A 64,040-nucleotide genomic window follows, 5' to 3' on the forward strand; every position below is an offset into this window, starting at 1 on the left:
ACCTCCTTGCATTAAGCACATCATGTCCTCAGTTTTTGCAGGACAGCATGGCCCTGGATGGCTCTTGGGCTCTCTTCCAACTCTAGACTTCTAGACTGTCCAAGAGCATTCATTCTGTAGTGCAAATGCACCCAGAGAAGGACGTGGACCTTGAGAAACTATAACTCCCAGGAATGTATAGTATGGAGCTATGGTATTTAAAGTGGAGCCCAAGAGCATCAATTGCATAGTGTAAATACACCCTTGGAGAACTATAACTCCCAGGAATACATAGGGTGGAGTTACGATATTTAAAGTGGAGCCCAAGACCATTAATTCCTTACTGTAAATGCACCCAGAAAAGGACATGGACCTTGAACATGGACCAGAAAAGGACATGAATTATAACTTCCATGAATGAATAGTGTGAGCCTACGGTATTTAAAGTGGAGCCCAAGAGCATCAATTGCATAGTGTAAATGCACCCTTGGGGAACTATAACTCCCAGGAATGAATAGTGTGGAGCTACGGTATTTAAAATGGAGCCCAAGACTGTAAATTCCTTACTGTAAATGCACTCAGAAGTGGACATGGACCTTGGGGAATTATAACTCCAAAGAATGCATAGTGTGGAGCTACAGTGTTTAAAGTGGAGCCCAAGAGCATCAACTGCATAGTGTAAATACACCCTTGGGAAACTATAACTCCCAGGAATGCATAGTGTGGAGCTACAGTGTTTAAAGTGGAGCCCAAGAGCATCAACTGCATAGTGTAAATACACCCTTGGGGAATTATAACTCCCAGGAATGCATAGTGTGGAGCTACAGTGTTTAAAGTGGAGCCCAAGAGCATCAACTGCATAGTGTAAATACACCCTTGGGAAACTATAACTCCCAGGAATGCATAGTGTGGAGCTACGGTGTTTAAAGTGGAGCCCAAGAGCATCAACTGCATAGTGTAAATACATCCTTGGGGAATTATAACTCCCAGGAATGCATAGTGTGGAGCTACGGTGTTTAAAGTGGAGCCCAAGAGCATCAACTGCATAGTGTAAATACACCCTTGGGAAACTATAACTCCCAGGAATGCATAGTGTGGAGCTACAGTGTTTAAAGTGGAGCCCAAGAGCATCAACTGCATAGTGTAAATACACCCTTGGGGAATTATAACTCCCAGGAATGCATAGTGTGGAGCTACAGTGTTTAAAGTGGAGCCCAAGAGCATCAACTGCATAGTGTAAATACACCCTTGGGAAACTATAACTCCCAGGAATGCATAGTGTGGAGCTACGGTGTTTAAAGTGGAGCCCAAGAGCATCAACTGCATAGTGTAAATACATCCTTGGGGAATTATAACTCCCAGGAATGCATAGTGTGGAGCTACGGTGTTTAAAGTGGAGCCCAAGAGCATCAACTGCATAGTGTAAATACATCCTTGGGGAATTATAACTCCCAGGAATGCATAGTATGGAGCTCCTGTATTTAAAATGAAGCCCAAGACTGTAAATTCCTTACTGTAAATGCACCCAGAAATGGACATGGACCTTGGGGAACTATAACTCCCAGGAATGCATAGTGTGGAGCTATGATAGTTCCAGATGCCCATCAACTGGAGAAGAGTCCTACTATGGGATGCCTCTTTGCCCCAACTCCATGTCCATTTCTCACTGATGAAAGGACTCATTGGGAAGCGCATGGAACAGATGGGCCGGCCAGAGGCAACGAAGAAAGAACCAATGACCAACGAAGCTCCTGTGGCGAAGAGAATGGCAAAGTGGGGGCAATGGCAGCCCCCCGTCCGTTCCTTAAGTGGCCAATGGCCAAGCCCTTGTCGCCCTGGCTGGTCCTCTGCCCAGGAGGAGATGCTCCAACCCAGATGGCGGAGACCTGCCTCCCCATCTGCCGCTGCCGGGCTGTTGCTGCCGGGGATTATGTCACTCCCAATTTGTAGCACAAGGCCTCAAGGGCTCCTCTTCCATTATGATGAATGCAATCTTTTAATGACTGTGGTTGCTCACGTGTAAAGAGGCAATGAACCGGTGCCGGGCCATGGTTTGGGGGCTGGGATCGGATGCGGGGTCCGAATCCATGTTCAGCCCTGGAAGCGCACTGCCAAAGACCATCAGAAAACACTACAACTCCCAAATGTCAAGGTCTATTTTCCCCAAACTCCACCAGTGTTCACATTTGGGCATACTGAGTATTGGTGCCTACTTAATAAGTATCTAATGATACTATTACATAGTAACTAGTTCTCAATGGAAATCTAAAGATACTATTATACAGTAATTACTTAATAAGTATCTAACAATACTATTACATAGTAACTTGTTCTCAATTGAGTTAGATCTCCATTGAGAACAAGTTACTATGTAACTGTATCTTTAGATGCTTATTAGGTAGTTACTGTATAATAGTATCCTTAGATCACCATTGAGAACAAGTTACTATGTAATTGTATCTTTAGATACTTATTAGGTAGTTACTGTATAATAGTATCCTTAGATCTCCATTGCGAACGAGTTACTATGTAATTGTATCTTTAGATACTTATTAGGTAGTTACTGTATAATAGTATCCTTAGATCTCCATTGAGGACTAATTACTATGTAACTGTATCTTTAGATACTTATTAAGAAGTACATTAGTTACTGTATAATAGTATCCTTAGATCTCTATTGAGAACAAATTACTATGTAATTGTATCTTTAGATACTTATTAAGAAGTACAGTAGTTACTGTAGAATAGTATCCTTAGATCTCTATTGAGAACAAATTACTATGTAATTGTATCTTTAGATACTTATTAAGAAGTACAGTAGTTACTGTAGAATAGTATCCTTAGATCTCTATTGAGAACAAATTACTATGTAATTGTATCTTTAGATACTTATTAAGAAGTACATTAGTTACTGTATAATAGTATCCTTAGATCTCTATTGAGAACAAATTACTATGTAATTGTATCTTTAGATACTTATTAAGAAGTACAGTAGTTACTGCAGAATAGTATCCTTAGATCTCTATTGAGAACAAGTTACTATGTAATTGTATCTTTAGATAAGTATTAAGAAGTACAGTAGTTACTGTAGAATAGTATCCTTAGATCTCTATTGAGAACAAATTACTATGTAATTGTATCTTTAGATACTTATTAAGAAGTACAGTAGTTACTGTAGAATAGTATCCTTAGATCTCTATTGAGAACAAGTTACTATGTAATTCTATCTTTAGATACTTATTAAGAAGTACAGTAGTTACTGTAGAATAGTATCCTTAGATCTCTATTGAAAACGAATTACTATGTGCTTTTTGGAGGCCAGATGTCTCTCCAACCCTTCCTTTGCTTCACCTGATTTCTGTGTTTTCGGATAGCCTTGCTAAGCAGGATGTTGGCAGGCTCCCTTCGGCATAATCCAGGCTGAGCAAAAGCAATTCAGGATGAGGATTGAATAACGCTTGGTACATGTGTGTATGTGTGTGTGTTTCTCTCTAGGAATCTTGCTCAGCAGTTTCCTCCAAAAGTAGGTAAGTAGGACTCTCTGGGAGAAATAATGCAGACGGGAGGGAATGAGGTTGGTGGTGCAGACTGAAATAAATGCGGCAATCCCTGTGCAGAATGGCATGACACCTAAGACTTTATGATTAATTTTCATGGTTGGTTGTGATAAGCATCAATTGAGTGGCCACATCATTGGAGAAGGCTGTTATCTATTGGAAAGGCATCCTCAGTTGCATCTATACTTATAGGGGGGTGCATTTCGGCGTCCGTTTTTGGTGTCCGGTTTTCAAAGCCCGGTTGTATTAAAAGACACTGGAATCAAAACAGCAAATAAAGAACGCCACTCAAAAGCTACGGCATTCCAGACTGCCATCAATCAAGTGCCAAACAGAGGATGCCCCAAGGCAACAGCAACCAGGCTTTGAAGCTGCAAGGCTACTCAGTGCTAATCAAGGTGGCCAATGGCAATATTCACACTTGCCTCCAATAGACAGCTCTTCTTCCCACCCTGGATGCCTGCCACAGATGTAGGGAAAACATCAGGAGAGAATGCTGCTGGAACATGGCCAGACAGCCAATAGTAATAATAATAATAATAATAATAATAATAATAATAATAATAATAATAATAATCGTAGACACTTGGAAAGTGTCCAACCTGTGATCCAATACAACAGCCAGCAGAGTGTCTGCTGTGGACTCATCTTGTTGTGAGAATAATAATAATAATAATAATAATAATAATAATAATAATAATAATAATAATAATAAAAACTGGGATCTGCGCGCATCATCCGAAATATATCACACAGTCCTAAACGCTTGGGAAGTGTTTGACTTGTGATTTTGTGATACGAAATCCAGCATATCTATCTTGTTTGCTGTGTCATACAATGTCAATAATAATAATAATAATAATAATAATAGCAGAAGTCCCAGGGGCCATACAATCAATCCCCTTCTGCCAGGCAGGAAAAGCACGATCAAAGCACTCCCAACAGATGACCATCACCATCAACAACAACAGTAGCAGAAACCCCAGGGGCCATTCAGTTCAACTCCATTTTGTGATACAGGGAAAGCACAATCAGAACACCCCCAACAGATGGCCGTCCAGGCTTTGTAATAGTAGTAGTATTTATTTTATTTTATTTATTTCCAATATTTATATCTCGCCCTTCTCACCCAAAGAGACTCAGGGCGGCTTACAACATTGGCACAATTAGATGCCTATACAAAATCAATCAACAATACATAAAATCAGTTTAAAACTAAAGTAGAGTCTCACTTATCCAACACTCGCTTATCCAACGTTCTGGATTATCCAACGCATTTTTGTAGTCAATGTTTTCAATACATCGTGATATTTTGGTGCTAAATTCGTAAATACAGTAATTACTATGTAGCATTACTGCCTATTGAACTACTTTTTCTGTCAAATTTGTTGTATAACATGATGTTTTGGTGCTTAATTTGTAAAATCATAAACTAATTTGATGTTTAATAGGCTTTTTCTTAATGCCTCCTTATTATCCAACATATCCGCTTATCCAACGTTCTGCCGGCCCGTTTATGTTGGATAAGTGAGACTCTACTGTATTAAATACAGTATAAAATTACAGTATATACATTTTAAAAATACGTATGCTCAGATCTGTTCATCCGGTAACCTCATGCTTTATCCATGAGTCAGTCCGGATCATCTTTATCGTTTATTTGTTGAAAGCCTGGGCACATAGCTATGTTTTTAGGGCTAGTAGAAGTACTAAGTACTAAGTAGTACTAAGGGCTCTGCGGAGCATCCTTTGAGAAGCCCTGCTCTAGTGCTTTATCAAGGCTTTATCACACTTGAGCTGAAAGAGTAGGCAAAAGTATGCATCCCATCTGAAATGCTGAAATCTGAAAGGCCCAAATTCCCAGTGACATGCGACTAGCAAAAATCCATGCTGCAATCGACTCAGCCATCGGTATACCCGGAATGTGAGCAATGCTTCCTTTGGCTCCGGCCTGTGAGAAGCGCAGGGGGAGAAGAGTGCAAGCAAACAAGTGGGGCGTGGAAGAGCGCTGGGCTCTCGAAAGGGGAAGTTCTGACTAGAGGAAATTGCTGCCCAGTGAGTGAGTGAGTTGGGAGCCCGGCTTGGCTCGGGGATGACTAAGTTTGGCAATGCTCCTCGCCGGCTGTTTTTCCTTTTATGGTGGATTTGAGGGAGACCGAGTGGAAAGAGGATCCGAAGGGATCCACCCTGCGCCTGTCACACCATTCGCCTTCATGCGCCGGCTGTCTTGTGGCAGCAACAAGGAGGGTGCGGCTGGTTCAGTTCCCTCTTCATGGCTTTCTTAGGCCCTAAGATCTGAGCCCAGGTTTTCTGCATATCTGTTCAGTGCAGACTAATATATATAACCCAGTTTGAAGCAGAAAACTTGGGGTCAGATCTTGGGATATAGGGCCTGTCTGGAAGGGCCTTTAGTATCTCGACAAGCTCCAACCCTTTAGAGTTTTAGAAAAGCCCTGAAAACATGGCTATGTGCCCAGGCTTTCGAAGATTAAATGATACAGACGACCCGGACTGATTTGCGGCTACAGCACGAGGATTTTAACCATATGATTTATATTTTTGTATTAATTGGATTTTCATTGCTATGTTTTAATTATGTGTAGGCATTGAATTGTTGCCAATTGTGTACGGCGCCCAGAGTCCCTTCGGGTGAGAAGGGTGGGATATAAATGTTGGAAATAAATGAATAAATAAACCTCAACAATAGATGTGTGATTGTGCAAAGAAGTGTGCCCTTGCAATGCAAGGAAGTGTGCTCTTGACATGCAAGGAAATGTGCTCTTGACATGCAAGGAAGTGTGCGCTTGACATGCAAGGAAGTGTGCTCTTGACATGCAAGGAAATGTGCTCTTGACGTGCAAGGAAGTGTGCTCTTGACGTGCAAGGAAGTGTGCTCTTGACATGCAAGGAAGTGTGCTCTTGACATGAAAAGAAGTGTGCTTTTGACATGCAAGGAAATGTGCTCTTGACATGCAAGGAAATGTGCTCTTGACATGAAAGGAAGTGTGCTTTTGACATGCAAGGAAATGTGCTCTTGACGTGCAAGGAAGTGTGCTTTTGACATGCAAGGAAGTGTGCTCTTGCAATGCAAGGAAGTGTGCTCTTGATGTGCAAGGAAGTGTGCTCTTGACATGCAAGGAAATGTGCTCTTGACGTGCAAGGAAGTGTGCTCTTGACGTGCAAGGAAGTGTGCTCTTGACATGCAAGGAAGTGTGCTCTTGACATGAAAAGAAGTGTGCTTTTGACATGCAAGGAAATGTGCTCTTGACATGCAAGGAAATGTGCTCTTGACATGAAAGGAAGTGTGCTTTTGACATGCAAGGAAATGTGCTCTTGACGTGCAAGGAAGTGTGCTTTTGACATGCAAGGAAGTGTGCTCTTGCAATGCAAGGAAGTGTGCTCTTGATGTGCAAGGAAGTGTGCTCTTGACATGCAAGGAAGTGTGCTCTTGCAATGCAAGGAAGTGTGCTCTTGACGTGCAAGGAAATGTGCTTTTGACATGCAAGGAAGTGTGCTCTTGACATGCAAAGAAGTGTGCTCTTGACATGCAAGGAAGTGTGCTCTTGACATGCAAGGAAGTGTGCTTTTGACATGCAAGGAAATGTGCTCTTGACGTGCAAGGAAGTGTGCTCTTGACATGCAAGGAAGTGTGCTCTTGCAATGCAAGGAAGTGTGCTCTTGACGTGCAAGGAAGTGTGCCCTTGACATGCAAAGAAATGTGCTCTTGACGTGCAAGGAAGTGTGCTCTTGACATGCAAGGAAATGTGCTTTTGACATGCAAGGAAGTGTGCTCTTGACATGCCAAGAAGTGTTCTCTTGACATGAAAGGAAGTGTGCTTTTGACATGCAAGGAAATGTGCTCTTGACATGCAAGGAAGTGTGCTCTTGACATGCAAGGAAGTGTGCTCTTAACATGCAAGGAAATGTGCTCTTGTGCAAAGAAATGCACCCTTGCCGTGCACAGAAGTACACACTTACGCATGCTTCTTTTGGTGTGCGCACTGTGCACATGCCATGTGTCCGCACATTTACTGCTGAATGGGGACACACAATATGTGCCCACGCATGAGCACTCCAGGCCCCTTCTACACTACCATATAATCCAGATTATCAAACTAAATGCAGCACAGGCTTTTAGAGGCTCGGCCTGGCTTGATTTGATTCATAACGGGGGGAATTTCAGACAGAAGGAAAGCGAAAGCTTTGAAAGAAAGAGAAAGTTACTCCGACCTTGCCTCTTAGCCAAGTACAAATGCCAGCAGGAGGAGGAGGAGGAGGCCAGCTTGGCCCCATTTATTTGACTCTCTTGCCTTTCCTTTGTTTTTCCCTTCCCTGGCAAAAGGGGCTGGCAAAACAACCTCTACATATCTCTTGCCACAGACACAGGCGAAATGTCAGGAGAGAATGCTGCTGGAACATTACAACCCAAAAAAACTCACAGCAACCCAGTGATTCCGGCCATGAAAGCCTTCGACAACACAAATCCCTGGAAGTTCAGGTTTTCTTAGGCAATGCATATTCAAAGATCATTTGACAGTTCCTTCTCTAAAATGAAAATAGAGCCTGGGCCTCGTTGTTGATCTCCCATCCAAGTACTAACCAGGGCTGGCTCTGCTTAGCTTCCAAGATCAGACTGCTCTCGTGGCTTAGAATTATTTAGACCATTGTGCACAGAGTGAAATATGTCATAATTTCACCATTTGCAGTATTTCACAGCAGAGCAATTTATGTTTTACTCATGAAGACATGAATGGAGCCAACTTGTGAAGGGTTGCTTGGGACACATATAACATTATTATTTACATCACCATAGACATTTTCAAAATGTTGGCTTTCTCAGACCTCAACTGTGTGCAGCACATGTTTACAATATATGTTGCACCCCGACACATCTATCAAAATGCAGCCTTGCCTACGCAGCTGAGCTGTTTAATTAAAACACAAGTTTCTGTTCCTCATGGCGACAAGAAGGCTCGGGAAGGCTCACTCTTTCGATGTTAATTTACTCTATTTTATAAGGTAAAACTTCAATAAAAAATATATATTTATAAAAGAAGGCTTGGGAGGGGATGGGATAACACGTGCCTTGATGCTCATGAGTCATGTGCTTTGAAAGGCTGTCCTTGGTTTGGAGGAATCGGAAGAGATAACACACCGCTCAGATCTCAACTTTTGTGTTATCTTTGCAGCCAGAATGAAACGTTTGGGCTGCAGATGTATCTTCCTGCTGCTTTGAATTGTCTTGGGCTTGCAACTTCTCAGGCTTTCCTACTTTTTTCCTTCCAAACTGTTCATTCCAAAGGGCAAAAAATACAATAATAATAATAATAATAATAAAGATGGTTGGAAGAGACCCCTTGGGCCATTTAGTCCAAACCCCTTCAGCCTTTAGGCACCAAAAGCACAAGCAAAGCAGCCCTGACAGATGGCCACCCAGCGTCAATGTTAATAATAATAATAATAATAATAATAATAATAATAATAATAATAATAATAGGGTTGGAAGAGACCCCTTGGGCCATTTAGTCCAGCCCCTTTCAGCCTTTGTGCGCCAAAAGCACAAGCAAAGCAGCCCTGACAGATGGCCACCCAGCCTCAAAGATAATGATAATAATAATAATAATAATAATAATAATAATAATAATAATATAGGATTGGAAGAAACCCCTTGGGCCATTTAGTCTAACCCCTTTCTGCCTTTGTGCACCAAAAGCACAAGCAAAGCAGCCCTGACAGATGGCCACCCAGCCTCAATGATAATGATAATAATAATAATATTATTAACAACTGGTGGGATCACAAACCTGCAAAAGTATTGGAAAATGAACACGCAAAGATACTGTAGGACTTCCGAATCCAGACTGACAAAGTCCTGGAACACAACACACCAGACATCATAGTTGTGGAAAAGAAAAAGGTTTGGATCATTGATGTTGCCATCCCAGGTGACAGTCGCATTGACGAAAAACAACAGGAAAAACTCAGCCGCTCTCAGGACCTCAAGATTGAACTGCAAAGACTCTGGCAGAAACCAGTGCAGGTGGTCCCGGTGGTGATGGGCACATTGGGTGCCGTGCCAAAAGATCTCAGCCGGCATTTGGAAACAATAGACATTGACAAAATTACGATCTGCTAACTGCAAAAGGCCACCCTGCTGGGATCTGCAGCATCATCCGAAAATACATCACACAGTCCTAGACACTTGGGAAGTGTTCGACTTGTGATTTTGTGATAAGAAATCCAGCAGATCTATCTTGTTTGCTGTGTCATAATAAAATAATAATAATAATAAAGAGGGTTGGAAGAGACCCCTTGGGCCATTTAGTCCCACCCAAACATCCCAAGGTGGGGGCAGGAGTGTCCCTGGCCAAGTTGCCTGGCCTTCACGGCTGCCTGGGCTTTCCAAAGGGAGGATGTGAAAGCACACATTCCAGAGATAAGAAGGTGGGGAGGAGGAGAGAAAGAAAGGAAGAGATCAAACGGGTGAAGAAAGAAGAAGGACAGCTTGTGCTTTTGGTACTGGTCACCGAAGGGTGCGGAAGGTGGGAGATGGATACAGTTTGGAAAGAAGAAGCAATGGGAGAGCAGCTCAGATGGAGAGCTGGGGGCTGGGAAAACAGAAAAGAAAAGAAAAGAAAGTTAGTTGACTTTCTGGGTCCAACAAGCCACAGTTCATCTTTTCCCCCTTCCACAAGTCTTTATTATGCATTATCAGGTACTATGATGCACCTCGTCAAAAGTTTTGAAAGTTCCATATATCCTCTATAGGAGAAAAGAACCCACTCTTGTCATCTGGCATTCAGCGCAGTTACCTTCCCGCCAGAGCGGTACCTATTGATCTACTCACATTTGCCTGTTTTCCAACTGCTAGGTTGGCAGAAGCTGGGGCTAACAGTGGGAGCTCACCACACTCCCTGGATTCAAACCGCCAACCTTTTAGTCAGCAAGTTCAGCAACTCAGTGGTTTAATCTGCTGTGCCACCGGAGGCACTATATATATATATATATATATATATATATATATATATACACACACACACACACACACACACACACACACAAACACTGTATATACTCAAATATAAGTCTAGTTTTTCAGCCCTTTTTTAGGACTGAAAAAAAAAAACCTCCTCGGCTTATACTCGGGTGAGGGTCCTGGTGGGCTTATATTCAGGTCGGCTTATACTCAAGTATATATGGTATATTTATTATTTTTCTCTTTTATTATTGGTATTGTTACATTTATTATTTTACTCTATTAATTATTATTATTACATTTATTATTTTACTCTATTATTGTTGTTACTTTTACATTTATTTTGCTCTATTTTATTATTAATAATACATTTATTATTTTACTGCATTTATTATGATTATTACATTTATTATTTCACTCTATTATTATTAATAGGATGCCTAAGCACATTTACATTGAAGAAGATGAAGATAATGATTTAATCGGAGTTAAACAGTCCTATCTTAAATTACAGTTTGATGTAAAGATTCAAAAACATTTAAACTATGGAGGCCTCAATTAATGTCATTTTATTAGTACAGTAGAGTCTCACTAATCCAAGCCTCTGGATAATCCAAGCCATTTTTGTAGTCAATGTTTTCAATATATCGTGATATTTTGGTGCTAAATTCGTAACTACAGTAATTACAACATAACATTACTGTGTATTGAACTACTTTTTCTGTCAAATTTGTTGTATAACATGAAGTTTTGGTGCTTAATTTGTAAAATCATAACCTAATTTGATGTTTAATAGGCTTTTTCTTAATCCCTCCTTATTATCCAAGATATTCGCTTATCCAAGCTTCTGCCGGCCCATTTAGCTTGGGATAAGTGAGACTCTACTGTATCTTGGCTTATACTGGAGTTAATGTTTTCCCACTTGCTTTGTGGTAAAATTAGGTGCCTCGGCTTATATTTGGGTCAGCTTATACTTGGGTATATGAGGTATTTCCTGATGAAATGTTTGTACTGCTGTATACATCTAAAAATTGAGGCCGCAATTCACCTTTGACTCTGCCGGCCAATGGGCTCTCTCTCTGTGCCTTCCGGGGTGTGTCTATAATGTGTGTGTTTTTGGGGGTCCCCGATTGCGCCCCCTGCTCCCACCTCCGCTCCTCCCGCAGACGCATGGCGCATGGTGTCTCTCTCTCCCACATTCCAGGCATTCATTCTCTTCCCCATTCCCCCTTCGCCTGCTTTCTGGGGCTGGAGCGCATTGTCTCCATTTATGGAGAGGAGGTCAGATCGGCAGGAAGGACATCGAGGGGTCTGGGGAGCAACAAAGGGCAACCAAGGGCCTCTTGTCCATCCCATCTGCCTCCAGGTGTGTTGGACCACAAGCTCATCTTCCCATCTGGCCTAGAATCATAGAATCATAGAATAGTAGAGTTGGAAGAGACCTCATGGGCCATCCAGTCCAACCCCATTCTGCCAAGAAGCAGGAAATCGCATTCAAAGCACCCCCGACAGATGGCCATCCAGCCTCTGCTTAAAAGCCTCCAAAGAAGGAGCCTCCACCACGGCCCCGGGGAGAGAGTTCCACTGCTGAACAGCCCTTCTCACTGTGAGGAAGTTCTTCCTGATGTTCAGGTGGAATCTCCTTCCTTTCCTGTAGTTTGAAGCCATTCTTCCATTGTGTCCTAGTCTGCAGGGCAGCAGAAAACAAGCTCGCTCCCTCCTCCCTATGACTTACCCTCACATATTTGTACATGGCTCTCATGTCTCCTCTCAGCCTTCTCTTCTGCAGGCTAAACATGCCCAGCTCTTTAAGCCGCTCCTCATAGGGCTTGTTCTCCAGACCTTTGATCATTTTAGTCGCCCTCCTCTGGACGCTTTCCAGCTTGTCAACATCTCCCTTCAACTGTGGTGCCCAAAATTGGACTCAGTGTGATTCCAGGTGTGGTCTGACCAAGGCAGAATAGAATAAGGGGGAGCAGGACTTCCCTGGATCTAGACGCTATTCCCCTATTGATGCAGGACAGAATCCCGTTGGCTTTTTTAGCAGCCGCATCACATTGTTGGCTCATGTTTAACTTGTTGTCCACGAGGACTCCAAGGTCTTTTTCGCACACACTGCTGTCTAGCCAGGCCTCGTCCCCCATTCTGTATCTTTGATTTCCATTTTTTCTGCCGAAGTGAAGTCTCTTGCATTTGTCCCTGTTGAACTTCATTTTGTGAGTTTCGGCCAATCATCTCTCTAGTCTGTCAAGATCGTTTTGAATTCTGCTCCTGTCTTCTGGAGTGTTAGCTATCCCTCCCAGTTTGGTGTCGTCTGCAAACTTGATGATCGTGCCTTCTAACCCTTCGTCTAAGTCGTTAATAAAGATGTTGAACAGAACCGGGCCCAGGACGGAGCCCTGCGGCACTCCACTTGTCACTTCTTTCCATGATGAAGACGACGCATTGGTGAGCACCCTTTGGGTTCGTTCGCTTAGCCAATTACAGATCCACCTAACCGTAGTTTTGTCTAGCCCACATTTTACTAGTTTGTTTGCCAGAAGGTCGTGGGGGACTTTGTCGAAGGCCTGACTGAAATCTAGATATGCTACATCCACGGCATTCCCTGTATCGACCCAACTCGTAACTCTATCGAAAAAAGAGATCAGATGAGTCTGGCATGACTTGTTTTTGGTAAATCCGTGTTGACTATTAGCAATGACCGCATTTGTTTCTATGTGTTCGCAGACCACTTCCTTAATGATCTTTTCCAGAATTTTGCCTGGTATCGATGTGAGGCTGACCGGACGGTAATTGTTTGGGTCGTTCTTTTTTCCCTTCTTGAAGATAAATAGGGACCACATTCGCCCTCCTCCAATCTGCTGGGACTTCTCCCGTTCTCCAACTTCACTGAGGGCTCGTCTCCAGAAAAGATGTCTACTCACTGTAGGTGTACTATAAATCCCAGCAACTTCGCCAGTATTCAGTTTTGGGCATATCGGGCATTTGTGCCAAATGTGGTCCAGTGAATGAAAATACATCCCGCATGTGTGTGTGTGTGTGTGTGTGTATATATATTCTCTCTCTCTCTCTCTCTCTCTCTCTCTCTCTCTATATATATATATATATATATATACATATACAGTAGAGTCTCACCTTGGATAAGCGAATATCTTGGATAATAAGGAGGGATTAAGGAAAAGCCTATTAAACATCAAATTGGGTTACGTTCTCAATAGAGATTTAAGGATACTATTATACAATAACTACTGTACTTCTTAATACTTATCTAAAGATACAATTACATAGTAACTCGTTCTCAATAGAGATTTAAGGATACTATTATACAATAACTACTGTACTTCTTAATACTTATCTAAAGATACAATTACATAGTAACTCGTTCTCAATAGAGATTTAAGGATACTATTATACAATAACTACTGTACTTCTTAATACTTATCTAAAGATACAATTACATAGTAACTTGTTCTCAATAGAGATTTAAGGATACTATTATACAATAACTACTGTACTTCTTAATACTTATCTAAAGATACAATTACATAGTAACTTGTTCTCAATAGAGATTTAAGGATACTATTATACAGTAACTACTGTACTTCTTAATAAGTATCTAAAGATACAATTACATAGTAATTCGTTCTCAATGGAGATCTAAGGATACTATTCTACAATAACTACTGTACTTCTTAAGTATCTAAAGATACAATTACATAGTAACTCGTTCTCAATAGAGATCTAAGGATACTATTATACAGTAACTACTGTACTTCTTAATACTTATCTAAAGATACAATTACATAGTAACTCGTTCTCAATAGAGATTTAAGGATACTATTATACAATAACTACTGTACTTCTTAATAAGTATCTAAAGATACAATTACAACTGAAATAACACTTCTGAAGATCTGCTCTATATTTTGTGTATTGGCATATCTTCGTTCCTAACAGTTCGGAGAGAAAACCAGGGATATCAGTCTAACAACTGAGAAACCGAAGTGGCCTGGCATAAATACGAGAAGGGTCTGAGGCTGCTAGGAAGTCCAAAACACCTGGAAGGAAGGAGGGCCCAAGTTGGCCCAGGCCTGTTGAATCTGATATAAATGAGAGGCAGTGTGAACAACCGAAAGGCCAACCATGAGATCTGGAAAGTCCCGGTTTCGAATCCCCCATGCGACACACCCAGGACTGGTCTGAATGTCAAGCTAGGAACTTCTCAATCGCCTACAATTTTTTCCACTGCTTCCCCCTGACTTTTTTCTTCAGTTCTTGCTACACTGCGGATATCAGTTTTACACCTGCTCTAACACAAAGGTTGGCAGGAAAAGAGTTGCAACCCACAAAAAGAGCACACTCACAACAGTGGCACTGGCAGAATTTGGGCACTCACAAGCATTTCTGCAAAATGATGCTACGACCCAGTATTCAATCTGTGGCCTTGCCGATGCAGTTGGGCTGTGAGTCCCGTCAGCCCCAGGCGCATTGGGAATGATGGGACTTGCAGCTTAATTACACCTGGAAGAAATCATAATAAACCAGTTTATGTCCAAGTTGCATATCTGAACCCAGAGTGAAAGGTCTTTCTAGACAATCTCATAAGACCATAGGTAAGCAAAGAGACCTCCAAAAACCATCTAGATGGTCTCATAAGACCATCAGTAAGGAAAGGGACACTCAAAGGCCATCTAGATGATCTCATAAGGCCACCAGAAGATCATAGATAAGGAAAGGGACCCTCAACGACCATCTAGATGGTTTCATAAGACCATAGGTAAGGAAAGGGGCCCCCAAAGGCCATCTAGACAATCTCATAGGACCATAGGTAAGGAAAGTGACCTCCAAATATCATCTAGATGGTCTCATAAGACCATAGGTAAGGAAAGTGACCTCCAAATATCATCTAGATGGTCTCATAAGACCATAGGTAAGGAAAGAGACCTTCAAAGACCATCTAGGTGATCTCATAAGGCCACCAGAAGACCATAGATAAGGAAAGGGACCCTCAAAGACCATCTTGATGGTTTCATAAGACCATAGGTAATGAAGGAGGCCCCCAAAGGCCATCTAGACAATATCATAAAACCATAGGTAAAGAAAGAGACCCTCAAAGGCCATCTAGACCATCTTATAGGACCATAGGTAAGGAAAGTGACCTCCAAAAGCCATCTAGATGGTCTCATAAGGCCGTAGTTAAGCAAAGAGACCTCCAAAGACCATCTAGACGATCTCATAAGGGTGCATGCTTTGGAAGGTGCTCTTTGGCGGTGCCGAGCACGGCGAACTCCCTGCTTCAAGCAGGAAATGGGCCTTAGATGGGGACGGCAAGTGCTGGCCCAGATTGGCCAATAGGACTTAGTTCTCATTTGAAGAAAGGAAACAGGAAACGGGCCTGTGGCAAGCAAGGAGGGTGTCGGTCTTGGGCTTTGCCCGGAATAGAGGTGTGTTGACGACACAATGAGTGACTAGAAGTGAGGCCCAGAACAATGTGTCGCAATAGGGACGGCCAGTGTTCAGGATGCGAGCCAGCCAGGGCCCTTGGCCATTGCAGAGAATGGCTGCTGTTTGTTAAATTTGTAGCCCACCTTTCAGTATAAATATTTCATCAGAAATTATATATATATATAGACCCCCACCAGTGGATTAAATTGCTCAGCTGCTGAACTTGCTGACAGAAAAGTCGGCAGTTCAAATCTGGGGAGTGGGGGTAACAGTGCTCCATGCAGTCATGCTGGCCACATGACCTTGGAGGTGCCTATGGCTGAAATATAAAATTTTTGTATTATATTATTATTAGTAATATTATTATTAGATACACAGCAAGATGAGTACACAGCAAACAAGATCACTATGCTAGCTTTTGTATTGGATCACACGTCGGACACTTCCCAACTAGGACTATGTGATGTATAATTATATTATTATTATTATTATTATTATTATTAGACATTTCCCAAGTGTCTAGGACTATGTGATGCATCAGTATATTATTATTATTATTATTATTATTATTATTATTATTATTATTATTATTATTTTGTATGACACAGCAAACAAGATAGATATGCTGGATTTCATATCACAAAATCACAAGTCGAACACTTCCCAAGTGTCTAGGACTGTGTGATGTATTTTCGGATGATGCGTGCAGATCCCAGTCGGGTGGCCTTTTGCAGTTGGCAGATCGTAATTTTGTCAATGTCTATTGCTTCCAAATGCTGGCTGAGATCTTTTGGCACGGCACCCAATAAATTATTATTAAATACATAAATAAATAATTATAATTATAATTAGACATTCCCCAAGTGTCTAGGACTATGTGATGCATCATATTATTATTATTATTATTATTATTATTATTATTATTATTATTATTAGACATTTCCCAAGTGTCTAGGACTATGTGATGCATCATCATTATTATTATTATTATTATTATTATTACTACTACTACTACTACTACTACTACTACTACTACTACTGGACATTTCCCAAGTGTCTAGAACTATGTGATGCATCATCATTATCATCATCATTATTATTATTATTATTATTATTATTATTATTATTATTATTATTATTGCTGGACATTTCCCAAGTGTCTAGGACTATGTGATGCATCATCATTATCATCATCATCATCATCATCATCATCATCATCATCATCATTATTATTATTGCTGGACATTTCCCAAGTGTCTAGGACTATGTGATGCATCATCATCATCATCATCATCATCATCATCATCATCATCATCATCATCAGACATTTCCCAAGTGTCTAGGACTATGTGATGCATCATCATCATCATCATCATCATCATCATCATCATCATCAGACATTTCCCAAGTGTCTAGGACTATGTGATGCATCATTATATTATTATTTACCTTTACTAAATATTCTACATTTATGTCTCCAATAAAAGCATACTGGCGTTATCAATCTTTGCTCCAATATTGTGATATGGTTGGATACAGAAGGAGGTCCAGGGGGAGGATGATGCCACTAGAGAATTTGAGCTTTTGGTCCAGAAGCAATGTGTTGGGAGACCTCCAGTAGTTTGGAAGAGCTTGGGAAACCTACCATTTATTTTATTCTACAACTCCCTGAATCTCCCAGCACATATGGCCATCATTGTCCCATATTTCTGAACATCCTTTCAGCACTGTTGTTGGGTAAGATTGTGTTTTCCACCACCCTCATTGTTGTTCCTGTGAGTTTTGATAGATCCTTCTGCAGCTTCCTCTACTTTAGGTCCCAGGACTTGCTGATTCCAGCAAGAGGCCATCCAGAAGCAGAAGGATGTATTTCACAACGCGGAGGGAGGTCATGCCAGGGAACGAGAAGAGGACATTACCAATTGCACCACTAAGACCAGTGGTTCTCCACCTTCCTAAAGCCACAACCCCTGAATACGGTTCCTCATGTTGTGGTGACCCCCAACCATCACATCATTTTAGTTGCTACTTCATAACTGTCATTTTGCTACTGTTATGAATGGTAATGTAAATATCTTATATGCAGGAGGGGAGTTCTGTGTGCCAAGCTGGATTCAATTCTATTGTTGGTGGAGCTCAGAGGATATCTCACAACCTCTGAGGAGGCCTGCCATAGATGCGGGTGAAACATCAGGAGAGGATGCTTCTGGAACATGGCCAGACTGCCTGGAAAATGCACAACAACCCAGTGATTCTGGCCATGAAAGCCTTCGACGACACAACAACAATGATGATGATAATAATAATACTACAGTAGTAATAATAATAATAATAATAATAATAATAATAATAATAATAGAAGTTAAGGAAGGAAATTCCCAACTCCTCCATACTTGTGCATGCCTAGTTCTTAGCAGTGGCAATGCTCCCTTTCAGATTTGGAGTCTCTTTTAAGAAAGATGAGTGCAATCTAATAATACTAATAAAAAAATAATCATAATAATAACAGAAGTTAATGAATGGAATCCCAAACTACCCTATACTTGTACAAGCCTGCTCCCTTTCAGGTTTGGAGTCTCTTTTGAGGCGAGTGCAACCTAATAATAATTAATAATAATATAATAATAATAATAATAACAATAATAATAGAACTTCAGGAATGAAGTGCCAACTCCCCCAGACTTTTTCAAGCTTTTTTGCAAGCCCTTTCAATACTAATACTAATACTAATACTAATAATAATAGAACTTCAGGAATGGAGTGCCAACTCCTCCAGACTTTTGCAAGCTTTTTTGCAAGCCCTTTCTGTAATAATAATAATAATAATAGAACTTCAGGAATGGAGTGCCAACTCCCCCAGACTTTTGCAAGCTTTTTGCAAGCCCTTTCAGTGCCAGGGGCAATCTAATATAATAATAATAATAATAATAATAATAATAATAATAATAATAATAATACTTAAGGAATTGAGTGCCAACTCCCCCAGACTTTTGCAACCTTTTTTTGCAAGCCCTTTCAGTAGTGATAATAATAATAATAATACATTAAATACATCACACAGTCCTAGACGCTTGGGAAGTGTTCGACTTGTGATTTTGTGATATGAAATCCAGCATATCTATCTTGTTTGCTGTGTCATAATAAAATAATAATATAATATGTTGTCGAAGGCTTTCATGGCCGGGATCACAGGGTTGTTGTATGTCTTTCGGGCTGTGTGGCCATGTTCCAGAAGTATTCTCTCCTGACGTTTCGCCCACATCTATGGCAGGCATCCTCAGAGGTTGCATATCCATACCTCACAACCTCTGAGGATGCCTGCCATAGATGTGGGTGAAACGTCAGGAGAGAATACTTCTGGAACATGGCCACACAGCCCGAAAGACATACAACAACCCAATAATATAACAACAACAACAATAATAATAGAACTTCAGGAATGGAATGCCAACTCCCCCAGACTCTTGCAAGCTTTTTTGCAAGCCCTTTCAATAATAATAATAATAATAATAACAGAAGTTAAGGAGTGGAATGCCAACTCCCCCAGACTTTTGCAAGCTTTTTTGCAAGCCCTTTCAGTAATAATAATAATAATAATAACAACAGAACTTAAGGAATGGAATGGCAACTGCCCTAGACTTTTGCAAGCTTTTTTGCAAGTCCTTTCAGTAGTAATAATAATATAATAATAATAATAGAACTTAAGGAATTGAATGCCAACTCTCCCAGACTTTTGCAAGCTTTTTTGCAAGCCCTTTCACTGGCAGTGCCAATCACTGAGCTTTTGAGTTTCTTTCTAGGCTTGGGAAAATCTTTGAAGATTGCAATAGGGTAATAATGTGTTGTCGAAGGCTTTCATGGCCAGGATCACAGGGTTGTTGTATGTCTTTCGGGCTGTGTGGCCATGTTCCAGAAGCATTCTCTCCTGACGTTTCGCCCACATCTATGGCAGGCATCCTCAGAGGTTGTGAGTTACCTCACAACCTCTGAGGGTGCCTGCCATAGATGTGGGCGAAACAACCCAGGGTAATAATGACTAATATTATTATTATTATTTCTGAGCTCCTTCTAGGCTTGGGAATATCTCTGAAGATTGCAATGGGATCATAATGAGTATTATTGTGATTATTATTTCTGTGCTGATGACTCTCTGCGGCTCCCTGTGGCAACCGGGGCCCAGGGCAAGGAAGTGGACCCCAAAAGCCGGGTCTGTCTGTCTGTCTGTCTGTCCGGGAGGGAGGGGCGGGGGCGCCGGTGCTGCAATGGGGAGGGAGGAGGGAGGAGCAGCCAATCGGCGGGCGCCGTTCCGAAAGTGGCCTTATATGGCGCGAGCGCAGCCGCGGAGCCGGTATAAAACCCCGCCGCGCGTGGCCGCCCGCTCGCAGTCGCCCCGCGCCCCCGGCCTCGTGTGGACGCCCCTTCCGCGCAGCAGTAGCACGCTCTCCTCCTCCTCCTTCTTACTATTCTCCTTAAAGACAAGCCCGCACCACTCCTCCAAAGGTAAGCCCCGATCCTTCCTTTTTGCTACCTTTGCAATGCGGATTTAATTCGCTTTAAGATGATCTCTGTCTATATATATAAATATATATATATCTTGTAACATATAATGCTATAATTCGCTTTAAGGTGTCTCTCTCTCTCTATATATGTCTTGTAGCATATATATCAATGCTTCGTAGTAGTAGTTTTAAAATCTCTCTCTATATGTCCTAGAATATATATATATCAATGCTTAATAGTAGTATTATTATTATTGGGGTTCGTTGCCAAGTTTTACCAAATCCGGATTTATTTGAAGTGGATTATTTCAGACCACACTGCCCTATAATCCAAGTTTTTTTTTAAAAAGCAGACCCAGCCTGTATAATGACTCCTCAGTGTTGTCTTTTAAAATATAAATAATACAATTATAAAATATAAATAATTATAAAATATAAATAATACATTGTATTTAAATAATACAATGGTAGGAGACTACACTGATGTATAATCCGGTTCAAATGTAATCCAGATTATAGTGTAGAGCCATCTTGAGAAATGAGTCTAAAGTGTGTCTCTTAAATATGAAAAGGCAGCAACGCCCTAATGGTAGGAGTCCACACTCATGTATAATCCGGATTATAGTGTAGACCCAGGTTGAGAAATGAGTCTAAAGTGTGTCTCTTAAATATGAAAAGGCAGCAACGCCCTAATGGTAGGGATCCACACTCATGTATAATCCGGTTCAAATATAATCCGGATTATAGTATAGAGCCATCTTGAGAAATGAGTCTTCAGTGTGTGTATTAGATATGAAAAGGCAGCAACGCCCTAATGGTAGGAGTCCACACTCATGTATAATCCGGATTATAGTGTAGCTCCAGTTTGAGAAATGAGTTCAGTGTGTCTTAAATATGAAAAGGCAGCAACGCCCTAATGTTAGGGAGTCCACACTGATGTATAATTTGGTTCAAATCTAACCCGGATTATAGTGTAGACCCAGTTTGAGAAATGAGTCTTCATTGTGTGTATTACATATGGAAAGAGCATAAGTCCACACTGGTGTATAATCCGGTTCAAGGATAATCCAGATTTTAAAGTGTAGATGCAGCTTGAGAAATGAATGTTCAATGTGTCTTTTAAATAATAGTAAAACTCAAATGAATGCAGAGGGAGAGAGAGAGATCATATCAATAAATATTTGGGCCATGCATGTCTATGTCTATAGATGGAGAAATTGCAGAATTTGAGAATCAGAAACAGGGATTTCTTTGCAAACTTGCAAGCCTTCCTTTCCCTTGGAGGGTTTTGGAGTCCTTTTCTTTGCAAACTTGCAAAACCTTTCTGGGTTTGGGAAGCCTTGCAAAATGGGGTCCAGAACATGGGGAAAATTACATGATTTCTTGGGAAGGAAACCTGAGTCTGGCCTACCTTTGGGAAGGACACAGTGACCATGGCATGCTCGCTCACCTTTGCACACCATGGTGTGTGTTTTTGTGAGTGGCTGGATTTCCGGCTGGGCTTCTAATCTGCAATTAAGGCCCTTCTTTCCTTCTTTAAGAGGATTGTTACTCTTGCAACAAAGCAGAATAAAAATAAAAACCTTGCAATGGTTGAGTCCCTTTTGCAGCTTGCATTTCCTTGCACTTTCTGACCCATTTCTGTTCCAAAAAGCAGACATTTCCTTGCTTGCTTGAGCACAAAAGGGGGGCTGTTTGCCTTTAAAGCCCCCCCCCCCGACTATAGGGCGTGACACCAGATGGAGAGAAATGGGAAGGTGGGGGCCACTTCCGGTGTTTCCATTGTATCCTATGCAGAGCACATGGAAGGGGGGCTTTTTAAAGGAGAGGGGTCCCTTTAAGTGGGCGGGGCTTGGAGGCAGCCCCTCCCCTGGCCCCGCCCCTGGCTCAGGGGGCTCTTTGTTTCCTCCAAGGCTCCTTTTGGGGGGTCTCTGCAGGCAAGATTTTGGGGAGGGGGCTCTTTGTCTTGGCGCATCTTCAATGCAGACTTAATATAATATCCTAATATTTTTTATTATTGGTGGCAAACTGCAAAATCTGCTTGGCTGGACATTATAATTGAGATTTTTAGGTTGCTCCCCCCCTGTAATGGCACTGCAATCAATTTCTCAAAATATATATACATTCTCCCTATGGGGAGAAAGGAAGGGTATAAATAATGATAATAAGAAATATCTTAACTAATAATATGCACAATTCACAATATAATAATATACACAATTTTCTGTGTGTGTATATATATATATATATATATATATATATATATACAGAAAATCTTTCAACCACAAATAATGATAATAAGAAATATCTTAACGAATAATATACACAATTCACAATATAATAATATACACAATTTTCTGTATATGTGTGTGTGTGTGTGTAAAATCTTTCAACCAGCTGGGCTAAAGGAAAATCTGTGAATTGTGTATATTATTAATATATATTATTTTATTATTATATTGTTAGTATTATATATTATAATATTATGATACATTTTATAAATTTATTATAATAAATGAACTAAATCCCTCAACCAGCCGGGCTGGTTGGAAAAATCTGTGAATTGTGTATATTATTAATATATATTATTTTATTATTATATTGTTAGTATTATATATTATAATATTATGATACATTTTATAAATTTATTATAATAAATGAACTAAATCCCTCAACCAGCCGGGCTGGTTGGAAAAATCTGTGAATAGTGTATATTATTACTACTATATATTATTATATATTGTTAGTATTATATATTACAATATTATGATAAATTGTATAAATTTATTATAATAAATGAACTAAATAATAGTATTATTATACATTATTGATTATTGTAATACATGAACTATATTATAAATTGGTATTATATATTATTCAGAAGCGTAAGGGTGTCCCCCTTAAAACTCTAGTTAATCCAATCTCTCTCTCTATATATACACATACATATATACACAGAGTTCCTACATGGAGAAATCTGAGATATAAATACAGAGGATGATAATAATATTAATAGATACTTTATAAAGAAATTGTACAGCACATTCCTGAATTTAACTAATTTTTATTACATTATTATATTATTAGTATTATAATAGATACTTTATAAAGAAAAGTCTGTGAATTAATTGTGCAGTGTGTTCCTGAATTTAACTAATTTTATTACATTATTATATTGTTAGTATTATAATTACACATTGTTATTAAATTATATTATTAGGATTATTGTGTATTATTTATTATAATAAATGGACAAAATTTCTGAACCCAAGCAAAGGCTTTTTTCATTGCCAAGCAGAACTGTTTCCTCCAATCCTCTCCTCCTAAATTTCCTTCGAAATTAAATACATTGCCTCCATTGCACCTCCTTAAAACCCTAGTTAATCCATCGACAAAGTTCATTCATTTTGGGCATTGAAACGGGTTTCGTGCTGAGCTGGTTGCGGCCAAACTTGGTTTGCAAGACGAACAAGTTTCTGGGCTGTGCAGGGCGCTTCCTTTTTTGTGCAAAATCCAAAAGAAAGGGCGTGATGAGAGAGAGAGAGAGAGGGTGCCCTAGTTCTCCTGCCCGTGTGCCTTGGGCCCCATTGAAGTCCTCATTGAGGTCCTCTCTCGTGTCTCTGGGAGTGGCTTCCAGGCAGATGCCTCATCCTCGTCCCTCCTCCTTCTTCTGCAAGAAAAAAGGGGGTGGGATGCAACCTCGCCTCGAGATCCTGCCTTCCTCTCACCATTGCCTTTTATGGTAATAACATGGGACTGGAGCGGAGGACTTCCTTTGTCCCGATTCGGTAGACATCATGCGCCGCATGGGCTCCCTCTCGCGGCGGCAGGAAAAAATGCTCGAGAAGGACAAAACAGGAAGCGGGCCGGAAGTTAGCACTTCGAGCGCATCATCCTTTTCCAGCAGCAGGTGGCTCTAAAGCCTTCCTTCGAGGTGTTTTGGACTGCAACTCCCACAATTCCTAATCCCAATTAATAATAATAAAAAACTTTATTCATGTAATGGCACGCAGGTGACTCAGCTGTTAGACTGAAGAACCGTGTCTTTGAAAAGCCAAGGACTAAAGAGGTTTAGGAATCTTTGGAGTTGCAGTCCAAAGCACCTGGAGGGTTGAAGTTGGCCCGTGCTTGTAAGAAGGAAATGGAGAGATCAACACTTCTAATAAACCTTTTTTCCCCCCCAAAAAAACAGATGGATGATGATATCGCTGCGCTCGTGGTTGACAACGGCTCCGGAATGTGCAAGGCTGGCTTTGCCGGGGATGATGCCCCTCGCGCCGTGTTCCCGTCCATCGTCGGCCGCCCCAGGCACCAGGTATGGATGCCCCAGCTCTGTTCAGACTGGGAAACGGATCCATACATTTCTACAGTTGCACTGGTTCCTATTAGCCTGCAGTTAGTAGACTGACACATGGAGTAGAACTTGGATTTGAAGCGGCTTTGAGCTCGAAAGGGAGCCTTCCTCCCAATCATTGCAGTCACTGACTCAGTTTGCCATGCAGGGCTACTCAGTGCTATTCAAGCTTGCGAATTGCAATGTCCACACTGGCTTCAAATCCTGGACATTATTCCCCTGGGGGAGATTATATTTTATATAATATATATCCCCGTGGAATGATGTCCAGGATGGGAAAAAGAACCCTTGTCTGTTTAAAGCAAGTGCAAATGTTGCCATTTGCAAGCTTGATTAGCATTGAGTAGCCATGAAGTTTGCAAAGTCAATCAGTGAGGGTATCTGCATAGACAGTGAAGCAAGCACTGTGTGTGTTTTTGTGTATATATCCATATCTATATCTCTATCTTATCTATCTATATATATACACACACACTCACCCTCTGCTTGCATCACTACCTCTATGCTTATACCTATACAATCATTGCAAACTTCATGGTTGCTCAATGCTAATCAAGCTTGCATGTTGCAACCTTCACACTTGCTTCAAACACACAAGGGTTCTTTCTCCCACCCTGGACATTGTTCCACAGGGAGATAAACACGCTCAGCTTGCTTCACTACCACTATGCAGGTACTCTCAGTGTTTGACTTTGCAAACTTCATGGCTACTCAGTGCTAATCAAGCTTGCAAATGGCAACCTTCCCACTTGAGACAAGGGTTCTGTTTCCGTCCTAAGGCCTTTCCTTGCTTCCTTCTTCGCAGGGCGTGATGGTTGGCATGGGCCAGAAAGACAGCTACGTTGGGGACGAGGCGCAGAGTAAAAGAGGCATCCTGACCCTGAAGTATCCCATCGAACACGGCATCGTCACCAACTGGGACGACATGGAAAAGATCTGGCACCACACCTTCTACAACGAGTTGAGAGTTGCCCCTGAAGAACACCCCGTGCTGCTGACAGAGGCCCCCTTGAACCCCAAAGCCAACAGAGAAAAGATGACACAGGTTGGTTGGTCCATATATACATATATCTTACTTCAAAACCTTCTTAAAAGGCCTGGGAAAACTTGGATCCTCCAGGTGCTTTGGATTCCCAACTCCTACAATTCAGAACAGCCTCTACATGAACATGTGGAAGACCACCTTTTGTAAACCACTAGTCAAGAAAAGCATAACATTGTTATAAGAACACGTGATATTCATAAACAGTCATGTAATGGCACACAGGTGACTCAACTGTTAGACTGAAGAACCGTGTCACTGAACAGCCAAGGACAAAGAGATGCCACTACAAAAATATATTTGGTTAGCAGAGGATAGTTGAAATTTCAGTGGCCCAAAAGATATACACTCCCTTCTAGCCATCCTTTTTGGGTACGTTTCCGAACATTATGTTGGGTGAGCGGGCTTATTAATAAGACCCTCCCCATAAATGTATTAACCCAGCACCAGTCTCCAAGAATACGCACTCAGAGATAAAAAAATGAAGTCTTCTTTGAAAAATAACATATTTTGTTTACTCACAGACATCTTGTATTAATTCACCATACAGGAGCATTTCTTATCAACGTTCAGTTATAAATAGGATATAGTTCTGTGTGTTGATGCTTAATAGTTCACAGTCTTTAGGTATAGCTGTACTCACTGACGTCCAAACAGCAACATACATCCACCTTCACTGAGGTGTAAAACAGACTGAATACAAAATGGAGTCCTGAGTCTGAACATGCTCAGTACAATCACATGCCTATAACCCCTCCCACACCAAAGAGGTACAGTCAGCCTGGCAAATCAATATATACATAGGATAAAAGGTTAGCAAATATATATATTGAGAAATAAATAGTGAAAGGCTTGGGAGGTTGCAACTTCCAACATTCTTCTGCTCCTTTTTTGTTCATTTCTTTCTCTTTCTGCTCATCTCTGCAGGGGTTTCCTTTCTGCTCTGAATATCTCTCTTGCTGGAACCTGAAAGGTTTTTATCTGTTGGCTTTCTTTTCTCCTTGACTTGCACCACAGAAACATATGCTTTCCTCCTTCCAACTAACGTTGACTTGTGTTTTTTGAGTGACTTTGATAACAATTCCCGTATTGTGAGATATCTGGTGGGATGGGGCTGATCCAATACAAGATGGAACCGGTGTGGTACAGATGCGTGTGTGATTGGCATGAGCTGACCTTCGTGGTTTGTCCGAAGCATGCCTTCTGCACTTGTGTTGCCTCACGTTCTTGACGGAGGTTTGTTGTGTCTTTGTCTTCCCATCTAGATCATGTTTGAGACCTTCAACACCCCCGCCATGTACGTGGCCATCCAGGCCGTGCTGTCCCTGTACGCCTCTGGCCGCACCACCGGCATTGTGATGGACTCTGGCGACGGCGTCACCCACACCGTGCCCATCTACGAAGGTTACGCCCTGCCCCACGCCATCCTCCGCTTGGACCTGGCTGGCCGCGACTTGACCGACTACCTCATGAAGATCTTGACCGAGAGAGGCTACAGCTTCACCACCACGGCCGAGAGGGAAATCGTCCGCGACATCAAGGAGAAGCTCTGCTACGTCGCGCTCGACTTCGAGCAGGAGATGGCCACCGCGGCTTCCAGCTCCTCCCTGGAAAAGAGCTACGAACTCCCTGACGGGCAGGTGATCACCATCGGCAACGAGCGGTTCAGGTGCCCGGAGGCCCTCTTCCAGCCATCCTTTTTGGGTAGGTTTCCAAACATTATATTGGGCGAGTGGGATTATTAACAAGACACTTCCCCTTTACAGCAGCCTTCACACTGGAGCATACTCACATCAGGCCTTCTTACACTGAGGCATTCCAACACAAATAAAGTTCTTTATACTTCCTTCTTTGCTTCCACGCTGGGCTTCTTTCTCATGCAGATAAACAAATCCGCTCTCACAGAGCCTTCTCTCACACTGAACTTACATAGGAGCTTCACATAGTATTTTTACACACAGCAGCCTTCGCACTGAGGGGTCACACACAAGGCATTCAAACTGGTTTTCTCACACTGATGCCTTCTCACATTGAGGCCTCTCTCACACTGAGGCCTACTAAACCACAGGCACACAGACTGAGGCTTTTCTTTGTAGCAAAATAATATGGTTACACTATTTACAAAAACAAGGTTTCCATAACACATATAATGTTCTTTATACTTCCTTCTTTGCTTCCACACTGGGCTGCTTTCTCATACAGATAAACAGCTTCGCTCTCACAGAGCCGTCTCTCAAACCCAACTTACACAGGCGCTTTTACACACAGTAGCCTTCACACTGGAGCTTACTCACATCAGGCCTTCTTACACTGAGGCGTTCCAACACAAAGTTCTTTATACTTCTTTGCTTCCATGCTGGGCTTCTTTCTCATGCATATAAACAAATCGGCTCTCACAGAGCCTCCTCTCACACTGAACTTACACAGGAGCTTTACATAACAGCTGAATCATTGTATCCATTTAACCCTTTCAGCGCTCAACTCACGTTTTTGTAATTAAAAATAGCAAGTTAATTTTTTAATATTTCTGACACATTAGCCCTCGAACTTTGGGAGTGAACAGCTTCGTGAAGGCGGCCTTTGGAGCAATGCGATGGTAACAAAACGTCTCCCCTTGTTTTCTCCTGGCAGGTATGGAGTCCTGCGGTATCCATGAAACCACCTTCAACTCCATCATGAAGTGCGACGTGGACATCCGCAAAGACCTGTACGCCAACACCGTCCTGTCTGGCGGCACCACCATGTACCCAGGCATCGCTGACAGGATGCAGAAGGAGATCACAGCCCTGGCTCCCAGCACAATGAAAATCAAGGTGAGGGGGGGTTGCTTTGTCAAAGCCTTTCATGGCTGGAATCACTGGGTTGCTGTGAGTTTTCTGGGCTGTATGGCCATCTGGGATCAGATCTTGGGATATAGGGCCTGTCTAGAAGGGCCCTAAGTCTGATTATATTTCTTTCCTGTGTTCTCCCTGCCTATAGAATAGCTTTATTGTACATTTCACAATGAAATTAAATGCTTTCCCCAGCACACACAACATAAAAACAAAACAATGTTTTATTTCTTACCCGCCTCTCCTCGTGACGGGTTACAGAATAATCAAAATGCATAAACATTGCAGAAATGTTAGATACATATAATAATCACAATAATAATAATACTTCCATCTCCCCTGGGGACTCGGGGCGGCTTACATGGGGCCAAGCCCGAACAAAATAAACAAAGCAAAATAAAGTAACATCAGAAAATACAAAACACGAAAATTAAAATGAACATATTAAAATATAAAAACAACAAACATCATAAATACATGGATTTGGCACCCAAGTAAAAAGGATAAAAACCAACTGGGTAAAGTGCAGCGAGTATTGTAAACAAGATAGTTAAAAGGTGCTACTGTCAATAGGGAAGCAACTTGGGATGTTTATTTGTATTTTTTTTTGCAACGTTTTCTGTATTTGCAAAAACGACACCCATCCATCCCTTGACACTCCAACCACCACTGCACAGCCAGCAATGCCACATCCATGCAAAAATCGTGTTTCATTATACAGTAGAGTCTTGCTTATCCAAGTTTCTGGATTATCCAAGCCATTTTTGTAGTCAATGTTTTTCAATATATCGTGATATTTTGGTGCTAAATTCATAAATACAGTAATTACAACATAATTAGTAGTTTATCCTCACAGCAACCCTGTAAAATAGGCCGGATTGACTCATTGAATCAGGAGAGCAAATGAAAAGCAACACACTCCACAAAATGGGAATTCCAGACATGAAACAATCAGGGCCAGCTAACACTGCCCAACAAAGGATTCCCCCAGGCAGGAAGCAGCCAGGCTTCGAAGCTGCAAAGCCATTCAATGCAAGGCCAGACCGCCTCGAAAAATCACAGCAACCCACACAAAGAGTGTTTCAAGAAACAATGGAGTGGAGTAGAACTTGTGTGAGTCTTACCCTTGGGTTTCTGACCGTTTCTTCCGCCTTCTTCCCTCGCAGATCATTGCCCCACCGGAGCGTAAATACTCCGTCTGGATCGGAGGCTCCATCCTTGCCTCCCTGTCGACCTTCCAGCAGATGTGGATCAGCAAGCAAGAGTACGACGAATCCGGACCTTCCATCGTCCACCGCAAATGCTTCTAAGAAAAAACAAAACAAAAACCAGGACTAGTTACATATAATAACGGTTTTCTCCTTCTTTTTTTTTGACAAAACAAAATCCCCATAATTGCGCGTAAAACAAAAAAAAAAGAGTTGAGATTTGGCATGGCTTTATTTGTGTTTCCTTTTTTTCTTCTATTTTGGCGCTTGACTCAGGATATAAAAACTGGAACGGTGAAAAAAGAGAGCGAAAAACGTGTCCCCCCCCCCCCCCCAAAGTTCTACCACGCATCTTGAGGACTTTGATTGTACATTTGTGTTCTTCCTTTTTTTAAAAAAAATAATAATAATATAGTCATTCCAAATAATTGTCTAAGAGTGCATTGAGAGGAAGTTAAACCCTGAGCGACAGCCCGGCTCCGGAAGGAGCGGAAATACACTTTTTAATTCTTGGGAAAGTAGAATGGCTTGTCACGCGAATCATTGAAAATCCAACAAGTGTCTTTTCTGTATCTTGCGCCTTAAAACAAACGAAAAACCGCCTCGATCCTCTTCTGATTTCCCTCCCCTTCCCTGTTTTAGGTCAAGCAAATGATGATGATGATGATGATGGGCTGTATATGTTTCTCTTCTTCCCAATCCAGTTGCAAAGGCTTGCAGTTAGCCCTTTCTCCCGCTCTTCTTTGGGGGAAATCCTTACACAGATTTGGTGCCAGTATGTATTCGGGATCCAGTGGGGGCAGAACTGTACACTGACCTAAAAGAACGGTTCAAATAAAGATGCACACCATAGACTCTGCTTGTCTGGCTCTTCATGGGTTCCACATGGGGGGAATAATACAAGTCTGGAGTAATGTATGTTGTCAAATCGCTGGATTGCTGAAAGTTTTCCTGGCTGTACTGTACATCCATGTTTCAGAAGCATATTTAGTTTCCAACAGACCTCAAATCTCTGAGGATGCCTGCCATAGATGTAGGCAAAACGTCAGGAGAAAATGCTTCTGGAACATGATCATAATACAGTCCGGAAAACTCGCAGGAACCCAATAATAAAAGTATCAACCATACACAGTTTGGCCCCATGGCAGTAATAAACTAGATTTTATTTTGGTGCCAAAATGATGATGATGATAATAACATCTGCACGCATCATCCAAAAATATTTATTTATTTCAAATATTTCTATCCCGCCCTTATCACCCGGAGGGACTCGGGGCGGCATACAATTGGCAACAATTTGATGCCGATACATCATTAAAAACAACAACATAAAAATATATTACAACCAATTAAATACAGTATAAAATATAAAACATAAAACATGCTTAAAATCTGTTCGTCCAATATCCTCCAACTTTATCCATATAACAATCTGGGTCGTCTTTATCATTTATCAATACATCACACAGTCCTAGACACTTGGGAAGTGTTCGACTTGTGATTTTGTGATACGAAATCCAGCATATCTATCTAGTTTGCTGTGTCATATAATAATAATAATACGAAAATACATCACACAGTCCTAGACACTTGGGAAGTGTTCGACTTGTGATTTTTTTAAACGAAATTCAGCATATCTAGTTTGCTGTGTCATAATAAAATTATAATAATCACATCACACAGTCCTAGACACTTGGGAAGTGTTCGACTTGTGATTTTGTGATACGAAATCCAGCATATCTATCTTGTTTGCTGTGTCATAATAATAAACTTATTAAGAATTAAGTTTATTAATTTTTAAGTTTATTAATTCATCTCCCCGGAGGGACTCAGGGCAACTTACACAAGGACAAGCCCAAACAACAACGTAGCATTACATGTATAAAATTTAACAGCAAATCAAAACATTCCAACAATAAACAAAAACAACATAACAATGATGGCAACATAACATAACATAACAAAATGATGGAAACCTGAGTGCCTCCAAAGAACACATCTAAAATCTAAACTATCTGAATCTACACTGCCCATATAATCCAGACTGCCTTGAACTGGATTATCTGAGCCTACATTGCTATGTAATCCAAACTATGGTTTGAACTGGATTATTTTAGTCTACATTGCTGTATAATCCAAATTATCTGCTTTGAATTGGGTTAGATGAGTGTACACTGCTATATAATCTATACTACCTTTGAACTGGATTAGATGAGTCTACACTGTCATATAATCCAGGCTATATGCTTTAAACTTTATTATTTGACTCCACCGCCATATAATTCAGACTACAGTAGAGTCTCACTTATCCAACATAAACGGGCCGGCAGAATGTTGGATAAGCAAATATGTTGGATAATAAGGAGGGATTAAGGAAAAGCCTATTACACATCAAATTAGGTTATGATTTTACAAATTAAGCACCAAAATATGTTAACAACAAATTTGACAGAAGAAGTAGTTCAATACGCAGTAATGCTATGTAGTAATTATGTAGTATTAACCACGGTGCAGCAGATTAAACCGCTGAGCTGTTGGTGGTGGTTCGAATCCGAGGAGCGGAATGAGCTCCCACTGTTAGCCCCAGCTTCTGTCAACCTAGCAGTTCGAAAACATGCAAATGTGAGTAGATCCATAGGGAAGGTAACGGCGCTCCATGCAGTCATACCTGTGGCCACATGACCTTGGAGGTGTCTAAGGACAACGCCGGCTCTTATAAAGTCTCTAAAACTACATATTGAACAATGAGGGAGTGCTGTTTGAGAGAAGAGTCCCTCCCAAGATGGCGTCTCTGCTCGCCTCTGCCAAAATGGCGCCGCTCTTTTGCCTCTCCCAAAATGGCGGCCCGCCCTGCTGCAAGCGGAGAGAGCGGAAGTGAGCTCACGAAAGCGCCGGAAGTGGTGCTTGCTTGGACCGGCTGGGAGGAAGCTGTGCGAGAGGAGACGGAGAGAGACGGAGATCCGCGCCGAGGGCGGCTGTCGGCGGCGGAGAGGCTTCGCGAAGGCCATGGCCTGCTCCGGAGAGGTAAGAGAGGCCCCTCCGCCCCCTCGCTTCCCGTTTCCATGGCAACTCTGAGGCGGATATTCCCGTGTCCATGGCAACGCCTCCTCCTTTCCTCCAGGCCTTGTTTTCCTTCGAGGCCTCCTCTGCATTTGGGGAGTGATGTCTTGTAGAAGCCTTTCATGGTTGGAATCACAGGGTTGCTGTGAATTTTTTGGGCTGTATCGCCATGTTTCTGAAGCATTTCCTCCTGACGTTTCGCCTGCATGTGTTACTAATGGCATCTTCAGAGGTTCTGTTGGCAATGAAGCAAGTGGAGTGTATATATATACAGTAGAGTCTCACTTATCCAACATAAACGGGCCAGCAGAATGTTGGATAAGCGAATACGTTGGATAATAAGGAGATATTAAGAAAAAGCCTATTAAACATCAAAATAGGTTATGATTTTACAAATTAAGCACCAAAATATCATGTTATACAACAAATTTGACAGAAAAAGTAGTTCATTACACATTAATGCTATGTAGTAATTACTGTATTTACGAATTTAGCACCAAAATATCACGTTATATTGAAAACATTGACTACAAAAATGTGTTGGATAATCCAGAACGTTGGATAAGCGAGTGTTGGATAAGTGAGACTCTACTGTACTGAGGAATGATGTCCAGGGTGGGAGAAAGAAACCCTTTTCTGTTGAAGCAAGTGTGAATGTTGCAATTAACAATCTTGAATAGCATTCAGTAATAATAATAATAATAATAATAATAAAACTTTATTTATACCCCGCCACCATCTCCCCAACGGGGACTCGGGGCGGCTTACATGGGGCCATGCCCAGGACAGTACAATATAGCAAAATATAAAAACAACATATCATAAGGAAGAAAAAGAAGAGTTCATATTCCACTAGCATTCAGTTTGCAAACTAAGATCGTAGGACTTCTGAGTTGTACTAGTATTTTGTTCTCAAATAAGAAATAGTAGTAATAATAATAATAATAAGTTTATTTGTATCCCACCTCCATCTCCCCCGGAGGGGACTCGGGGTGGCTCACAGAAATATCAGATACAAAACGATAACAAACTACAATACATCAATAAACAATAATATTGATGTCCAATAATAATAATAATAATAAAGATCTCAGCCGGCCTTTGGAAACAATAGACATTGACAAAATTATGATCTGCCAACTGCAAAAGGCCACCCTGCTGGGATCTGCACGCATCATCTGAAAATACATCACACAGTCCTAGACACTTGGGAAGTGTTCGCCTTGTGATTTTGTGATATGAAATCCAGCATATCTATCTTGTTTGCTGTGTCATAATAAAATAATAATAATAATATGATGTCCAGGGTGGGAGAAAGAAACCCTTTTCTGTTGCAGCAAGTGTGAATGTTGCAATTAACAATCTTGAATAGCATTCAATAATAATAATAATAATAATAATAATAATAATAATAATAATAATAATAAGTTTATTTGTATCCCACCTCCATCTCCCCTGGAGGGAACTCAGGGCGGCTCACAGAAATATCAGATACAAAGCAGTAACGAAGTACAATACATCAATAAACAATAACATGCTTCAGTTATAATATTTCAACATTTACCAATAAAATAGAAACACACTTACTAAAACATAGAATTAAAACAGTGAGGTTGTAATAGTAGATTAGCAAAGTGCACATTATAAGTTGTGAACTAAAAAGCATAGATAAAGTGGCACAGATTCGTTTGAGGTCAGTTTGGGATGAGAGGAGCCCTGAGCTGATGTCAAGTAACCAGGAGAGGTGCGACCAATACAAAAAGGTTGAGGAATATAATTATGATTATGATGGGGATGGGCGATCTTGAAGCGGCAAAGTCAATCAGTGAGGGTATCTGCATAGGGATAGTCTGGCTGCTGTTGCCTGGAGGAGCCTCTGTTTGTTCACTGGCACTTCATCAATTGTTGTCTGGAGTTCTCCTGTTTCCGAGTGGTGTTCTTTATTTAATAATAATAATAATAAATGATATAACACAGACAATAATTAAATATCAATTAATAAAAGTTAAATAGCACAATGGAGCCCCTGGTGATGCAGCGGGTTACACTGCTGAGCTGCTGAACTCGCTGACTGAAAGGTCGGCGTTTCGAATCCAGGGAGCGGGGTGAGTTATGTTTTTTGTTTGACCTCTGAGACTTTTTAATAGAGTTTTAAGATGTCAAAGTCAGTGTGGTGCAGTGATTCGAGAATGGGATATGACTTTGGAGAGCAGAGTCTGAATCTTTGCTCAGCCATGGAAAGCCACTTAGAAGATCATAGTTCTTAGACTTAAATAAATGATCATGAAAGTTCTGTGATCTTGCTAGAGCATACATTGAGAAGCACCCATGAGATCTTATAAAAGTCCATTACTGTGTCTTAATTCAAGTTTATTTTAATTGAACTGTATCCCTTTTAGATCTGTTCCTTTCACCCATTCTAGCTTCTGAGCGCTGATGCCTTCTTTCTGTCTTCTCAGGAAGTGACAGATGAGGAGAGCGGGGAGGAGAGCAATAGTATGAACCTAATGGAGTTCTCAGATGAGATCCTCTTGCACATCCTGAGATACATTCCGGTCTCGGATCTGGTCCTGAATGTCCAGAGGGTCTGCCGGAAACTTTCTGTCCTCAGCCTTGACAAAAGCCTCACCCACACAGTCATCCTACATAAGAACTATCAGGTGAGGAACAAACCTTGGGAGGATTGCAGCCTTAAAACAGATCTGTGAGATTTGGATGTTTGGGGTTTTATTTCAGGATTTCATTGGTGTTCCCCAGTATGGTATGCCAAGAGAACAGGAAGACTTTATTCAAAAACAGTATTGTGTAATTGCACCCTGGGTTTACTCTAGGAGAAAGATCTTGCTTTGCCCTTTTATGTCGGTCTCAAATGAGTGGAGGCTCTTACATCACTCACCCGACAGACAGATGGCAATAGAAAGATAGTGTATATTTTGGTCCAACTATTTTTTGTGGTTGATTCCCAGTTATAGAATAAGGCAAAGGTTAAAAAACATCTTTGATTTGGACTACAAATACCACAATCCCTTTTTAATGACCACAGTAGGAAGGTTCATGGAAATTATAGCTCCCATTCTTTGGAAAGTCAAAGTTTTTTCTTCTGCAAACCGTGCCATTATCTGCAATTTTGAAGTCATGGAAGGGTATTCCTTTCTGCTTGAAAAGTATGTGCTTCAGAGGAAAAAATATTGGGGACATTTTTCTTTTCCTACTGTAAGGAGTGCTGCTATTTGGCTCCTGGACTGATTGGTTTGGTTTGAGGTGCTGCTTCTGGGTCAGTTGAGTAAGTCATTCTTTGAGCTATTACAGATGTCAATTTATGTGTATGTGAGAGAAGGAATATGTATGTAAACAAGTTCAGTAGTAGCATACTGTTTTTCAGTTCTGTTTCAAAAAGTGGACACATAAGCATGTGGTGGACCATCCCAACTGTAATTGCTCCCACATATGTTCCTTTTGTTTGACTTCAGGTGGACAAAGGCAAAGTGAAGCAGCTCATAAGAGAAATTGGCATAGAGATTCATGAGCTGAACATGGCTGGCTGCTATTGGGTGCCGGGAATCACAATTGACCAGGTGACGCGCTGCAAAAACCTGATGAAGCTGAACTTGTCTGGCTGCCACCTCACCTCCCTTCGCCTCTCCAAGATGCTTTCCGCCTTGCAGCACCTCCGCTCTCTGGCAATCGATGTGAACCCAGGTTTTGATGCCTCCCACTTGAGTAGTGAATGCAAAGCTACACTGAGTCGAGTGCTGGAGCTGAAGCAGACACTCTACACTCCCTCATATGGAGTGGTGCCATGTTGTACCAGCCTCGAAAAGCTCCTCCTGTACTTTGAGATCCTTGACAGGTCGCGAGAGGGTTTAATAATCTCTGGACAGTTGATGGTGGGTGAGAGCAATGTGCCCCACTACCAAAATCTCCGGGTCTTCTATGCTAGGTTGGCTCCTGGACCGGTCAACCAGGAGGTGGTGAGGCTATACTTGGCGGTGCTGAGTGACCGGACTCCGGAGAAACTCCATGCCTTTCTCATTTCTGCTCCTGGTGGTTTTGCACAGAGCTGTGCTGTGAAAAACCTTTTAGACTCCATGGCTCGGAACGTGACACTAGATACCTTACAGCTCCCCCGTTCTTGGATGAACGGCTCCAGCCTCCTCCAGCTATTGAAGTTCAGCAACCCCGTCTATTTCAGTTTCAGTCGCTGCAGCTTATCTGGCAGCCAGCTGGTCCAAAGGGTCCTGAATGGCGGGAAAGACCTCCGCAGCTTGGTCAGTTTGAACCTGAGCGGCTGTGTCCACTGCCTGTCTCCAGACTCCCTCCTGCGCAAGGCGGAAGACGATATTGACAGCAGCATTGTGGAGACGCTGGTTGCATCCTGCTGCCACTTGAAGCACCTGAACCTCTCAGCTGCCCACCACCACAGCTCAGAAGGCATGGGCAAACATTTGTGCCAGCTTCTTGGCCACCTCAAAGGCCTCCTGTCTTTGGCCTTGCCTGTTTGTGCCGTTGCCGATGTTTCCATCACAACTACTGACAAGCCTACAGTGCAGCCGGTGGCGAATGTGGCCTCCCAAGGTTTTGGCAAGAAAGTCCGGATTGGGGTCCAGACCTATTCCAGGAACTGCCTTGAGCAGGGAAATTCCAAGCCCCCCTCCTCTGTATTTTGGACTCTGCTGGAAAGCCTGCCTTTTCTGGAGAAGCTGGAGTTGATTGGTTCCAGTTTCTCCTCGGCCATGCCGAGGAATGAGCCGGCCATCCGGAACTCCCTGCCTCCCTGTAGCCGGGCGCAGCTTGTGGGGGATGCAGAGATGGCTGCCATTGGCCAGCTGGCCTTCCTGCAGAGCCTCACTTTGGCCCAGCTGCCCAATGTTCTCACCGGCTCCGGGCTGATTAGCATTGGGGTCCAATGCCAACGCCTGCGGACTCTCTCACTGGCCAACATCGGCCTTATGGGGAAAGTGATGTACATATCAGCCCTCATGGACATGCTGAAGCAGTGCAAGTGCTTGCAAGATCTCAGGTGAGAGGGACAGAAGCTGGCTTCTCCATTGTGGCCATCAGGGTAGCTATTGCGTTTAGCATGTTTTTTTTTTTTTTAACTTCCGATCCACTTCCAGGAGGTTAGTTTATTTATTTATTTATTTATTTACAGCATTTATATTCTGCCCTTCTCACCCCGAAGGGGACTCAGGGCGGATCACATTACACATATAGGCAAACATTTAATGCCTTTTTTTAAAACATAGAATAAAGACAGACAAACATAGGCTCTGAGCAGGCCTCGAACTCATGACCTGGTCAGAGTGATTCATTGCAGTGATTCATTGCAGCTGCTCTCCAGCCTGCACCACATACATTGTAAAGAGAACTAGGGTGGGCTGCTGTGAGCTTTCTGGGCTGTCTGGCCATGTTCCACAAGCATTTCTCTCCTGACGTTTCACCCACATCTATGGCAGGCATCCTTAGAGGTTGTGAGGCATATTGGAAACTAAGCAAGGGAGGTTTATATATCTGTGGAATGATGTCTAGGGTGGGAGAAAGAACTCTTGTCTGTTGGAGGCAAGTGTGAATGTTGCAATTAATCACCGTGACCAGCATTGAAAAGCCTTGCAGCCTCAAGGCTTGGTTGATTCCTGCCTGGGGGAATCCTTATTTACTGCAAATCTGAAAACGGGAATTCCAGGCATGAAACAATCAGGGCTGGCTAACACCTCCCGACAAAGGAGTCCCCCAGGCAGCACCCGTTTCTTACAATGGATGGGGAGAATTGAGATACTCTCAGTAGTAAAATATTATTTTAAGAATATAGTAAAGCAACAGTGTCACCTGGTGGAATGGATGGTGTATGGCAAGATAAGTATTTCCCACCCACCCACTCACTGCCTTTTGCCCATATCTATCCTAAAGCATGGTCTCACCTGCTCTGCCATTGCAAAACCGTGCATATGCAAAGCCTCTCAGAGTGCAATTTCTCTCTGGACTAGCAAAGCTGCTTTTCAGACTGGGCCTTCCAGTATCCTTGTCCAGCATGGTCATGAGCTGCGGATTATGGGAGATAATGACTCCTGAACATTATAGAAATGCTAAGGTCTGTGCCGTTCATTTGGTTCTCCGTTGTCCCTTGCAGGCTGGAGCAGCCGTACTTCAGTGCCAACGCTCAGTTCTTCCAAGCCTTGAGCCACTGCTCTTCGCTGCAGCGCCTTTGCATCATCTCCCGGAGCGGGACTTTGCAGTCGGATGCCGTGATGTCATTCATGGCCAGCTGCCTCGAGGTCATCATGTGCCACATGTTTACGGGAGAATCGCTCACAGTTTGCAGAAACCTCCAACACTCCTTGATACGGAGGTGAGTGCCGACAGAACGTATGACTCGGTTCCCCCGCTTTGCCTTTTCTTCCTGCTGTGTATGGTAAGCAGTGACTGATCGATTGATCTGAAAAACAAGAGGATTTCTGTCTTTTGGTTTGTGTCTTCATGGCTTACAAATTGGCATCAATCAATCAGCTCAGAGCTTCAGCAAAATGGATTAAGATAAGATGGCCAGAAAACAGATCAAAATCTGGGTTGCATATTTATACATATTAAAATAGTACTGCTGTGAGTTTTCTGGGCTGTCTGGCCATGTTCCCGAAGCATTTCTCTCCTGACGTTTTGCCCACATCTATGGCAGGCATCCGCGGAGGTTGTGAGGTCTGCTGGAAACTAGGCAAGGGAGGTTTATATATCTGTGAAATGTCCAGGGTGGGGGAAAGAACTCTTGTCTCTTGGAGGCGAGTGTGAATGTTGTAATTGGCCAGCTTGATTAGCATTGAATGACCTTGCAGCTTCAACGCCTGGCTGCTTCCTGCCTGGGGGTATCCTTTGTTTATATTGTTTCTGTTTATGTGATTGTTTTAGTCAATTGTTATGTTTTTTTCTTTGTTTTGTATTCTTATAGCATTTTATAGTGTTTCAGTGTTTTATTGTACAATATTTTATGCTGATTTTATATTGGAAACCACCCTGAGTCCCTCTTGGGAGAAAGGGCGGTATACAAATAAACTTTTACTTACTTACTTACTTACTTACTTACTTACTTACTTTATTAGGAGATGTTAGCTGGCCCTGATTGATTCTTGTCTGGAATTCCCCTGTTTTTGAGTGTTGTTCTTTATTTACTGTCATGATTTTAGAGTTTTTAAATACCGGTAGCCAGATTTTGTTCATTTTCATGGTTTCCTCCATTCTGTTGAAATTGTCCACATGCTTCTTGTGGATTTCAATGTCTTCTCTGTGTAGTATGATATAGTAGTTGTTACTACTACATACAGCCTGGGAAATCCACAGCAACACAATGATTCCTCATTTCCAACCGACCTCTGAACAAACCTCTGAGGATGCTTGCCACAGATGCAGGCAAATCGTCAGGAGAGACTTATACTGGAGCATGGCCATACAGCCCGAAAAACGCAGAGCAACTATTCCTTATGTGTTCCTTTCCACTTGAAAGCTGGCTGGGGAATTCTGGGAGGTGCGTCTCCCACGCCTCCTGGAGGGCACCCGTTTGTGTGAAGGCCAGTGGAGGGGAAGTGCTGTGCAAGTGTGGAATCCTCCTGCCCGGAGGTGTCTTGGGCATTTTCATCCATCACGGAAGAATCTCTCCCTCCCTCTCTTTCTGCAGAACTGCTTCTCTCAGCACTGTGTTGCTTTTGGCATTGCAGCGGCTGGGCAGCCTGCCAAGACAAGGGCTGTTAAAACACCCTGTGATGTCAGTAATGTAATTTTTTTTCTTTTCCTAAACAGACCCCTCTTCTGTGTCTTAATTGAATTTGTCTATGGGGATTTTTTGTCTTTCCTTAAGACCTAGAAATCCTTTCTTCAGTTTTTTCTTAATTCTTTGCCTGCCCAATATCTCGTAACGGCACTGATTTAAACGTTAATATCCTTTTTCCTGTGCTGGGTTACGCCGTCCAGCAGCCAGACTGCAGCTGCTTTCTTCCATCTCAGGCAGTTTTGCCTCCTTCCTTCCTCTGTTTTCTACGAACCAAAGGGGCTTTTTAACAATACTAATACAAATAGTGCAATATTATTTATTCATTTATTTATGACATTTCTACCTCGTCTTTCTCAACCCCAAAGGGGACTCAAGGCAGCTTTACACATAGGCAACTATTCGATTCCTTAAAAACAGTGTACAATCCAAATGGACATTAAAAGGAAATTATAAATACATTAAAGCAATTTAAACATTTTAAAACAATACATTCACAATGAATCACATAATCCACAGACGTAATCTGGGCCGTTTCAAAGTCATTGCTCATCATTCCATATATGTCTATTGCACAAGTTCTCCAAAGGCTTGATCACCAAGCCATGTTTCCAGACTCTTACGGAAGTCAGAAGGAAGGGGGCCGATCTAATATCCCTGGGGAGGGAATTCCACATCCAAGGGGCCACCACTGAGAAGACCCTGACTCTCATCCCCGCCAATTGCACCTGCGAGGAAGGCGGGACTGAGAGCAAGGCCTCCCCAGACAATCTTTAAGGTGTTGGGCCAGCTAACACCTCCCAACAAAGAATTCCTTCCAGGCAGAAAGCAACCAGGCTTTGAAGCTGCAAGGCCATTCAATGCTAATCAAGGTGCCCAATGGCAACATTTATTTATTTATTTACAGTATTTATATTCCGCCCTTCTCACCCTGAAGGGGACTCAGGGCGGATCACATTATACACACATAGGGTAAACATTCAATGCCCATAAACACATCAAACAGAGACCGAGACAGACAGACACAGAGGCAATTTAACCTTCTCCTGAGGGGATGTTCGATTTTGGCCACAGGGGAGAGCAACTGCTTCATCATCCACTCTGACGACACTTCCTCATTCCAGGTCGTAAATTAGTTAAACTTGCCTCCCCACTTTTTTTTATAAGTGGTACCTTATTTCCTACTTGATAGATGCAACTATCTTTCGGGTTGCCAGGTCAGCAACGAGCAGGGGCTATTTTTTATTTTTAATTGACGGGTGCTCACCCCGCCACGGGCTGGCCTCGAACTCATGATTTCATGGTCAGAGTGATTTATTGCAGCTGCTCAACAGCCTGCGCCACAGCCCGAAATGCCTCAAACAGGCAAGAGTTCTTTCTCCCACCCTGGACATTATTCCACAGATATAGAAACCTCTCTTGCCTGGTTTCCAACAGACCTCACAACCTATGAGGATGCCTGCCGTAGATGTGGGAGAAACGCCAGGAGGGAATGCTTCTGGAACATGGCCAGACAGCCTGAAAAACTCACCACAACCTATTAAAGGAGAACTTCCTGATGATAAGAGTTGTTTGACAGAGGAATATGTTGGTGGATTGGTGGAGTCCTTTTCAACAGGGGTTGGATAGGCATGTGTTGGGTGATGGGTGGGTTTGATTGTGTCTTCCTGCATGGCAGAAAGGGGTTGGACTTGATGGTCTTTGTGGTCTTTTCCAACCGTATGATTCTATGGCCTTTAGGCTGACCTGAAAGGGCTCTTCTCTTCAGTGTCTGAACAGTGGCATGAACCTGTAACTCCTCTCCCTCTCTGTCTTTTCACTTTTCCCTCCGTGAAATGTGAGAGCTGTTTTCCCTCCATTGGATGTGGATGTTGTGTCAGTTCACTTTCCATGCAGTTTCCCCTAGATGGAGCTGTGGTTTCTTGCTCTCAGCCTTAGAAGGGAGCCTCTCCCCACTCCTAGCCCAACCCCACTGCAGGGCCAGCCTTTTTCTGCTGTGTATCTAACATTGTTTTCCCCCCCACTGCAGAAGTCATGCCAAGCGGAGAATTCCAATGCGTTGTGTCGGAGTGTTATTGCAAGTCCCCCTCCTTTCCTCCCCTTGCCACACGCGCAGGGCGACATTAAAAAGAAATGTTTGTGTTAGCAGATGTCCTTCTGGGGCCCCAGAATGCATTTCATTTTTTTCGCCCATCAAATGGCAGCTTTTGTACTGCTCTGTAGATAGGAGAGTCTCTTCAAGGACGGTAGAAAGAGAGCAAGAACAAACCAATTTCACCTATGGGCAGTCTGCTGCGATTTAGTGAGTGTGTGTTTGTATCTAAAAAGCAGCAGATGCGGTGGGCGTCGTGCCTGAGCTGATGCACTAAACGGTTCCTGAGAACTGGTTTTATGGCAAGCCAGTCATATACACACACAGTTTGCAGAGCAGGAAAGCCTAAAGCCAAGTGTTGCAAACACAAGCACATTCGGTGACACAGGCAGCACACCTGGCTTGATTTAACAGTCTGGTCTTATTTATATTTGAGCTTCATTCAGCATCAGCAGAAATTGTGGCAACTGGGGCATGAGAAGTCCTCTTGCTGTGAATTAGATATTTTGTTGTAAACTACAACAGTGCTATGGAGGCGGGGGGAGGATTGAGGCTTGTAGAAATGTTGGTCAGCAGGGAAGAGATGGGAGATGAATCTGTGGAGGACAGGGAAAGAGTAAGAGCATCATACAAACCTAGGAGAGCTCTTCTGGTGGAGATAGGAGATGGTTGTGGGGCAGAAGGAAATGTAGCTTTCAAATTTTCCCATCACTAGTTATATATCCATAGCAGGTTGCCTGCCATAGATGTGGGTGAAACGTCAGGAGGTAATGCTTATGGAACATGACCATACAGCCTGGAAAACTCACAGCAACCTAGTGATTCCAGCCATGAAAGCCTTTGACAGCATATTTGTTGTTGTTGTTGTTGTATTTTTTCTTGAACATGACCATACAGCCTGGAAAACTCACAGCAACCTAGTGATTCCGGCCATGAAAGCCTTTGACAGCATATTTGTTGTTGTTGTTGTTGTTGTTGTTGTATTTTTTCTTGAACATGACCATACAGCCTGGAAAACTCACAGCAACCTAGTGATTCCGGCCATGAAAGCCTTTGACAGCATATTTGTTGTTGTTGTTGTTGTATTTTTTCTGGAACATGACCATACAGCCCGGAAAACTCACAGCAACCTAGTGATTCTAGCCATGAAAGCCTTTGACAGCATATTTGTTGTTGTTGTTGTTGTTGTTGTATTTTTTCAGTTTCGTCTCGGTTCAATGGTGGGTGTAGTCCTGTCTTTTAATGGAATTCTTAACATACGTGAATACATATGTGTCAGTTTGAAAATTATTTATCTTGAACCCCATAATTCCTTTGCCATATGTTCCTTACTCTGTTGGGTTCTGGGAGTTGTAGTCTGCCACCACCACCCAAGCTTCGTTGTTTGTGTGTGTATGTAAGTAAGTATGAAACAGGTGAGGAAAGGGAACAGGGATACCTGTGCAGTGCTTGGTCTGACAGGCCTTCAGCAGTGTCCTTCGCAAGTCAGTTGCCCAAGTGGAGGAAATCTTGCCGATCCAGAGCTTTAGAAGAGTTGCTGTCTGGAGTCATCTGGTTGCCATGATGGAGACTTGCTGGATGTGGCGTTTGGTTGTGGTGTGCTTTAGCCATGCTACAGGTCTTGTTTTCCACCCAGGAAAGCACCCCTTGAAGGATGCCTAGCGCCTGGCATCGTCAGCAGAGGCAGACCCATGGCTGTATTGAGAAGCAGGCCCCCACCCTTGCTTTAAGAAGGGGAGAGCGACTTTCTCTGCCGCACAGCACACCTCCTCTCTTTCTTTCCTCGCCCAGCCCTTCTCCTCCTCTGCTCCTTCCTGACCTTGAAAAAGGCTCCCACCGTTCGTTCTCCATTGCAGCTTGCCGCCCGATGAGATGAGCCGCGCTCCGTTGGCACGTTAGCTGCCAATCCCACTTTGCTAGCCTAAGCATGTCTACTGGCTGGGTCCCCACCTCCCATCGCAGGCGGCTTAATGTATCGCTCGACTGGCGTAGTGAATCATTTAAGATCTCGTTCCAGCTTTCATTGTCTGTTTGGCTTCCTGCTCTCTTGGAACCCTCGAATCAGCCTGTCAGTTTGAATTAATAATAAACCCGGGAGCCGCCTCCTTGGCTTGGGTTACTCGAAGGTTGGGGCACTTGTTGAAATCCGACTCTGCTGTAAGTGGGTGGATGAATTCTCCTCCATGCCGTTGCTTAACCCTCTTGGTTTGGGGAGGAGGGCATGGAAAGGATGATAATGTCTTTGCCAGAGTCAGGATGGGGAAAAATGAGACCAGTCCCTGTTTCATTTAGCAAGTGCCTACCTAAAACCAGCGAGGCTGAAAACCTTAAGGCAGGGGTCCTCAAACTTTTTAAGCAAAGGGCCGGTCCACAATCCTTCAGACTGTTGAGGGGCCGAATTATCATTTGGGGAAAAAAACCGAACAAATTCCTATGCACACTGCACATATCTTATTTGTAATGCAAAACAACAACAATAACAATGAAAGAACAATACAATATTTAAAAATGGTAATAATTTTAACCAACATAAACCTATCAGGATTTCAATAGGAAGTGTGGGCCTGCTTATGGCCAATGAGATAGTCAGGTTAATTAGAATTGTTGTTGTTGTGTGTCTTCAAGTCATTTCAAACTTTGGGCGAGCCTAAGTCCAAAATTATTTATTTATTCATTTACTACATTTATTTACTACGTTTATATCCCACTCTTCTCACCCCGAAGGGAACTCAGAGCAGCTGTATGTACATACAATATATTATATTATTAGCATAGCATAATATTAGCATTATACTATATGGAACTATACCACTATACTGTAACATTATATGTAATATATAACATATAATTAATATTATTATATGATATTATTGTTAGTATTGTATTGTATAAAATGATAATATTATTATCAATATTATATGTATATACAATTTATATTATTAAAACTGATATAAAAATATTATATAAATGAGGGCGGAGACCAGGTGAATTACCTTGGAGGGCCGCATCCGGCCCCCGGGCCTTAGTTTGGGGACCCCTGCCTTAAGGGATAGTAAAAGACCCCTCGTCTGGCACACTCTCTAATCTACCCTCCTGCACATACAAGATGGTAGGAAGAATATTTAAAAGGTCAGTGGGAATAAGCAAGGATTGGCATCAAAAGCCCATTGAATTCCCTGTTCTGTGGTACCTGTGGTTAGGAATGTTTTGAGGTGGCTTGGATTTAGCTCCTTCCCCAGTCTTGAAGCTTAAGTTATTGTTTTGGGCCTGTTTTGTGCAGACTCAGTCTGGTGTTCTTTACAGAGTTGTGGTGAGGATGAAAAAACAAGGCGAAAGGGATTTTTGTGTGTAGCTTATTGGAACAAGGCAAGAAGGGAGTCAAGACACGCTTCCCCCCAGGTGTGTAAAAATAACCCAGATTCTGCTGCCAGGATGAAAAATGGCAACGCGAACACAGCTCTTCCATTAATTCCAGTTGTATTTCTGTCCCATCTGGCACTACTGGCTTGGATTCTGATGGCATCAGAAAGCAATTTATAGACCCTTAATTAAAAAAAGGGCAAAAAGGACAGGATCCCAAGACTTTCTCTTCAAATGCTTTGAGGCTTAGATAGTTCCAATGGGCTGTATTTATGTTTTCTGCTAAGTGCAAGTGGAAGAGTAAGATGTTTTGCTCTGATGTTTTGTTGAAAGTAGCTGGGAATTCCTGCCTTGAAGCGAGCTGCTTCTGCAGCCTCTTGTTCCTGGCTTGAGATATAAACCAAGAAGTTGAAGATGATGACTATTTACTTCTTGGATAAGCACTGTATAAGACTTCCATCTTCCATTCTCGTAATCTGGTATGGAAAGTTTGGGATCTATAGGCATTGTAGTCCATCTGGAGGATGCCAGATTGGAAAAGATGTGTGTGTCTTGATTTGTTTCTACCTTCCCTACAAACTGAGCCTGGCTGTGGGAAAAAGCAATACATGAATATGCTAATAATAGTGTATTTTCAACAATCCATCTTCTGCCTCCTCTCTGAATTGTGAAGGCCCCCGTTGTAGACAATGCCACCTGGGTGGAAACTAGGCCTTCAAGTACCAGCTCTTTCTGCTCCTGCTCCTAATAGGCATGTTTATTATGTCATTGGAACATTATCATTCTGTGTGCATTAATTCTGAGCAACAGCGCAGCCAGATTCTTTGTCCTTGCAGTCACCGAGAGGGATTACAAGGGTCTTCCGTTCCCCATCCTGCCAGGCGCTGCAATTGAGTGGAAATATGCCACCCCCTTTTTTGCCACACTGCACTCATTTCAAACCAGGGGTGAGTGGATGGAGGGTGAAGCGTAAGGAATTGTGAGTGTGTTATGGAGGTGGCAGGGTGGAGAAAATCTCACACTGTCTTCCAAGCGTACAGGCACACCTCCTTTTAGGGCAAGTTGTGGTATTAACAATATTTTTCGTGCAGTGTGTGTTGAAATGAGCTTCTGTTCCTGAAAACGCCAAATGACACTCTTCGGTCATACCTGTCTGCCTTTCTATCTACCCATCTGTAAAGAGCTAATAACGACTGCCACTAATTTGTAAGGATGCAACCACCAAAGACTCAGAGAGGAAACCTTTTACCTTTTTCTTTCTTTCTTCTTCTTATTCACTTTAAATGGTAACATAACTTGGTTTATAATATATGCGACAGAGGCTTAGATGTTGGAAGAACAATAACAAGTTTATTCAGACACAGAGTTTAGTGGTTACAATGTTGTTTCTCACTTGGAGGTATTTTTATTAACAGTTACAATGCTAGAATGAGATGAGTCAGACTCCCTAAAGTGTCACTTCTTTTACTTAAAGTAGTTAGAACTTCTTTCTCTGCTACTTTTAAACCGCAGTCACCCTGTGATATACGATCACAGATTCTCTGTTCCTTACCAGGACACAGACTATATTAAATAAATCACCAAACTTATTTTAAACCGAACCAAAATGAACAATTGAGTCTCCTTGATCCCCTCAACCTAGGATCAATCTTCCCTGTGCCTCATCAGAGCACAGACTGAATCCCTTTTTTAAACTCTGCACTTCTTCAACAAAACGGCAGTTGGCTCCGCCTACTTCTCCATGGCAACCAGCCTCTGAGTGCTGAGATGCAATACTTACCCTTTTAAAACACAAACACACAATTAAACATAACATCTGTAAACCAAAAATTCATACTTCATTACACTATCTATCATTACAGATATCTATCTATCTCATTGTCAGTGGCGATTATTCATGGCCGATTGTCTTCCAAGGGTAGAGTCTTGGACTGCAGAGACCTATTCTGGATTCACATGGTCTTTCGCAATGAGAACATTGATTTCTAGGTCTGAATAGGCCCTTCAGACTTGTCTTCATACTGTTATTGGTTATGTTTACAAAATCATCTGGCACCTTATCACTGTTCCTTATCCTATATGTTATAGCGCTTTATGGAACCTGTCCCTGTATTTCTCCTTTAGTCATTTTGATTTTCTCCATGGACCCTTGAGCACTGCACTTGTCACCTTTTGCCGTGTGCAATAATTGATGCTCAGGATTTTAAGTAACTGTCTTGTATGTTGTTCTGTTTATTGCTGAAATGTTTAATCTGCTGTTAAATTTTATACATGAAATGTTGTTATGTTGTTGTTCAGGCTTGTCCCTGTGTAAGCCGCCCCGAGTCCCTTTGGGGAGATGGGGTGGGGTATAAGAATAAAGATGATGATGATGATGATGATGATGATTATTATTATTATTATTCTACATGGAAGGCGGTCCCTGCCACGCCTTCCTCTTGGCACTTTTCTCCCTTTCACCCTCTATTCATGCCAGGGCTTTCCAGGTATTCCACATTTCTTAAATTTAGCTTTAAGACCATCTATAGATATCCACCAACATTCTGTTTTCCGTACCTGAACTGAGAGCAAAGTAGCTGCTTCGGGAGATGGTGGTTGGGCATTCGGACAACATGGTCAAGTGAAGTTGATGACTGAGGATCATCTCTTTGATACCGGTGGCCTTTGCTTCTTCCAGAACACTGGAGGATTTGATTAACTGTATTCTTGGATGTCAGATTGATTGACATTAAAGGTGCTGGAAAATGAATGAGAAACTTTCTTATTACCAGGAGCATATTTCTGTCATTGGAAGCTTTGTTGAAGGTGAGATTTTTGAGGGGGGGGGTTTTGCAGTTAAACTTCTAATTGCAGGAACAAGCTATCAAATCATAGTCGATTCTTAGTCATCCTACAGCTTAATAGTCCTCAAAATTGTACATAGGGCTCACCTGTTTTTGGATTGGATGTATGTCTAAAATTGGGGATACAGGGAAGTTCTGCATTTTTCCTTCACAGTAGCCTACACTTCCAAACCTAATTTGGTTGCTGGAGACTAAATATGGGTGTTACAATATAAACATTGGTTTCCCGTTTGTGACAGGCTTGCTGTGGAATATTGAATACTGTTTTTCTTCCTTTCTAAGATGCACTTCTTTCTCCTATGTAAACATCTCTAAAAATGGAGTGCGTCTTAGAATCGTAGGTGTATCTTATTATTTTTGGTGGTGGCGATGATGGTGGTACTGAAATTAGGGTACGACTTACAATTATTGGTGTTTTGCAGTTGAAAAAATATGATATTTTCACTCATTTATAGTGAGTGCTCCTTTATCTGGACCAGACATGCATCATTTCAGAGAAGTGGGATTTCCCTCCCAAGTTTAAAACCATTTGTTCTTATTTTTCAGCAGAGCATCTCGAGAATTCTCCTCCCAGGTTGCCTGATAGTCTTTTGTTTTCTCTTTTGGGGATGAATTGCCTGCCTTTCTTCCTCTTCTTCCATTTGAAAGATCACAAGTGGAGATGCAGCTGGCAGGCCCACTTCTGTTTTGGGATTCCTAGAAGTATTTAGGAGGCCACTTTGGTCCAGAGCTTGAAAAGGGCTCTCTCTTTCCAGTCGAACTGCTAGAACACTCTAGCTAGTAAGTCCAAAACAAACACACACAAATATCTGAGTTCTGGTTGTGCTCTGACAGTGTTCAGACTGAACAAGTTGTGCTTCCAAGTTCTTTTGGTTTCCTGTGAAGTACAAGGCCAGATATTTCCTATCTGGGAAGTTTATTTCCTATCTTGAAAGGGAGTCATACATGGCACCTGGTTTTAGGGGACCCTTGCAGGCTGCAATCCTAGGCTGCAGTTGCCAACTCCCATGATAGATCTTTGGCTGCCTTGAGAGGGGCGTGCACAAGCTTTCCGACTTCTCAAGAACAGGATTTACGTAGTTGTGGGGCAGTTACTGAAAGCCACTTATCTACAGTGAATCAATTCAGGGTGTCCAGAGCACATTCTCAGACTTTAATCCTAGTAAGGAGAGTAATGGGGATGATAGTAATGGTAGCTCAAAACACAGTGTAATATGGTGCAGAGGAAGGCTGCAGGTTGAGAAAGGCTACTGCTAGTAAGAACAGCTATGCTTTCATTGCCTTTTCCTCTGTGCCATATTGTGCCACTTAACTTGTATCATGTTATACATGTCCTTTGCCTGTTTTTGAAAGGCTATCAGCAGAACTAAGTTGGGCTAAAGAATTGCAGACGTAGTAGACAGAAGCTGCCCAGCCTTCTATTTCCCTGAATCCTGTTAATGATAGGTGGATGATGGGCAAAGAACTGCAAAATACTTTTCTGCAGTCCTTTGCCCATCATCCAAAACTCTCGTGGATTTTAGTATGAGCCATGGATATGTCGATGGTCATGTTGCAGAGAAGGGAAAGTGCCAATGCCAGCTCAAGAGCCGCTGCTACCAGGCATTCAAAAAGCAGCACCATGGCAGAGAGAGACGGGTAGGTCAGTGCTTCTTATAGGTTCTCCCTCAATGAACTGATCTCTTGCCTTTTGCCACTGGACTTAGAGAAGGGAATGGTTCCTTTTTTGGTAAGTGTTAAGGTACTGTATTCACAATGACCCATGGATAAGTTGACCCAGGTTTTTTGGGCTGATGTTTTGACTAAAATCTCTAGACTTATGCGAGGGTTATCCAGAAAGTAGATTATATTTTGGAATTAAAAATGAACAAAGTATAGGAGAAAATATTTACCATATGCAGTTGAAAGACACATCCAAATACCACTTCTCAACATAGTCACCATTCAAATCTAGGCACTTATCATAGCGATGAATGAGCTTGGCAACTCCTTCCCCACAAAACTCTGCCACTTGCGTCCTCAACGCAGCATTTTGGCAACGATGCACAGCTACACGGAGGGGTGACTGGCTGGTTGAGGATGCAAGCGGAAGAGTTTTGTGGGGAAGGAGTTGCCAAGCTCATTCATCGCTATGATAAGTGCCTAGATTTGAATGGCGACTATGTTGAGAAGTGGTATTTGGGTGTGGCTTTCAACTGCATATGGTAAATGTTTTCTCCTGTACTTCATTTTTAATTCCAAAACATAATCTACTTTCTGGATAACCCTCGTACATGAGCTCATAGGGTAATTATGGAGGAGATTGAGACCCATTCAGGTAGAATATCACTCTTTGCTGACTCTGTCTTTGCCTGTTTTACAGCCCATTCTGTGCAAGGCTCCGTCTACCATCACTTAGTTCTTTTTGTTCTTTTCTTCGTCTTCTACCATTTAGTTCTGGCTAGTGTGTTACCATGGTTTGGGACGTGTTATGGTGATGTACAACAGTGTAAGTCCTCATAGCAATGTATGTCGGCTTGTCAGCTCTGGCTGGCTTTTTTTGGCCAGACTTGCAGCATTCACCCACCTGTATCTGTCTCTGCCTTCCCTTTCCCCTTCTCCATCTGACAGACTTTCTTGACATTCTCTGCACAAGGAAAGCCCTTGCAGCTGTGGCGGAAGGAGCCAACTTCCACGGAGAGATTAGAGAACATCTTGTGTCCCTTTCATTAAATCGGTGCCTTTCTTTTCACCTCCGCGTGCCTCCGGGTCAGACTGACACCAGGGCGGTAGTTGCAGCGCACTTAATCTAGTGCAGCTGGAGAGAGTGATGAGAAATCGCTTTACCCTCCAGTGTTTGAAGAATTGCGGGTTCTTGGTAGGCACAGTCTTGAAGGGGAGCTTAAGCGATGGCCTTCGATCAAAGCAAATGCATCGGAGGAGATTCAGAGGCTGTGGGGCAACCATAATCAGTGTTGTATGTGCATGCCATGATTTTGGTGGCGGGCCACATTGCGGTGGGGATGGGTTTGGGCCTGGGACACATCTTTCTGGGGAATCTCAGCTTTCTTTGAAAACAAAACGATGGCAAGCTTCTATCTGTTGTGGTCCCGGAGCTATGCGACACCCAAGGATTCTCTGGGGGTGGAATCGGATATCTCCCGAGTTTGAAGAACATTGCTGTTCCATTCCAAACCCTTGCTTCTCCCATGTCGAGGAAAAACAGAACAAGTTGTACAGAACAGGAAAATGGCTGACTAGATTATGCAAAGTATATTGCTCTAATTTTATGTGGGTTGAAGGAGCAAATAGTTTTCTTGGAAGTTGTAGCTTCTGTGATAAACTGTGTCTGGGTGGCAGCCGCTTGTTAAGGAAGAATTTTGGAATTCGTAGTATGTTGGAGAGGGAACTCCCTCACTTCATAGATTGCTGGAAGCCATAAGATGCAAAGATATATCCTTTGGCTTTCTGAAGAATGCACAATACACAAACCCACTCAAGCCAACTCTTTCTTGTGGTGGAGACTTGGAAAAGTGATGGGGTTTGAATCCATAGTCCTTGACCAGTTTGATCTGGAGCTTGGGGAAGTTTCACTTTTTAAAATAATAATAATAATAATAATCTGGGATCTGCACATATCATCCGAAAATACATCACACATTCCTAGACACTTGGGAAGTGTTCAACTTGTGATTTTGTGATATGAAATCCAGCATGACTATCTTGTTTGCTGTGTCATACAATAAAATAATAATAATAATAATAATAATAATAATAATAATAATAATTTTACATTTATACCCCGCCTCCATCTCCCCAAGGGGACTCGGGGCGGCTTACAAATATAAAACAAACATACATAATATCAAGAACCAAAAAAACACGCAAATAAAAATTAAAGGCATAAAATAAAATCACAATCATTTGTAAAACGCAAGTTGAAATGCAACGATAAAATCGTAAAATGAACTGGGCGAAAAGTGCGCTGAGTGAGACTTGTAAACATGAAGGAAGTTAAAGTGCTAAAGATCATGGAGAGAACCTTAAAATGGGGTGAACCCTGTGGCTATATTAAATTTGTTTTAACCAAAAAGGTGCAACCGATCAGAAGTAACTGCTAGTATGAAAGTAACCGCTTTTTGGGACTACAAGTCCAACTATCCCTCAGCCAGGCTGTGTAGTCCAAAAAGGAGCTTTCAATCGCTCCATTTAAAGCTGCTGTTCCTAATCCGTGTTCCACAATGAAGATAGTTAATATCAAAGTTTCCATGAATGATCATTGCCCCTCTTAAAGCGTGTCATTCCGTACAGTCTCTGCACAATCTGACATGACAAGACTATGGAGTTGTTGACAATGTGGCTGTGTCATTTGCCTTCCAAGGAGGTGGTTGTCTTTGGGGCTTCTCTTTCGGAGCAGACATGAGAAGCAAAGTCCTGTTTTGCCCATTTCTCTGTCTCCCTTCCTAAAGAGCGCCCCACTTTCATGTCCTGCTAGAGCCATACCTGTTTCTCCTATTCATTTTGGGGAGAAGACACCGATGCCAGACCTTGGGTTATTTTGCAATGTATTGCACCCTTGTCAAGGAAAAATCTGCTTGTGCCCTACAAGTGCCCATTGCCCTGTTGTGTTGCTGGCACCTAATTTTTCAAGCTTCAGCAGCTACCATTTCCCCTCTCTCCTCTGAAAAGAGGCCTGACCCACATTTGTGCCCTCTGGCGATCAATACCAAATATTTTAACTTGCTGTGGGAGTGTGTGCCGGTGCGTGCCTGCGCTTTCTCTTTCCCAGCATGCCTTATCTTGACCCTCCTGCTGTGTGTCCTATTGCCTCCCGACGTGGCGATCATTATATAGAGCTCCCTGTCTAAGCCAGCTTTAAATGATTATTCCTCTCTTCTCTTTCTCCCTCCCCCCCCCCCCCAAACCCTTCCCACCCACCACCCCATTTTTGGTAAATATTGTGTATGGATTTAACGGCCGGCAGTCCTTTTCTCTGCCTCTGCAATTGCAACCCTGCTGGTGCAGCGCTTTCTCTTCTGGCGTTAATTCCCTATCCACTCTCGATGGGGAGGAGGGAGATATATGCTGGCCTGCCTTGCTTTTTCTGGTCATTTTTTAAATAAAAATTAGAGACGTAGCAGAAAATCTGGGCCAGGAGATGTTAGAGTCGTGGAAGGAGGCCAGAGCGGAGAGGGGAGTATAAGAGAGATTAAGGGTTGTTGGAAAGATGGAAGGAGAAAAAAAAAACCTCAGCTCTCTGCAAAGATTCAAGGAAGGGAGTGTAACTGAATACAGATTCCTTGCTTTGCACTGAAAAAGACTAGTGTCCTGTCACTGGCATCCTGTATAGCAGGCATGGGCAAGCTTGGGCCCTCCAGATGTTTTGGACTTCAACTCCCACCATTCCTAACAGCCTCAGGCCCCTTCCTTTCCCCCTCAGCCGCTTAAGCCAACTCCCACAAGCCAGGATGTGCTGCAAAAAGTAATGTCTGTCCTTAGCAGACGTTCATGGGAAGGCACTGCTCTTTGCCTGGAAGAACGTAAGTCTGGAAGAAATTAAGAAACTGGTTGGAGGTCAGGCTGGTGGTCCACCTCGGCCACATCTTGGCTTGATGGAAAACTGCGGGAGCGGAAATAACAAGCAAAACAGCCTTTTCCTCGCTCTGGGTTTGGCTCTTTGTGAGCCTGGAAGAACCTGAGAAGATTCTTGAAGACTAATGGTCCATCTCGGTCAAAGCTGGGGACCTGTGGGAGCTGGAATAAACAAAAGAAATCCTCTTGAAAGCTCTGGGTTTGGCCTGGATCCTGGCTAACCACATGTCCTTTAGGAAGGCATGCAAGAAGGAGCCTCCCTCCTTTGCACACACACACACACACACTGGCATTGCCTCTGAACACAGAGTTTGCACATAGTGCGTTCTGAGTTGTTTTAATCTTCAATGGCTGGCTCTTTCCTTGCTTTGTGTTTTGTTCTTTCTGCTCTTTTTTTCTGCCTCCATGGAGGGCAGGTGAATTGTATCACATCCTTGCACAACAAACAAGTGGGACCATGCTGTTCTTCTAGTAGACCTGCCATGTACTTAGTCAATGTGCTCCTCACCTGGTCTAGCTTAGTATTGTCTTGATCGATTGGCAGCGGCTCTCTCCTGGGTTTCAGATTAGGCCTGTCCTGCAAAAACCAAAGTTTGTGCACTTTAATCAACTTTTCCCATGTCTTTGTGATAGAACCAATTAGGAAACTACGTTTATAACACAAGGACAAAAATGGTGTTACATAGTGTTGCCATCATCATCTATATCATCATCATTTAATTATTAATTGCCCTCCATCCAAGATGCTCTAGGCGATTTACAAGCTAAATTGTAAAGGATAAAAATACATAAATACAAATATTGATAAAATGAACATAAACCAAAAGCTCTAGTAAAGAGCCAGGTCTTATGCTGCAACCATTCTCCTAAGACAATGATGGGCAACCTTATGCGCTTGGTGTGTCAAAATTCACCAAAAAACCTAGCATGACTTGGGTGGTGTGTCACTTCGAGAGAGAAAAAACATAATTTCACAATATATACTGTTTAAGTAACAAAAATATATAATTGTAATATATAACTGTATTTAATAAATCAAAAAACTATTTATTACCATTATTTCCATGTACAACAATCTATGGTATTTCTTGCAGTTTCCACGCTGATTTCTCTCTATTGTAGTTTCAATGTAGTCATGAATAATGAATAATATAATAATAATATAATAGTAATATTATAATAATATACTACAATAATAGAATAATAATATAATTTTATATTTTTTATATATATATATATATATATATATATATATATATATATATATATATGTATAAATGTAATGTGCATAATTCCCATGGAGTAAACAACAAAACCACTGGACCAAATCACACCAAATTTGGCAGCAAAAATGGCTAGGCGTGTCAGTGCTGACACGCGTGTCATAGGTTGGCCATCACTGTCCTGAGAACTGCAGCATATTCCATCCACCCCTCTATTTGCTTATATCTTGGGATTTTCCCCAAAACCTAGAGACAATGTAGCTTATAAAAGAGAGAAAGTTATAATAAACTGCAGTTTACAAAACAAATATAAAATAAATATATAAATATGCAGTTTATTATAACTTTCTCTCTTTTATAAGCTACATTGTTTTGGGGAAAATCCCAAGATATAAACAAATAGAGGGGTGGATGGAATATGCTGCAGTCCTTAAGAGAATGGTTGCTGCATTCTTTAGATTTGCCATAAGCAACAAATGGATTGAAGGCAAACAACAACAACAATAACGCATTCATTTCTCATTGGCCCTATAATCTTTCTTCTGGTTTAGTTTTCAGGCTGACAGACCCGCCCTGAATGTCGTAGTCTTTCCTCTCCTCCACGAGGACCTGACCGACGTCATCCGAGACGTCCCCATGATGCACTTGGACGAGATCACCTTGTTCAAAAGCCGGGTGGCCGAGGAGCCTCCGAACCTGTGGTGGTGATGGCCAAGGAGCCGGACGTTTGTCACCGACGCAAGCACGCAGCCGCTTCTCCTCGGCCGGGATCCCCGTTCTTGAGTCTTGCTGCCATGTTGTTTGAATGCTGTGGTCATTTCAGTGCTGCCGGACAGACTTACAGATCCCTCGGAGGGCAAAAACATACCCTTGGAAGGGGGAAAAAACACTAAAATTTATTTATTTATGTCCCTGTTTCCGACGAACTCAGCTTGGGTTTGCGGTTGGAAAAAGATTGGAGCCTTTTGTTTTGCTATTTAATAATATAAATTCTGCTCTAATTGGAATAACGGCTAAAAGGCAAGCGGGATTTGACTTGAAAGAATGTACTCCCTTTTCCCTTGCTTCCCCTATCGTTGCCTGTTTTTGGACTCACCTGTTATGTATATATACATATATTTTGGTGCATCAATGATTTATTTTTTTTCTTAGTGTCTTAAGGGGCTTAAATGCAAAGGGATTCTGTGTCAGTGGTTTCTTTAGGAGACTCAAATGCTCTTGAGCCTTAACTGCCAAGCCCGGCTAATCTGTTGGCATTTCCCAATGAGACATGCCATGCCTGGTGTTAACTTGCTTTTCAGTTTTGTTAGTCCTGTGGATGTGAAGAGAATCTCACCCTGTTAAGCCTGGGATATTCTTGGGAAAAGTTTCCTTTCTTGGCAGGGGATTCTGGGAGTTGTAGTCCCCATAGCATCATTTCCAAGCTTTGATTTCTGGGTTAGCATTAGAACGATCCACTAAGGGTTCTCTAGGAGATTCCTGAGTGGTATTAAGTTCCTTAAAGGTGACTGCATTCTTAGAAGGATGAATGGACACTGCAGGCTTCAGCCCCATAGACATGATGAGAATAAGGTTTCTCTGCCTTTCCAGACTTTACTTTTCATTCCGAGCTCCAGGACATCCTCCTTCGCAAATCCCACTGCAATGAAGGTCTGTGTTTTTGCATGCAAGGCCTATTTGTTGTGGAGGAGAACTTCTTTAACAATTCCCTGGCATGTCTCAGGTTGTGCCCTGTGATTGGATGCCAACCCAGAGTGATTCAGGCCCTATAGAAAAGTATTTTTTAATTGGAAGGAGGACCTGATTTGATGTAAAGGTTCGGTCCTCAGATTTTGGCTTTACCCATAATCATTTCTTGCTGAGTCTTTTGGAAAGGTCCGAAGCGGTGTACAGTTTGGCCTTGGACTGGCACAGTTTTTACCGGCACTGTGCCGGACACTTTCTTTGAGCCATTTGCCATCTGGATAACCTTCCAGTATTGCTTTACAAACCCATCCTTTGTGGACTTGTAATAAAATACTTTGCTTTCTGTGTCCCTTTTGCTGCGCAGGTGGCACGCGGCAAGGCTCGGAGCTTCTCCTCATTGTGACCGGGAAGGAGAGAAGCAGCCACCGGTCGGTTGGTCGCTCTTCTCTGGTTTTTCTCGGTGGTTTGCTTCCGCTGTTTTGTGCTTGAAGTCATGGGCCAGCTTGGGTATCTGTAACCATGTGTGTGTTCAAATGTGATGATGATTATCTGTATGAATTGCATTTACAGTGGATTTCGCTGTCGAGAAAGTATATAAACACTTCTCTATACATCTGTTGCTATCTTTATACATTCCCTCTCCCCAATCCACGGAACAATTTGGCTTGTATCCACAGTTTAGAGTTTTGTGTTTCTCAAAATCTCCTAGCAGCAGGGCAGAGGTGGGTTCTGGGAGTTGTAGTCCCAAGCTGTGACCTTTCTGGAGTCTGTTCTTGGCGTGTCAGACACCGGCCGAGACCTTTCCCTGCCCGACTTTGCTTAGCGCTTGCTGCCTGCCACAAATTCTCATAATGCGAAGCAGTGTTCGGCTGCCGCTGCTGCTTGCTCTCCAGGCAGGAATCAGCAGATGTTAATAATGTGCTTATTTTCTCTAAGTGCCATTTTGGCATTGGCGTTAATTACAATTTATATTCGGCAACATTTACACGGGGAAAAGAACCCACCCTAATGGTCCCCAATTGATGGGGCGAGAGAGCTGTTAAGCACAATGCCATATGTTCGGAGTGGCGAGAAGCGGAAGGGGTGCCAAGTGGCATCAGCAGCGAGGTGCCAAGGGTGTGCGCATGTGTGTATGTGAGAGAGAGAGTGTGTGTGTGAGTCAATCTAGGAGGGTGTAGATGTGTATTTTTCTCTTCCTGTTCTGTTCCTAGTTCTATCCTGCATTGAAGGCAATTTCCGTCTTCTCCTCTAAGCCCCATAACAGAATGACCCCACCGTTCTACGCACATTCACAACTGAGTTCATATCTAATATATGAACCTTTCTCTTATTTCCTTCAGCAAAAAATACAAAATGCTTGGATGCTCCTGGAATTCTTTTCTCAAAGAGCCTGCTTCTTGCAAATCCAGGATACCCCATATCATGGAGAACAACAGGGCTGCTCTCTCTGTTTTCGTGGATTTAATACTGTCAATATGTCAACCCAAGGCTTGGGGTGATTTTGTTTGAATTGAGGTGCAAGATGTCTGGGCGCCTGTCATGGGAGTTGAGGAATCATAGAATCCTAGAATTAGAAGAGACTCCAAGGACCATCTGGTCCAACCTCATTCTGCCATGCAGGAAGACTCTATCAAAGCCCTTGTTGCTCTCCAGGGAAGGAAGTCACCTCTGTACTTAACTACCAAACTCCAGTCCAAATTAAATCAGCAAGCAGTTTGTTGGCGATTATATAAAAAACAGTTCAGCAAAAATAGTAAAAACTTCAAAGTCTAAATGCATGAAATAGTCCACAAGATTTAAGGTACAAGAGTAGTTCCCAAAATCCCAGAACAACGGGAATACAAAATAACTGCTGAAAAATCCCTTTGGCCTCTCGAATATACACATAAAATCATGCCGTCTTCCTTGATAACAGCTTCTCTGACAAGCGCTGTAACCTTCGAATATTCTGTGGAGCATGCCGGAGTTTACGAAAGCTAAGCCTCCTATCTACCAGCTCATTACCCTCTCCACATGGGAGTTCATCCTCTGAACTCATTTCAGCCTCTGCCGACTTCTCCGCAGCATCTGGGCCCCTCGGGAATGTGGCCTTCACTAGCTCCTAGAGACACAGACTGCTCAGTGCCAGGACTTAAAATCTCATGCTGACTTGCAGGTTCAGAAATCCCATGATACACTTCCTCATTGACATTAGGAGCAGGCACAATGATGGGCTGAACTACAGCAGCCCTCCTGAAAGATGGTCATCCAGCTTTTAGAAACCACACTGAGAGGCAACCTATTCCACTGTGGAGCAACTCTTACCATCAGGAAGTTCATAGAATCATAGTTGGGAGAGACCTCATGGGCCATCCAGTCCAACCCCATTCTGCCAAGAAGCAGGAAAATCGTATTCAAAGCACTCCTGACAGATGGCCATCCAGCCTCTGCTTAAAAGAAGGAGCCTGCACCACACTGAGGCAGAGACTTCCTAATGTTTCCATGGAATCTTTATTCCTGCAGTATGTGTTGTGGTAATCTCTGAGCGGTTAGACTCAATTTAACCCTCTCTGGGGGAGATTCCACCAAAATCAGCGGTGTAGCAAAAGCAAAGCTTTCAAATGCAACAGTTATTTACACGGGGTGAGCAAGAGAAGCCTTTGACTATTTAGGATCGCAATGGACTGCAGAGTCTCAATAAAAGTTCAAAAAAATATTTATTCAGGTAAAAAGAACTCCATAGTAGATAGAAAGGCTTGGGAGCTGTCTAGTCTACTTAGACTGGTTTCTAAGGAAAAATAAGAAAGGAAAAATAACAAACATCTAAATACAGTAGAGTCTCACTTATCCAAGCCTTGCTTATCCAAGCTTCTGGATTATCCAAGCCATTTTTGTAGTCAATGTTTTCAATATATCGTGATATTTTGGTGCTAAATTCGTAAATACAGTAATTACAACATAACATTACTGCGCATTGAACTACGTTTTCTGTCAAATTTGTTGTATAACATGGTGTTTTGGTGCTTAATTTGTAAAATCATAACCTAATTGGATGTTTAATAGGCTTTTCCTTAATCCTTCCTTATTATCCAAGATATTCGCTTATCCAAGGTTCTGGCGGCCCGTTTAGCTTGGATAAGTGAGACTCTACTGTAGTTACATCTTGCCAGGAGAGATGGTGAGATGCTTCTTGTTAGCTAGAAGAACAAAGGGAGAAGAGAGAACCAATATGGTTCCGACCTCATGGTCCAGTTTATTAAAAAGATAAAGGTTTTCCCCTGACGTTACGTCCAGTCATGTCTGACTCTGGGGGTTGGTGCTCATCTCCATTTCTAAGCCGAAGAGCCGGCGTTGTCCGTAGACACCTCCAAGGTCATGTGGCTGGCATGGCTGCATGGAACGCTGTTACCTTCCCGTTGGAGCGGTACCTATTGATCTACTCACATTTGTGTGTTTTCGAACTGCTAGGTTGGCAGGAGCAGGAGCTGGAGCTAACAGCGGCTGCTCATGCCGCTCCCGGGGTCCATAAAAAAACATTCTGACCAGGCCTGTAGCGAGGGGGTGGTTTTAGGGGTTCAAACCCCCCCCCCCCCGAAATTTTTCAAGTTATAAAAAAAATCTCGTTTACTCGTGAATTTTAACTGGTTAACCAAATCCCCATGCTAAGTCTATGAGATGCAAAACATTAAGAGTCCCTCCAGGCACTATTTCAAGCAGATATTGACAGGTTTGTAGCGGGGAGAGGTATGTGCTAGGGGTTCACCCCCCCCCCCCCCCGAAATTTTCAAAACCCCTCCCGAATTTTTTTTCTGGCTACGGCCCTGATTCTGACCAATGGGAAGTTAGGGTTAGGGTTAGTTAGTTAGTGTCCCTAAAGATTCACATTTCTGCTAACTTCAAAGTTTTTATTATTTCGTGTGAAAAGCATTGTACAACCCAAAAGCATTGGATGAACTTCAAAGTAAGGGATGTGACGTAAACAGGATAGAGTGAAGCACAGTAAAGCCTGTCTAGGCCTGCTTTGGAAACAGGGAAAGGATTCCCTCAATCTAACTCTATCATCTATCTGACTACATTTAGACTTGAGTGGTCCAGGATGATTTCCCAACAGTAGAAACCCATTGCTTCCTTGTGTCCTGGTCTCCTGAGCAGTCCCTCCTCAATGTGACATCTTTTTGGATATCTAAACACACAGCTGTGGCGCAGCTAGCTAGTAACCAGCTGCTATAAATCACTACTGACCGAGAGGTCATGAGTTCGAAGCCCGGGTCAGGTTAAGCCTCCGACCATAAAAAAAAAAAAATAGCCCCGGCTTGCTGTTGACCTAGCAGCCCCGAAAGACAGTTGAATCTGTCAATTAGGGAAATTTAGGGACGCTTTATGCGGGAGGCTAATTTAACTAATCTACAACACCATAAAACTGCTCACGAGGAAAAGAAGAGGAAGAACAGCCACCAATGCACGGTGAAGCAACAGCTCCCCCTGTGGCCGGAATCGTGAAGCTGGAAAGATGTTAAAAAAAAATGCCTCTGTGTCTGTCTAAAACTGAATGTTGTTTGCCTATTGGCATTGAATGTTTGCCATATATGTGTTCATTGTAATCCGCCCTGAGTCCCCTTCGGGGTGAGAAAGAAGGGCGGAATATAAATACTGTAAATAAATAATAATAATAATAATAAGTTCCTTCCTAGCCTTCTCCATGCTAAACAGACCCATCTCCCTCACAAGGCATAAGGTGTCCGTGGCCTCTTCCCGCAGCCCCTGGGCAAGGAAGCGACTGGGCTGCCTTGCCGGAGGCAAACTGGAGAGATGTCGAAAGGCGGAGGAGGTCACTTGACCCCGTCTCCCCATCCATATTCATTGGGTGGCCCTCTGCAACCGGCCTCCACCTTTCCACCCCTCCGGGGAGACTGTCAAAGGAGCCCTAGCCCTCACATCCTTCCTGCCTCTCGGATATTGACCTCCTCTGCCTCCTTCTTCTTCGCCTGGTCCAGGAGATGTTCAGATGCTGCAAATGCCTCATTTCCATAGAAATGGGACCGAGGTGGCAGTAACGGGTCTGTGATTGACAGCCAAGGGAGGCTGCCTGGGGTCCTCTTTAATTTTTTAGGGGGCAAAGCGGGTCGAATAGAACAACAACACCATCAGCAGGGATGGAGGCAGCGGGTGGGGAAAGCAGGTGCCTAGAAAACCAATAGAAACCTTCATTTCCCATGTACTACAGTAGAGTCTCACTTTTTTTTTGTCATATAATTTTTATTAAAGAGAAAAAGATCTATATACAGTAGAGTCTCGCTTATCCAACGTAAACGGGCCAGCTAACACCTCCCAACAAGGGATTCCCCCAGGCAGGAAGCAGCCAGGCTTTAAAGCTGAAAGGCCATTACATGCTAATCATTCTGGCTAATTGCAGCATTCATATTTGCCTACAACTGACAAAAAAAAGGAACATCCAGAAATATTGGATATTCGCAAGCTGTAGGAAATACATGTTAACTAACACCAATTCCTCAATACAGTATAGTCTCACTTATCCAACATAAACGGGCAGGCAGAATGTTGGATAAGCGAATATGTTGGATAATAAGGAGAGATTAAGGAAAAGCCTATTAAACATCAAATTGAGTTATGATTTTACAAATTAAGCACCAAAACGTCATGTTACACAACAAATTTGATAGAAAAAGTAGTTCAATACGCAGTAATGCTATGTAGTAATTACTGTATTTGTGAATTTAGCACCAAAACATCACAATGTATTGAAAACATTGACTACAAAAATGCGTTGGATAATCCAGAACGTTGGATAAGCAAGTGTTGGATAAGTGAGACTCTACATAAAAAGTGGGGGAACAATATGCAGTATAGAAAGTAGGAAAGGAGAAGAAAATAAAGAAATATATATACATGGAAAGTGGGAGAACAATATGTGTATAGAAAAGCCAGAAAGGTAACACAAAAAAATAAAAATAAATAAAAAATATAACTGAAAAATAAAATGAAAATATGTATATATATACAGGGATTTTCAGTGACTTCCGCTCTAACTCTTCCTGTAAACAAAAAAAAAAAGAGTAACACCTTGGTACTATCACTATTAATACTAGTAATAAATTCTTTCCCACTTGTATCTTTAAAGTTTCTCCAAATAATCTTCTAAAAGTGACCAATCTGTTTTTTTCCTTCCTTTACCACTGTTATCTTTTAGTAGAAAGGTTAGTTTATCCATATCTTTTATATCCATTATCTTCATGATCCAATCATGCCTCCTTATCCAACGTAAACGGGCCGGCAGAAGCTTGGATAAGCGAATATTTTGGATAATAAGGAGGCATTAAGGAAAAGCCTATTAAACATCAAATTAGGTTATGATTTTACAAATTAAGCACCAAAACATCATGTTAGACAACAAATTTGGCAGGAAAAGTAGTTCAATACGCAGTAATGCTATGTAGTAATTACTGTATTTATGAATTTAGCACCAAAATATCACGATATATTGAAAACATTGACTACAAAAATGCGTTGGATAATCCAGAACGTTGGATAAGTGAGACTCTACTGTACTTCCATGCCCTCCCAAAT

General features: G+C 42.3%; 2 protein-coding genes, 1 long non-coding RNA gene and 1 other non-coding gene across 4 annotated transcripts; 3 read left to right on the top strand and 1 right to left on the bottom strand.

The window, feature by feature from the left end:
• Positions 1-20,303: 20,303 nt before the first annotated feature.
• Positions 20,304-30,743, top strand: actb (actin beta). The gene is made up of 6 exons (XM_062964539.1): positions 20,304-20,457; positions 24,649-24,771; positions 25,616-25,855; positions 27,118-27,556; positions 28,484-28,665; positions 29,850-30,743. Exons 2-6 carry the CDS (start codon positions 24,649-24,651, stop codon positions 29,991-29,993), a joined length of 1,128 nt encoding a protein of 375 aa, XP_062820609.1. The 5' UTR covers positions 20,304-20,457; the 3' UTR covers positions 29,994-30,743.
• A 2,026-nt stretch (positions 30,744-32,769) lies between these two features.
• On the top strand, positions 32,770-58,087 carry fbxl18 (F-box and leucine rich repeat protein 18). Its single transcript, XM_008123873.3, has 5 exons — positions 32,770-32,915; positions 35,411-35,611; positions 36,422-37,971; positions 39,079-39,297; positions 56,342-58,087. Exons 1-5 carry the CDS (start codon positions 32,898-32,900, stop codon positions 56,496-56,498), a joined length of 2,145 nt encoding a protein of 714 aa, XP_008122080.2. The 5' UTR covers positions 32,770-32,897; the 3' UTR covers positions 56,499-58,087.
• Positions 38,073-44,967, bottom strand: LOC134294215 (uncharacterized). The gene is made up of 2 exons (XR_010001186.1): positions 44,232-44,967; positions 38,073-39,384 (listed from the first exon to the last, which is right to left on the bottom strand). It is a non-coding gene; the product is annotated as an uncharacterized LOC134294215 (long non-coding RNA).
• Positions 50,433-50,513, top strand: mir5466 (microRNA mir-5466). The gene has a single exon (NR_130070.1). It is a non-coding gene; the product is annotated as a microRNA mir-5466 (primary transcript).
• Positions 58,088-64,040: the final 5,953 nt, after the last annotated feature.

This window comes from Anolis carolinensis, unplaced genomic scaffold, assembly GCF_035594765.1.
Source record: "Anolis carolinensis isolate JA03-04 unplaced genomic scaffold, rAnoCar3.1.pri scaffold_13, whole genome shotgun sequence".
In the NCBI taxonomy this organism is placed as follows: domain Eukaryota; kingdom Metazoa; phylum Chordata; class Lepidosauria; order Squamata; family Dactyloidae; genus Anolis; species Anolis carolinensis.

Coding starts and splice junctions, on each gene's coding strand:
- fbxl18 (XM_008123873.3), top strand. Junction 35,612..36,421: donor TCCTACATAAGAACTATCAG/GTGAGGAACAAA, acceptor GTTTGACTTCAG/GTGGACAAAGGCAAAGTGAA. Junction 39,298..56,341: donor CAACACTCCTTGATACGGAG/GTGAGTGCCGAC, acceptor CTTCTGGTTTAG/TTTTCAGGCTGACAGACCCG.
- actb (XM_062964539.1), top strand. CDS start 24,649: ATGGATGATGATATCGCTGCGCTCGTGGTTGACAACGGCTCCGGAATG. Junction 25,856..27,117: donor ACAGAGAAAAGATGACACAG/GTTGGTTGGTCC, acceptor CTTCCCATCTAG/ATCATGTTTGAGACCTTCAA. Junction 28,666..29,849: donor CCAGCACAATGAAAATCAAG/GTGAGGGGGGGT, acceptor CTTCCCTCGCAG/ATCATTGCCCCACCGGAGCG.